Source organism: Leiobunum rupestre, chromosome 1, assembly GCF_980474605.1.
Source record: "Leiobunum rupestre chromosome 1, qqLeiRupe1.1.hap1, whole genome shotgun sequence".
In the NCBI taxonomy this organism is placed as follows: Eukaryota; Metazoa; Arthropoda; class Arachnida; order Opiliones; family Sclerosomatidae; genus Leiobunum; species Leiobunum rupestre.
Genome location: NC_143384.1, coordinates 91,354,970 through 91,426,571, shown reverse-complemented (window position 1 = coordinate 91,426,571; position 71,602 = coordinate 91,354,970). Strand labels below are relative to the sequence as shown.

Below are 71,602 nucleotides of genomic sequence, written 5' to 3'. Positions count from 1 at the left end.
TTGTCGAGAAACGCGCTCACGTCTCTGTGGTAATGAGGTGGGGCTCCGTCCTGTTGAAATCACAACCTGTGTCGTTGGGCTTATGGTAATTTGTCGAGCTGTTCTGCTAGTTCGTTTTTTAGGAAATGTAAATAATTCGGCCCATTTAGATTTTGTGGCAGAAATACAGGACCAGTAAGACGGTTTCCTACTAAACCAACCCAAGCGTTCAAGCGTCCAATCTGAAATTGATGACGATGTTCAAACCCCCAGCGTGAATTTTCGTCTTGCCAAAAGTGATGATTCTGGTGATCAGAGAATAAAACGTTGCGGATAAATTGAGGGTCGTCCTCCACCGAATTCAGCAGCCAGTTGCAGAAGTCCAGCCGTCTTTGAGCGTCTCCATCTACTGAACCTTGTAGGAGCGTAGCTCTGTAAGGATGGTACATATGTGCACGTAATATTATCCATACACGTGTCTTACAACACCCCAAATCAGCACTTGTCGCGGAACAACATTTACGTTCGTACGCGACAAAGTACGCCAACGCCATGTTCTCCAAGTCGTAATTACGCTGACCAATACCTCAAAATCTATGTTCTACATTATCATACTGCAGTAAGTCATTGCATTAAAGTGACAAAGGTCTGAATAAAAAGTGCGTTTTGAAGAAATATCTGTCAAGTGAACAGTACATACTTAGCGCTCATGGGTTAATTGCCAATTTTAATATATGTTGTAGAAATGGAAAATTATTGAGGAAAAATTACCATAGTACAATTACAACAAAATTAATAAAAATTAAAGGAATACATATTTAGCTAGCCCAACTTGTCACTTTTTCAAGTCGTGTTTTTCAGTGAAAAATTCATTTAATTAAATATTTTTATGTTTTCGATGTTGCTCTACAAGTTTCCCATTGACAAATTAATTCCAGCACCTAGCGGTGAAAAATTGGGTTTTGGAAAAACGTGAAAATAATTTCCAGCGAGTGTCCCCCTGCATGTATAAGGTACCATAAAAATTTCAACTTTCTAGAAAACATAGTTTTAAAAAAATTACTTTTTCGTGCAAAAAAACACCCTGTATATTTTTTCAAGCTCTACTAAAAGATAAGATATAAAAAGGCCAAATTCAAGCTAAACTAAAAGATAAGATATCAAAATAGCCAAATTCAAGTTGAACTAAAAGATAAGATATCAAAATGGGCAAATTCAAGATGTACTAAAAGATAAGGTATCAAAATGGGCAAATTCAAGTTGTACTAAAAGATAAGGTATCAAAATGGGCAAATTCAAGTTGTACTAAAAGATAAGGTATCAAAATGGGCAAATTCAAGTTGTACTAAAAGATAAGGTATCAAAATGGGCAAATTCAAGTTGTACTAAAAGATAAGGTATCAAAATGGGCAAACTCAAGTTGTACTAAAAGATAAGGTATCAAAATGGGCAAACTCAAGTTGTACTAAAAGATAAGGTATCAAAATGGGCAAATTCAAGTTGTACTAAAAGATAAGGTATCAAAATGGGCAAATTCAAGTTGTACTAAAAGATAAGGTATCAAAATGGGCAAACTCAAGTTGTACTAAAAGATAAGGTATCAAAATGGGCAAATTCAAGTTGTACTAAAAGATAAGGTATCAAAATGGGCAAACTCAAGTTGTACTAAAAGATAAGGTATCAAAATGGGCAAATTCAAGTTGTACTAAAAGATAAGGTATCAAAATGGGCAAACTCAAGTTGTACTAAAAGATAAGGTATCAAAATGGGCAAATTCAAGTTGTTCTAAAAGATAAGGTATCAAAATGGGCAAACTCAAGTTGTACTAAAAGATAAGGTATCAAAATGGGCAAATTCAAGTTGTACTAAAAGATAAGGTATCAAAATGGGCAAATTCAAGTTGTACTAAAAGATAAGGTATCAAAATGGGCAAATTCAAGTTGTACTAAAAGATAAGGTATCAAAATGGGCAAACTCAAGTTGTACTAAAAGATAAGGTATCAAAATGGGCAAATTCAAGTTGTACTAAAAGATAAGGTATCAAAATGGGCAAACTCAAGTTGTACTAAAAGATAAGGTATCAAAATGGGCAAATTCAAGTTGTACTAAAAGATAAGGTATCAAAATGGGCAAACTCAAGTTGTACTAAAAGATAAGGTATCAAAATGGGCAAATTCAAGTTGTACTAAAAGATAAGATATCAAAATGGGCAAACTCAAGTTGTACTAAAAGATAAGGTATCAAAATGGGCAAATTCAAGTTGTACTAAAAGATAAGGTATCAAAATGGGCAAACTCAAGTTGTACTAAAAGATAAGGTATCAAAATGGGCAAATTCAAGTTGTACTAAAAGATAAGGTATCAAAATGGGCAAACTCAAGTTGTACTAAAAGATAAGGTATCAAAATGGGAAAATTCAAGTTGTACTAAAAGATAAGGTATCAAAATGGGCAAATTCAAGTTGTACTAAAAGATAAGGTATCAAAATGGGCAAACTCAAGTTGTACTAAAAGATAAGGTATCAAAATGGGCAAATTCAAGTTGTACTAAAAGATAAGGTATCAAAATGGGCAAATTCAAGTTGTACTAAAAGATAAGGTATCAAAATGGGCAAATTCAAGTTGTACTAAAAGATAAGGTATCAAAATGGGCAAATTCAAGTTGTACTAAAAGATAAGGTATCAAAATGGGCAAATTCAAGTTGTACTAAAAGATAAGATATCAAAATGGGCAAACTCAAGTTGTACTAAAAGATAAGGTATCAAAATGGGCAAATTCAAGTTGTACTAAAAGATAAGGTATCAAAATGGGCAAACTCAAGTTGTACTAAAAGATAAGGTATCAAAATGGGCAAATTCAAGTTGTACTAAAAGATAAGGTATCAAAATGGGCAAACTCAAGTTGTACTAAAAGATAAGGTATCAAAATGGGCAAATTCAAGTTGTACTAAAAGATAAGGTATCAAAATGGGCAAACTCAAGTTGTACTAAAAGATAAGGTATCAAAATGGGCAAATTCAAGTTGTACTAAAAGATAAGGTATCAAAATGGGCAAACTCAAGTTGTACTAAAAGATAAGGTATCAAAATGGGCAAATTCAAGTTGTTCTAAAAGATAAGGTATCAAAATGGGCAAACTCAAGTTGTACTAAAAGATAAGGTATCAAAATGGGCAAATTCAAGTTGTACTAAAAGATAAGGTATCAAAATGGGCAAATTCAAGTTGTACTAAAAGATAAGGTATCAAAATGGGCAAATTCAAGTTGTACTAAAAGATAAGGTATCAAAATGGGCAAACTCAAGTTGTACTAAAAGATAAGGTATCAAAATGGGCAAATTCAAGTTGTACTAAAAGATAAGGTATCAAAATGGGCAAACTCAAGTTGTACTAAAAGATAAGGTATCAAAATGGGCAAATTCAAGTTGTACTAAAAGATAAGGTATCAAAATGGGCAAACTCAAGTTGTACTAAAAGATAAGGTATCAAAATGGGCAAATTCAAGTTGTACTAAAAGATAAGATATCAAAATGGGCAAACTCAAGTTGTACTAAAAGATAAGGTATCAAAATGGGCAAATTCAAGTTGTACTAAAAGATAAGGTATCAAAATGGGCAAACTCAAGTTGTACTAAAAGATAAGGTATCAAAATGGGCAAATTCAAGTTGTACTAAAAGATAAGGTATCAAAATCGGCAAACTCAAGTTGTACTAAAAGATAAGGTATCAAAATGGGAAAATTCAAGTTGTACTAAAAGATAAGGTATCAAAATGGGCAAATTCAAGTTGTACTAAAAGATAAGGTATCAAAATGGGCAAACTCAAGTTGTACTAAAAGATAAGGTATCAAAATGGGCAAATTCAAGTTGTACTAAAAGATAAGGTATCAAAATGGGCAAATTCAAGTTGTACTAAAAGATAAGGTATCAAAATGGGCAAATTCAAGTTGTACTAAAAGATAAGGTATCAAAATGGGCAAATTCAAGTTGTACTAAAAGATAAGGTATCAAAATGGGCAAACTCAAGTTGTACTAAAAGATAAGGTATCAAAATGGGCAAATTCAAGTTGTACTAAAAGATAAGGTATCAAAATGGGCAAACTCAAGTTGTACTAAAAGATAAGGTATCAAAATGGGCAAATTCAAGTTGTACTAAAAGATAAGGTATCAAAATGGGCAAATTCAAGTTGTACTAAAAGATAAGGTATCAAAATGGGCAAACTCAAGTTGTACTAAAAGATAAGGTATCAAAATGGGCAAATTCAAGTTGTACTAAAAGATAAGATATCAAAATGGGCAAACTCAAGTTGTACTAAAAGATAAGGTATCAAAATGGGCAAATTCAAGTTGTACTAAAAGATAAGGTATCAAAATGGGCAAATTCAAGTTGTACTAAAAGATAAGGTATCAAAATGGGCAAACTCAAGTTGTACTAAAAGATAAGGTATCAAAATGGGCAAATTCAAGTTGTACTAAAAGATAAGGTATCAAAATGGGCAAACTCAAGTTGTACTAAAAGATAAGGTATCAAAATGGGCAAATTCAAGTTGTACTAAAAGATAAGGTATCAAAATGGGCAAATTCAAGTTGTACTAAAAGATAAGGTATCAAAATGGGCAAACTCAAGTTGTACTAAAAGATAAGGTATCAAAATGGGCAAATTCAAGTTGTACTAAAAGATAAGGTATCAAAATGGGCAAATTCAAGTTGTACTAAAAGATAAGGTATCAAAATGGGCAAATTCAAGTTGTACTAAAAAATAAGGTATCAAAATGGGCAAATTCAAGTTGTACTAAAAGATAAGGTATCAAAATGGGCAAACTCAAGTTGTACTAAAAGATAAGGTATCAAAATGGGCAAATTCAAGTTGTACTAAAAGATAAGGTATCAAAATGGGCAAACTCAAGTTGTACTAAAAGATAAGGTATCAAAATGGGCAAATTCAAGTTGTACTAAAAGATAAGGTATCAAAATGGGCAAATTCAAGTTGTACTAAAAGATAAGGTATCAAAATGGGCAAACTCAAGTTGTACTAAAAGATAAGGTATCAAAATGGGCAAATTCAAGTTGTACTAAAAGATAAGGTATCAAAATGGGCAAATTCAAGTTGTACTAAAAGATAAGGTATCAAAATGGGCAAACTCAAGTTGTACTAAAAGATAAGGTATCAAAATGGGCAAATTCAAGTTGTACTAAAAGATAAGGTATCAAAATGGGCAAATTCAAGTTGTACTAAAAGATAAGGTATCAAAATGGGCAAACTCAAGTTGTACTAAAAGATAAGGTATCAAAATGGGCAAATTCAAGTTGTACTAAAAGATAAGGTATCAAAATGGGCAAATTCAAGTTGTACTAAAAGATAAGGTATCAAAATGGGCAAACTCAAGTTGTACTAAAAGATAAGGTATCAAAATGGGCAAATTCAAGTTGTACTAAAAGATAAGATATCAAAATGGGCAAATTGAAGTTGTACTAAAAGATAAGGTATCAAAATGGGCAAACTCAAATTGTACTAAAAGATAAGGTATCAAAATGGGCAAATTCAAGTTGTACTAAAAGATAAGGTATCAAAATGGGCAAATTCAAGTTGTACTAAAAGATAAGGTATCAAAATGGGCAAACTCAAGTTGTACTAAAAGATAAGGTATCAAAATGGGCAAATTCAAGTTGTACTAAAAGATAAGGTATCAAAATGGGCAAATTCAAGCTGTGTTAGAGCTCGGCATTATCCTTACGTTATCCGTTATATACATATACGCTGTTATCTGTGGTAAACCGAAAATATATCTTAGTTTAAACCGCATTTTTACCGTCATACTTAAGGAACGGCTATTTTTTTATAAATAATATCATTGCAATTTGATTGAAAAAAATTATCGTTAAAGATATTATGCGGGTGTTTTAACCGAATATTTACTATTTACCGTTACAGATAGTTGTTTTTCTAAATAATTTCATTATAATTGGATTTGAAAATCATTATCGTTAAACATTTTTGTGATAATATTTACCGTTAGGTTTATTGAACAAATAATTGGCTATATAAATAGTTTCGTTACAATTTGACTAGGAAATAATAATCCTAAAATACAATTCTGTTTTTATATCTATTATAATCTATTTATAACTAATATTGCATAACAAATATTATTTAGAAATGTCATAAGGAATTAGTGAGTTTAAATAATATACGAGACACAGTTAAGTAAAAAAGCAGACCAGGATGGCAGGATGGTACTTTGACTTCACACCAGAACTTAACCTCTATGATCCATGACGTAAACTTACGTTCCCTTATGTTGTGAAAAGTAGCATCCTAATATTAAATTTCGCTTTTTCTATTTCAATAACACCACGAATAAGTTAACTAATTTTTGACTCCATTGAGCAGTGCAAATATGTGCACGTTTCGGGCAAACTTGTTTTTCACTTAGCCAACGCGGGCCGTCGTAAGCTACTAATGTTTCTCTAAATTTTATTAACAACAAATATGAACTGTCAGTGCGGGACCGAGAGAAATTACCACCGGTCACCAGCCAAACAGGGGCCAATATAAGCCCCCTTTAAATTTCTAGATCCTCCTATTTACCGAGCGGGGGCGATGGAGGGCTTATGTATATATGGCCCATGGATGGACTTACAGATGCTTCATCTGGTCCATTAACGGTTCAAAGTTAAAGGAAACCACCGGTGTTTGGATTTACTTGTTTCCCGCACTAGTCTCAGAGAGGCTATTCTGTAAACATCAAAAATGACAAAAAAGTCATGAGGCGTCAAAAACGACTATGTGCGTGTGCAAAGGAGGCTGCTATCGAAATATCAATTTATCGATTGGCCAAATTCAAAATCGTGGCAGTCTGTATTACGGTCCATGGTGCCAATTGAAGTTTTGGGCACCAACAATAAACAGGTATTTTACGTTCGCTTAAGCATTTAGTTTATGATTTGACTGAAACGTTGTGATGAATTATTTGGCCAAGATTTAAGTGTTAATTGTTCGAAAAATAATATTTTTTAAATTTTTACGGTGGAGATTTCTCTGACATGTTTTTAAGTTAAAAAATCGTTCACACACGGCTTTTGCGCATTCATAATCAGTGGGGGATACATGTGGTCAGAAATTTATATACCGGCGCTCCAAGCGATCAAACAGCCTACTACACCGGTGGTCTCATCAGAATGCTCTACGCCAGCGTCCACAAGCCCGGACAGGTGACAAAGCCAGCATGGGTAGTAGAACCCTACTACTGATGGTCTCACCCTTGACGCAAGCCACTCATCCCGACAAAAGGCGCAGCAATGGTTCGAACAGCCCCCACTTCGCGCACAGCTGTGGGATAGAGAGTGGATGCTATAGCAACTCCAGCCGACACCCTACCTACGGAGGTAGAGAGCCAAGCCCTTTGGAGAGAGCTCCTAAAGGGGAACGACGAGCACACAGCGGTCCACATCAGGCTTGGAAATAAGCGGTGGTCACTGGGTCAAAGACCAGTTTATTAATTGCTCGGACCAGTTTTTTTATTCAAAAGCTAGGGGTTTACTGGTCCAGTGTCCAGTTTACTAATTCGCAATTATCTACCGTATTATTAACCAACTGGTCTACGTGACCACTTAAATAATTCAAGAGTTGGGAGTCACTGGCCAAGTAGACCAGTTTAAAAATAAACCTTATTTCCAAGCCTGGTCCACATAACCCGGCATAGCTGGCACCGGGTATCCCGGTGGGCTCCAAAAGGCTGGGAAACACGACCACTGTACCCTCATACGGAGGCCCGCCACCCGACAGCAAGCTACCCAATCCGCCGAGGCGACCATTTTGCAAGGACCCTCTCCGTTAGCCTGAGCCGAAACGCAGTTTCCAGCCCCTACCTTACCGAAGTCGGAGGTGGAGATAGGACCATTTGATCAGAGCTAACATCTCCCAGTGTGCCACCGCTCTTATGGGTTACAAGAGCCGGACCCCGACTCCCCGGTAAAACCAACGGTTATTGCACACTCCGACCTCAAAAGACATCTGGAGTTATGGGTGTAATAATAAATCATCAAGTCCCATGCTTGGTGCTGGGCCACCCGCGACCCACATATGTATCTGCCACTGTTCATTATGCATTCCGCGAAATCATTTATCAGAAATGCATTGTTGAGGACGACGCCACTAGGGTGTGCCAGTTAAAAAGGAATACTACTTGGGTATTAGCCTAGCTGATTAGCCTAGCTGATTAACGGCTGCGTGCTCTTAGGTCAACAGGCCTAGACCTTAAATTAGGGTTACTTTATGATAGATCTATGATTTTACTTATAAAATAAAATATTTTTGGCATGATTTATCGATTATCTAATATATATATATATATATATTTCTACTTGGCGGAATAATTTGATAAAAATTCCTAATTGGTAGAATAATTTGATAAAAATTTCTATTTGGTTAATTTTTTTAATCCTTGCGGTATTTGGTCGGTTTAAAAATTCGATTTGACTGTTGGTTTTCCAAATCCGAAGTATTTGGTAATTGACAAATACCCACAAAAGTGCTATTTGCCCAGCCCTAACTTAAAACCTGTACATACGTTGCTTACGGGCTAGTACACCGATTACGCGGAGTGATTAGCCCATCGGTGACCTTGGCGGCCAACGGATAGTGCGTCGAGCCACCGAAGGTACATTACTTATCTCGTAAGAGATTTATTATAACTTTTGGGCCTATGTATTCATGAACGAAAGCTATCACTACGCCCTCTTTTGTTTGCCGTTGGAAACTAGTTAAGTAACATATTACCAGACGGTAGGCCTATAAACGGTTGACAGCCAGAAGCGTAAGGACTTATTTGAGGTTCGCAATGGCGCGTATTATAGGGTTATGATGGATGAAATCTCAGCAACTGCTGCTGGTACTGACGAAAACATATCGCGCATTGCAGTAACGATAAATTTTCGTTGAGAACGATGCTCAACGTGTCGTAGGATCTTGTTGAACGCTTTGGCACTTGTTGTTAATTTTGTAAAATATCGTCTGTCATGGTGTCTACAGCTAGAATGCCTCCGTGCCTCGACGTCACGTGACCGTTGAGAAACGTAAAATCCTGCTCTTTTAGCCGATGACTTCGTTGCTCAATCGACGGACAACCGAAACGTGAAAAAAGCATAGAGTGCAAATTCGGCCTCAACGTCTACTGAACGATGAGTCCGTTGAGCGTAGCTGAACGCGGTCATTTTGAACCGCCGAAACTCGAAATAATTTTTCAACGGCCAGTAAGTGAAATTTCAAAGCTGAGTCTCTTTTATTCTTCAAGTTGAAGGAACGTAAAGAATTCAGTCAATTTAAGCAAATACAATGGAGTTAAGAATAATCGTCACCGAAACGAGTCTAGGTGGCGTAACGGTGCTAGATTATCTAAGGGTGTGCCTATGACATAACGACCAATTAAATTAGATACACTTATCTAAATATAAGAAAACGATGCTAAATGATATTAAAATGCAAGTATAAATATTTGTGAAGTCAAATTTACGAATAACGATGAGGAAAAACTAAGAGCGTCTGCTTTAGCCGCTTCTTATCTAGCTTTCAAATGGCGAACCAAATAGGATGTAGCGATAATTTTCAGTTGTTAATAAACTAACTCCCATACCAAAGAAAAGTGGTCCAACACTGCCGCAAAACTAAAGACCAAATACTTTGACCAGTCATGTGGTCAAAATACTTAAAGGATATGATCCTGAAGCGTCTATAGGTGCTTCATTTTTCTCAACGAGCCACCTTGGTTTCCTGCCATCACGATACTGCACAACGAACCTCCAGGAAGCCATCAATATCAGTACCAAAGAGTTAGAAGCTTACCCTGCTGTGGATGTCATCTATTTAGACATCCGGAAGGTTTTTGATCAAGTTCCTCATCACAAGTTATGCGAACAAGCAGCTGGCATCACAAGAAAACCTCCTCAATGGATCAATGTATTAATCACTCAGAGCAAAAATTAAATAAGACCCAAAAATATGTCAGCTGTACCTATGCGACTTTTGAATTATTAACTGAGAGCTAGTCAATCAAATGGCTTGTATTGGAGGCGTTCTCTTTGGTCTTTGGAGTAATTTGTCTTGGCCTACAATTTCAATGGTCTCCATTCTCTCAGGCAACAGCCATTTATGCGAAACGGACTTTTTCCAACGTGCCCCTTCAACCATCATGATGCGTCACAACCAAAAAGTTTTTATCCCGCGGAAAACCTCTGCTTTTTCGCAAGCATCACTTTTCCCAGCGCATCAGATTCATTATTGACTGGAGTTCATTACCCCAGGAATTAGTCAACACAAAACCTACCCCTATTTCCTGTAAAAACTTCCGAAACCCTTTGAGCGACTCTAATTTGTCTGTGGTAATTTTGGTGCAAACTGTGCAATCATCTTCAAAGAATTAGAATAAAATCAAAAGTAACATAATTACCAGTTCCTATTCACAACTAGTCTAGGTAGCATCAATGAGCAAGAAACACACCAGTCCAACACGAGGAGAACGCAACTAGCCTTAAACATGCTAAAGCAGTGTTGTGTACAAATTTCATTAGACGAGTCTTTAATCTAAATGTTTAACGGGCGGGCGGGTGGAAGACAATTTCGGAATTTTCCACTTCGTATGGCTAAAGCGTCTAACCAATGAAAACTGTACACAAGAAAATAGACGATTTTTGACGGGTGGCGTTCTCCTTGCGTGGGCTAGCTTAACGGCGCTAGCTTCTCCGAGGTTGTGCCTATGATCAGTTTTTAACCCTATTTAAGGAAAGGTTAGCTATTGGCCACCAAAATTAAATTCCCTGATTTTAAAAATCTGGAACCAGCTATAACAGGTGTTGAGACAGCCCTAACCTAAAATCAACCCAGTATCTCATTGGTTCCCAATAACGGCCGTGTCAATGACGTTTTAACATTCCACCTCTTGCATACGGACATGATTACTCTAAACAACATTAAATAACGCCGAAAGGACTAATAATGAATATTAAGGATGGAACCCTTGGTTTTCCAATTTAGTTTGCTACAAACATCCAGCGGTATGGACGCTAATTGAGAAAAAACGACTTCAAGTCGCTGCAGACGAAACCACTTGGCTCAACGTGCGCTTGGTAATTAGCCACCCACGACAAAACGAAAATCTAACTCCGAATTACAAGGAAGGCTTAAATTTCCGGTGAAGAATACGCCACTGGAACTAGAGTAATTCCTATTCTTTTCAAGTTATATCACATAAAATAAGGTTTAGTTAGCAATATTTATTCTTATATGGTATCAGGATTTTTTTACCATGGATTTTGCTTTTTGTATTCTTTTCTTAGGATTTTTTAGGTCTATATCATCTTTCCGTGGATCGTTTTAATGAACTTAGGTTAAATCTATATGCATATCCTTGTAAGCTATTCACTTTGGAGTAAAGGATTAAAGTTTCATTAAAGTGGTTTTTTTTAGAGCAACTGAGGCAGTTATTTAATGATGTTCCATAATGTTGTTTGTTAGCAGTATATGAAATGGTTTACGAAAAAACAGTGCATTACAAACTTTTAAAGTCTTATCAATTAGTCATTGGAATTTTATTTTGGTTTACGTGCTAGAAAATATGCCTTACAAATACTTTTATACGAAGTGTGCTGAGCAAAAACGCTAAGATTGTTTTTTTTAAAAAGCCAATAGACAAAATTATGTTGGTATTAATTTAATAAAAAGCAAATAAGAGTGAACCCTAAGGAACTTGGTAATTTCTTTTTTTGTAAAAAGGAAAGTAAACAGAATGTTTAGAAGCATTTGCGATGGACGATGCTAGGTCCGGATTCATCGTACTCTTGCTTGGAAATCCACATCTGTTGGAAAGTGGACAACGATGCTAGGATTGATCCTCCGATCCAGACTGAGTATTTCCTCTCGGGTGGTGCTATGATCTTAATTTTCATGGTGCTCGGAGCTAATGCTGTGATTTCCTTTTGTATCCTATCGGCGATTCCAGGGAACATGGTGGTTCCTCCGGAGAGGACGGTGTTAGCGTACAAGTCCTTACGAATATCGACGTCGCATTTCATGATGGAGTTGTAAGTGGTTTCGTGGATGCCGCAAGACTCCATACCCAAAAAAGATGGTTGGAATAGAGCTTCCGGGCAGCGGAACCTTTCGTTTCCGATGGTGATGACTTGCCCGTCGGGTAACTCGTAAGATTTCTCCAACGATGAGGATGAGGCTGCGGTGGCCATTTCCTGTTCAAATTCCAAGGCTACGAAACATAGCTTCTCTTTGATGTCTCGGACGATTTCCCGCTCAGCTGCGATTATAAAGCAAATTATTTAAGATCTACTAAAATGTTCAAAGACTGTTGAACCGATAGTATGAATAGTCATTTTTTTCCGATAGAACCTGGCGTAGCAACGCACGTTTCTAATCATAACTTCTCGAATTTTTAAAGCACCATCTATCCCCTCAACTAAAAATGGGTTTCACAATGCAAATACTTACCGGTTGTGGTGAAAGAGTACCCACGCTCGGTAAGGATCTTCATGAGATAATCAGTCAAGTCTCGTCCAGCAAGATCCAAACGCAGGATGGCGTGAGGGAGGGCGTATCCTTCGTAGATTGGTACGGTGTGGGACACGCCGTCACCGGAATCCAGGACGATACCGGTGGTACGACCAGAAGCGTACAAGGATAGGACAGCTTGGATTGCAACGTACATGGCTGGGGTGTTGAATGTTTCGAACATGATCTGGGTCATCTTCTCCCTGTTGGCCTTGGGGTTCAAGGGTGCTTCGGTCAAAAGGACTGGGTGTTCTTCGGGAGCTACTCTCAATTCGTTGTAGAAAGTGTGATGCCAGATTTTCTCCATGTCATCCCAGTTAGTGACGATGCCGTGTTCGATCGGGTATTTCAAGGTGAGGATACCCCTTTTGCTTTGGGCTTCGTCTCCGACGTAAGAGTCTTTTTGGCCCATCCCAACCATGACACCCTACAGATTGGAATTTGGTAACGACAATTATATAGAATGTTAGAAATATAACCTTTAAGCCATAGACAATTTAATTTTTGTCCAAGACAGCTATCCTCTCCAAACTGGTTGTCAATATAGCGCTAGTAGTGGAGGGTTATCTTTAGGGAAACGTGACACCTGGGAGGCAAGCGGAATGTCGGAACCATCCATTTAACACCCCCAAGTAAAGCATTACGTTGAAGATATCACTTTTTTAGGACGGGGAGAGCTAGAGTCCCTAACCTGCATTAATTCATATATTGCAGCGCAGCAACGGCAAACGTTGACGCAATATAATTTTAATGGGCCTAATATAGATTTTCGAAAGTTAAAGCTCACTGACTCGACGGTTTAGTTGTACTAAAAACAAATTAAAAGGATTAATTAATTACGTTAACGTACCTGATGTCTGGGTCGCCCAACGATGGATGGAAATACAGCTCTGGGAGCGTCATCTCCGGCGAAACCGGCTTTGCACATACCGGAACCATTGTCCACAACGAGAGCGGCAACTTCGTCATCACACATGTTTATCTTTTCTGTTAGAAATGACGATTCGCCGTATTTTGAGTTTTCCCTTGGTTATAATTTAAGAAACGATATTAAAAACTTTAATGAACGCGAGCTGTTTTAAATCATAACCGTAACCATGGCCTAAGTTCTTCAATGTCAGTTTGTAAGACTAGTTTTCCTTAATGTTGACGTAAACGGATTTAGCTTCGGCAATTTGACGTTGTGAAAACCAACGTTGTATTATTTTAAACCGTAAATACAGACTAATATAATAACACAAAAACCAGAATTATGGTTAAGATACAGGCTAAAATAACTAGCCTTATCCACACACTGAGACAGGGGAACTATGACAAAATTACTACACTCTTCAGCGGTAAAACCTTTAACACACTTCCGATAAAATAAAATAACTTGGCGTAAATAACGGCAATAATAAAACACGGTCTTACTCAAAAGTGTAGTGCAGCAACGGAGGAAAAAAGAAACTTCGAGGAGAGTAACACCAAGAACTGACTGATTGCCGAAGGAGTTTCGTCCATTGGTTTTATACCAAACGATCGGTGACGTAGACGACCGTTAAACCTGCCATAAAATTTCCTCACAACTCAACAATTCCTGCCCTTCCCTCCCCTTGTCAGATTTTTTTTGTCTGAAACGGAAATATCTTCGCTGGAGTAAAATTTCGACGCAAAAAATATGCTAATAAGGACAACGTATCAAAGAACCCTCGCGACGCCTTAAAAAAGCAAAATAGCGCCGCCAAAACAAGTTGGCCAAGGCTGTATTATTACCTCTTCTCGGAAGAGTCTTTTTATGAAGTATTAACAGGAGGGCCGACTTATTTTGAAAGAGGATGCGGCAAACTTATCATGTTATTCCTCCGTTGTTTTTTTTTTTAATTTTCAATTTGAAGAAGTGGAAGTCAATGGCTACGCCGTAAAAGATACACCTACTAAGAATATAACCCGGGTTAGATTCCTGGCCACGAAGGTATTTTAAATTAAAAAAATTAATTTAATTTATTAATATATAAAACATTGTTAAATGATTTGGCGTTAATACTTTTTAAAAAGAGTACGGACTTTTTCCAAGGCTGTTTGTCTAAATATCGTTGAAGCGTATTTTCAACCATATAACGTGAAGGTCAAAGGCTTAGCGGGAATATATCCGCTTGCTAAAATTAAGACTTGGGTTCAATTCCTGGCCTCAATCGTATTTTAATTTAAATCAATTAATTTTAATTTAATCTTTGAATAATAAAACTCTTACAGAATAAATTGACTTTTATAAACTTATTAACGTTAATTTATTCTACAATAAATTAACGTTAATAAGTTCATAAAAACGTAAAGGAAGACGGACTTTCCCCAAAGTTGATTCTCTAAATATTATATTCCGGTGGTTCGGGGGTAGAGCATTCGCTTGACAAACAGGAGAGTGCGATTTGAACTCTCGGTTGCCGTATTTGTTTTTGTTTAATAGACAAGTGGCAACATTTGAAATCCTCTAGGAAATAATTTAAATCGAACACGAAATCCCGTTATATTTAAATAAGATACCAAATGTTCAACTCTTTTGACTATTAATATACACGTTCGCTTAAGCTGTTGGTCATATGGTAGAACACTAGCCTGCCAAGCAGGGGGGCCCGGGTTCGAAACCTGACTGACGCTTTCGGAAATTGATAATAAGACGTATATCGTGAAAATTTGGTGGGAACCATGCCATTTGTAACGTAACCCTTAGCGCTCGGTCCGTTTCATTAATCTATAAATAGAACCACTCTCAGCGAGTTCAAGCATTGAATGAGGGAGATGATGTACGTTGGGTGCCATTTAGCCACTGTTTTGTGGTCAGAGGCAATAAGGATCTATGTTTGCCTCAAAAAATTCTTTGGAGTGTCGAGGATCAAATCACTCCGGACGGAATGAACAATTTTCCAAACAGCATGTGCGATCCCACGCAAATCCTCACGCCCGTCGTCAGACAAACTTCCAACAACGATTTTCAAAAGGACAGGTATTTGACATAACAAATTGTTTATTAGACTTTTACCTAACAGACTAACCGGTGAACGCTACGCGGATCTCCTGGACAACGATCTACCAATCTTGCTGCAAGATGTACCTTTAGCTGAAAGGTTTCTACACCATGGAGCACCACCGCGTAGCTGCTCGAAATGTGCTAAATCTAATTATCGGAACCGTTGGATTGGGCGAGGTTGACCTGTGGCGATGGCAGCGAGATCTCCCGACATAACGCAGCGGGACTTTCATCTTTCGGGCCACTTGAAACCACGTGTCTACAAGGAAGAGATAACCTCAAGCAACCACCTAATACTTTTGATCTACGAAGGCGTAGAATCCATTCGATTACCACCTGACGAGTTACAGAATGCTTGTGAATCTGTATACCGTAGATGTCAAAAATGTATGCAGGCTATTGGTAGACATTTTGAACATTTGCTGTAATTCTATTGATATAAATAAACGAGATTAAACTGTGGAAATTTTAATTTCTTAATATCGAATTTAAAAGTTTATTTTTAAGTGAAGTAGAATTAAATTAATTAATTTGTCGTTCCTCCAAATGCAGTATGGTCAGCAGCGGCGTTAATCCTTGTCAACGACTGATCTCGTAGTCTGCTGGTGTCTCCTTCGGAAGATCTTTCATCCACAAGAAAACGTCTAGCGGATTTAAATCTGTGAATGCTCCTCTCCGGCCCCCTGTAGGGAGGTAGTAGGCGGTATAGGCTAGGAGGATTCAAGTGTACCTGGAGAAGAATTCAGAGGTTCACAGGCTGCTCAAAGCCTCAAACCCTTGGACATAAAACTAAAACGGAGCCATCTAGTGGGGGAAATGTGAACTATGACCACGTGTTTGTTTTTTTTTCTTTTTCTGGTTTGAATTAGAGCGGTTACTTTTTGCTACAAGACTAATGGAAGTCGGTATTCTTTAAATTTTAAATGGACATTATTTATCAATTTAAAATATTTAAAGAACATAGCTACAGTGTGATATCAAAGAGAATTAACAATGGTAAATAAGTTTGTTTTTACTAGAAATGTTTAAAATTATTTTGGAAATTCTAGAAATTAAAGAAGAACCTAAGAGAAAGAAAACTGGGAAGAGGAAAAAAGATGATAATAAACGCACTTATTTTATTATTATTAAATATAAATGCTTATAATTATTTGACATTGTAGGAGTGGAGACTATGGCAAAGGAAATTTAAGTTTTCACTCAATAAGGTGATGACCAGTACTAATACAAAGTTTCGCTGAAGACTTAAAAAATGTAGTAACATCAAACCTAAGCGAAGAATTTAAGGTATTTAATGTATTGTTATTATTGTAAGGCTAATTTATAATTAACACTATTTTTTCTAGGTTTGCCTTAAAAACTCCAAACAAGTCCTGATACTGATTTAAAATTTCTTCAAGTGTGTGAATATACAAAGATAAAAGACCGATCTGATAACACGATGCAGATACATAAGTTGATGAGCGATGATAATCTAGTCACCTCTATTGGAACATGTTTCAAAATAGATGTAATCAATCTTATTTATATGCCTAAATATTTAATTTCCTGGAATTAACATGTACATTTAATTATTCGGGAATTTCAGTTGCTGAACGATACTGAAAAATATCAGTTATCTCAGTGCTTTTTACGAAGATTTTTGAATTACTCATTAGTGAAAGTTGTGGAGTTGCAATCTTTGGAAGACAAAAATCCTAAAGAAAATGCAAAAAGCAATCATAAGATCCCGTTATTAACGAACCATCAAGCGTCACAACAGGAACGCAATGTTATTGGGGGCTACATTAGCCGGCAGTTAATATTGTCTTATGGTTCAATTTCCAAAAGCTTTATTACGCATTCAGTGAAAAGACAGAATGAGCCAATGATTATGCCAAGTGGACCGAAGATCTAAATAAAGGAGGCCTGTTAATTCTGAAGCCAAAAGCATTTTCATTGGTTTCAAAGTTGCATTACGAAGCCAAAACGTTTTTCAAGAAAGACGAAATATTTAGCAATTCTAAAGATCGACTTAAATGTTTTTTGACATCGAACTTGGGTAATGATAACTTGGTTAGAGCGTGGATAGAGCTGTGGGAATCAGATTCTCAAGAAGCCAGAGATGCACTTCGTAAAACATGCCAAATTACTATGAATTGTATGGGAAAAGGGGTTGTGGGCAAACTTAAAACACAAATTCAAAAACTCAAAAGAGAGTCTCTAAAAGCTGCGCAACAATGAGAAAAGAACTAAAAACCAAAAGGCATGCAAAAAATGCAAATAAACACCAAAAGAAGTGAAATGCAGTCTGAAAACTAAAGTTCCTAGAGTTCGAAAACTCCCGAAAGGGTTCCTAGCTTAAGTTTCTAAAAGTCTTGTGATATTATGAAAATACATAAGGGAAATGTGCAAAATATTTTAAATTTATTGTGATATTTCTAATGTTTTACTTTTAAAAACTTAAAAGCTCAGTTTCCAAATAAAAAATGGTTGTGAAAACTATTCTACATCATTTTTAATTATTAATATTCTCAATTTCTTAATTTTTTCAGATTTTACTGATCAATTTCCTTTTTTAGGGGATAATATTACTTTCTTTAGGCATTTAATCTTTGGTATGCTTTGCTGATAGTTTAAAACGTTGGGATTGTCATTACAACCAGTTGCGGCTCGCTGTTTTCCGAAATGTCTTTCAAGTGGATCCTGGTTGAAATGTTCCGTTAATATGAACTTTGCGCCAGACTTCAATAACACCTGGGTAGCTTCTGTGATGGAGCACACTGCAACATTTGAATAATAATTGAAATGTTTTTATTAATCAAAAGAACCATCATTCCTTTGGATTTAAGTCCAATTCAGCGGCAAAAGTGGAACCCCCAGATAGAATACCAATAACAGCTTACCAGAAATTCTCAAGCCATCCCTTGTGTCCCGGCTTGGTAACATCTTTGACTTGTCAAAATTTTTGTCAACGGGTAGCCTTTCAACTTCATCCTCCCAGTTATCCAGGTAACCCAGAAAGGTTTCTTTCAACCACTTAAGAAAAAAATTTAAATATTTATATAAGTAATGATATTATTTTTTCATCTTAAGCATTTTTTTACATACCTTAAAACGCCACCCATCAATATCACCCGTAAATATATCCCCATAAATTTTTCACTTACGTGCCGTGTCATCCTGTATTTTAAACGATTAATTGGTCTCTATAAACTTCACTGTAAGGCACTTTAGAGTGAGGGGCTAATAGCTACGGTTAATAGGTGTATAAGCCTGTAGCTTTATTATAATAATAATCTTAATAATCAGCTACGCTAATACCCATGGCACTACCTAAGGCAAATTTCATCAAGTCATTAATTCAGTTGGTCGGGTTATAATGCCTAGGAAATTGGTGGCAAGCCCTGCATGCCACGTGAGCCTACACCTTTAAAATCAACCAGTTTTGGTTTAAGGAATTAAATTTACTCCCCAGGCATGTCCACCAATTTTTCCACTAAAGCGTGGTTATAGGTCTATTTGAAAATGTGATTGACCTTTGGTGCCCCTGTTTAGTGTTAATTTTACACTGTGAAAAAAAAATATGACTATTTCATACCAAAAAAGGTATTTTACGTTGGGTCCCCAGACGACCCTTTTAAAGTGCAAAATAAAACCTTTCTATGAAAGTATTATAAAATAACTCTTCATAAAGGTATAGTTTTGAACCATGAGGTACACATAAGTACCATTTAAAGTATTTTAGAAACCTTATTTTGGGATTTTTAAATACCTTTAAAAGGTATAGTTTTGAAGCATGAGGTACACATAAGTACCATTTAAAGTATTTTAGAAACCTTATTTTGGAATTTTTAAATACCTTTATAGGATTATTAATTTTAAATGTTTGATAAACCATGGCGTTAGAATTTAAAAATAAAAACAACAGTATTTTAAAAGCCAAGATACTTCATGGTTAAATTTTTTTTGTTTATTTACATTGGCGAGCTTTCGGACCGCGGTCCCTTTTCAAGCCGAGTTACAATAAATGAAATTTACAAAATTAACAATTTCCGACATTATCTCTTAACGCATTTTTTTAGACCTAATCTATAAGTTGCTCCAATTTTTTATTTCTATCTGTCCTTTATCTTGATTTAATTTAAAATTCCTTTTAAACCAATTATTTTCTTTTGCCAATATTTCTGAATCATCCCAAACTATTTTATGACCAATATTATTATTTATGTGATTGGCCAAACCATTTTCAATACTTAGTTTTTTAACCTTATCCTTATGTTCCTCTATTCTTTTCTTAAATTTTCTTTTAGTTTGGCCTACATAATTATCATTACAATTACATGGTATATTATAGATTATACCTGTTTCTTTTAATTTTTCAATTTTCGGTTTTTTTTTTATCAGAATCTTCCCTAAGTTATTGAAATTATTATTAACCAGACCTATATTATGTTTTGCTAGTTGGCGGTTGGTTTTTTCACTAATACCTTTAATATATGGTAATACTAAATTTGATTTTTCTTTCATTTCTTTAATTTGTTGAATCTTTAGCGAGGGGTCGTTTTTTACTACATTATTATCAAAAATATTACTTATACAATTTTCCGGGTAACTGCATTCTTTTAGTTGTTTCAACATTAATTTTTTATCATTTATCGGATCGTCACTGATCGTTTCGATTTTAAATTTTAAACTTTTAATTAAACCTATTTTTAATTTATTGGGGTGTGATGAAACATAGTTTAAAAAAAATTTTGCATGTGTGGGTTTTTGGTATAATTTCGTCATAATTTTATTATTTTTTCTAAATAATTCTAAATCTAAAAACGGTAACGCACCATTTGATTCTGATTCATACGTAAATTTTACATCATCATCAAATTTGTTAATTTTATCTCAAATCACATCACTCATTAAGTTCTTATTTTTTACAATTAAAATGTCATCCATATATCTATTGTAAAGTTTTAATTTAGGCCAAATTTCATCATCTTCTAAGAATTTGTCTTCTAAAAATTTAAGAAAAGAATAGAGGAACATAAGGATAAGGTTAAAAAACTAAGCATTGAAAATGGTTTCGCCAATCACATAAATAATAATATTGGTCATAAAATAGTTTGGGATGATTCAGAAATATTGGCAAAAGAAAATAATTGGTTTAAAAGGAATTTTAAAGAGGCGGTCTATATAAAAAAAACAGGGAAAATTAAATCAAGATAAAGGACAGATAGAAATAAAAAATTGGGGCAACTTAAAGATTAGGTCTAAAAAATGCGTTAAGAGATAATGTCGGAAATTGTTAATTTTGTAAATTTAATTTATTGTAACTCTCGGCTTGAAAAGGGACCGCGGTCCGAAAGCTCGCCAATGTAAATAAACAAAAAAAAATTAACCATGAAGTATCTTGGCTTTTAAAATACTGTTGTTTTTATCTTTATAGGATTAGTTTATAACTTTTTTAAGAAAAACGTATCATTTCGAACCTTTCAAAGTCTTAACCAATACTTTAAAAGGTTTCATAAAAAGCCCCTTGGAAAAAATGGTATTAATTTGTACATTTCTAAGTCTCAAAAAAAGCCCTGTAAAGGTTTCATGAAAAACCCATTGGAAAAAAGGTATCATGCGAAGCCAATTAAGGTGTTCATTTTTGCCTTTTATGGAATTCAATCTAGCGTTGAAAATAGAACGAAGTACCTTAAAAGGTACTATAAAATACTCTATTAAAAAGGTATTATTTCATCAAACTAAAGTTCTGAAATTATCCTTTGTATTTGACAAAACTATACTAGATAATTAATGTTTACGAAAATAGTATTTCCCAATTTAGAAGATTAAGATTTAACACATTTTTTTAAAATCATTTCAAATTTATCTTTCAATAGTACCAATACAAAAAGTGTACATCTTATTTAAAAAAAAACCTAGTTACATTTCTCGTGGGTTATGCACGTAGCCTAATAGTTTGTGGCAATTTTTTCGAGTTTGGTTCTATTTCTAAAACAACTTTCTGTATAAATTCCAATGTTTTTGTCAATTTTGGAGAGTATAGTAGGTCATGAAAAGGGTGACAAACCCTTTAATAAAACTTCCTGATGAAATTTCTACAGTTTCTAAAATTACCTTCACTGATTTGTCCATAAAGGCAGTTTTGTCAACATATACCACTTGCTTGGAGCCTAAAAAAGCAATTATTGCAATAATATGTCAAATAATATTACGAAATAAATTGTACTACTAAATTCGGGTCTTCCTTGAAAATCAATGGTAGTAGCATTAAACTGACAATTACTTCCATTTCTAAAGGAGGAATAAGGTAGATATTATTATAGTTACTTCCAAATAGTTGAAAATTTTAACCTTACTTTTCTAATAGCTGTTCATTTAATTTTTTTTTGAAAAGGTTTGACTTTTTTGTTAAATGACTTTTAACAATAGGTACTTTTGTTTCCTTTTTTGGTTTTTTCTTTTTTTGTTTATTATTCGCCAGGTATTACAGTAATGCCAAAAGTTTTAACCGCAGTTTATTTTTTAGAAAGATATGATAAATGTACAATTTTTACTTGCCAGCAATTTTTCGCACGGAAAATACGACATATTTCGAGATTTTTCTACGTGTTGGATGAGGTAGGACTGATGACGAAATAGATGTAACGGCAAGATATTACTAAATATAAGAAATATTGAGTAAAAGAGAACCAAAAGAACGCACAACAACAAAACCCCAGTGAAATTTGGACAAGGTAGAGTAACAAAAATCAAAAGTAAAACCTAATTTATCTGTCTTAAAGCAAAACTACAACCGATAAGCAAGTTCCAAACTAATAGTAAAACTGAACTCGTAAACGAAGTATTGTACGTGTTGGATGAGGTAGGACTGATGACGAATTAGATTTGAACTTGCTTATCGGTTGTAGTTTTGCTTTAGACAGATAAATTAAGGGTTACTTTTATTTCGGTTACTTTACCTTGTCCAAATTTCATTGCGGTTTTGTTGTTGTGCGTTCTTCTGGTTCTCTTTTACCCAATATTTCTTATATTTAGTAATATCTTGCCATTAAATCTATTTCGTCATCAGTCCTACCTCATCCAACACGTAGAAAAATCTCGAAATATATCGTAATTTTCGAGGTAAAAGTTAGTGGCTAGTAACAATTTTATATTTATCACATCTTTCTAAATAATAAATTGCGGTTAAAACTTTTGGCATTACTGTAATCCTTGACCAATAATATTAATAAACCTAAAAAAATAAACAAAAACCAAAAGTACCTATTGTTAAAAATAACCGGTAAAGATTTACCTTCTAAAACTTAATATCCCACAATTCAAAATTTCAGCTAAATAAAGTTAAAAGAAAATTTCGAAATCCACTGATCGAGATGTGGTCATAGCGTGGTCATAGCTTGGCCACGGCCCACTGCCCAAAATAGTGAATTCCATTTGTGGCCGCTACGTAAGCTGTGGCGCTATAATCTGACCCCTCTTTAACATTGAATCCTACGGAGATATGTTGGTTTTTTATTCATTATGAAAAAGATTGGGAATTAATCGGCATTTTCAAGGAAATGAAAGGTAAATCAACTCTTTTTATACGTTTTAATTACTTTTTCAAAATTTTTACTTTTGTTTTTCCCGCCGAAAATAATATTTTAAAATCCAAGATGTCAGAAGCTCTCGCTACTGAGTCAGCTGTTACAGTTGACAAATGACAACACGTCGATGAAAAGAAACTGCTTGGATAATCACAATTTACGCTTTAGCTAAGCCAATAGCAAATATTTTAATAACCGAGAAATTGAAAGTAAGTTATCTTTTTCCAGGAATGACTGCCGTAAATGTTGTATTGGACGTTTCACATTTTGAGAAACTTTCTCGTTTGAGGCTTAAAACTAAGTTCTTAAAGTTTCTCGTAACAAGCTGAAATTTAACCATGTTATATTATCAACTAAAAGTGGAATTATTTTGTCACAGATAAATTTTGCAGAAGTTAAAGCATGAGTATCATTGAAATCACATTGTAAAAGAGGACATTTAGAAAGCTTCGGCAATAGGTAATATTCAATTTTGTTACAAGTTCCAGGAGTTTCTCGTAAATATGGAATTTATCCCTCTATGAAGGTCAAAACAATTGAGATAATCATGACAAACTTCTGCTTTGGATATTTTAAACCACCTCTGTCTGATAGTTAAATTAAATCAAGGATCGGAGAATAGTAAATCCCAATTCTAAATTTGATTCGTTTAATCAATAAATCTAATAGTTGTTTGAATTTGGTTACTTAATTTTTAAGAGGCAAGAAAATGACTAAACATTATTTACATTTTTGAGGGGCTACTATGAGATTCTTAGGTTGGCCTAATTTTTAATTTCAGGTCAGTATATCCCACCCCCAAGGGTCTAGAGACGCCAGTGCATTTATAACCAAATTGTTTACAGGTTCTTTGAAAATGTCAAGCCCCACAATTGTCTTTTAAAGATGAATTCTGTACCTTTATGATAATCTGTGTCACTAAAGTGTAAACTTCATACTACACTTGATGCTGATGTGTCATTTATTTTGTAATTATCACGTGATGTGATATGATTTTCAGCCATCTTTCTCGCAGAGTTTCGTCACTTTTTTAGATTTGCAATAAGGAACGCAACACAAAAGCATTTTAATCTAGTTAAGTAAGGGTAACTAAATTGTTGAATAAACATTATTTAATTTCTAAACTGTATTATTACGCTTCAATAGTTTGTATAATCTAGTGAATTCATTGACTTATTGATAAATGAAATTCAAAACCATAGAAATATGTTGGAACTTATTCTTAAAAGGGTTTATAATCATGTTTATAATCAAAATTAACAAATTCCACCATGTATTTCTGGTTATATGTATGGAAAAAATGGCTACAAGACAAGGTAAAAGTTGTAAATAAAACTATTTAGGGTTAACTTTCTTGCTAAACAATTTGAAAAAAATAAAATAAATTGAAACCAAATTTTTTAAGTTATAAATGGAAAAGTAACTTTCAATTAAAATTAAAAAATTAAAAAAATTCGCTTTAAGATTATTTGGGTACTTTTTAGCAGCACGTACTCATCAGTTGTTGAGTTTCCCACCATAGAGTATGATGTTAAATCGGTTGTAAAAAGACGCGTTTCAGGGCTGGGACGAAGCGCTCTCGGCGGACGACGATGACACTAATCGCTAAACTTTAGTTTCGCGCCAATACATTGATTTGAAATTCTTTGAGCGGGCCGCTATGGGGCGAGAGAACGCGAGCGCATGCGCAGTGGGCCGTGGCTTGGCGTTCGCAAGAAAACGTTTGTTGTCCGGCGCCCGCCTCGCCGACCTTGCCCGATTTTACCAAAATATTTTATCTGGGCACGGCCAACTTCGATCTATCGCGCTACAGCGGTCCTCTCTTTCGTTGACGTTTCTGTGTTAACTTATGAGCAAAAGATGTCTATGACGTTAGCGCCTTTAGCGGATTATTATTTTTAGAATAGTTTTTACATTGAAGCCAATATAAAAACCGAGCGTGGCGCTGAACTCCTACACGTTATCGTACAGTTTATAGGGGAAAAATCGTTGCTCGCGGAATTTCGACGAATGTGTTGGCCGCTGTAGCGCTAACCGCGCGTGATCAAAGTTGGCCGTGATCTGGGTCAAGCAGCGTTGGCAGGTCCGGAAAATCAAATTACTAGGCCGAGGAAATTATCGTTTAACCCTAAAAATTATCGCGCTTTAGTACTTTTTTAGACATACCTCGATTTTTAATATCGTAAAAGCTTAAAATAAATTCGATGTATTGAAATAAACAAACTTGCACGAAACAAGAAATAAATCAAGAAATAATTATTTGTTGCTTTTGAAATATCTTGGCCGTGGAAATATCCACTTTGTGAACCAAAAATCTCACTTGGTTTAAATATCACTTTTAAAAGTATTACCGCCAATTTTCGGCGAGAGAGCGAGCTGATCGTGTATTAAAAGTCATCGGACCAAAGGACGAGATATTTCTGCCTTTCTCTTGAGATTAGGTGAAAAACCCCTAAGAGAGATTTTCATACCACAACAATCGAGGTATACCAAGAACGGCATAGAAAAATAGTGATTATGGACAAAAACCTATAATGGAATTTTTTCGAACCACGGAATAGAAGAAATATGTATAATACCTTCAATGGAACTTCGAAAAACCTTCTGGTATCTTAATATACCAACGAAATACCTTTATTTTTCACAGTGTGGAGTGCACAAGTCTTTGTAATATACGAATTTCTACGATTGCCATTTTAAAGGAAAATTAAAAAATTATGGCTGGTTGTCAAGACTCGAAGTTAGTCAGCCTTTTTTCAAATTTTGCCCATTGCCCATACCGTTTTGTTTGCGTACGGAGTGATGTCAATCTATCTCAAAGGAATGGTCACGGTCTATCTTGCTTAGACAATCCCAATTGCATAAGTATTTTGTGATCCAAGATGGTAGAGTTATACTACGGTGATGGTCATCAAAACGCTAGTCTGTTAAGTCAGATATTTTACATGTTCTATACTGACAGTCGACCAGATCACCACACTATTATCCGTGCTGTTCGTGACTTTGAAGATGATCGCAATGTGAATCCAAGTTCCGCGGATGGGGACATCATAACATTAATATGGAAGACACAGCTATTGCCTACCCCTCGAGCAAGTAAAAGAATTGCATTATCCGATGTGGACTTGTCAACATATTATGTCTGGAGTGTCTTTGACCAACATAACTTTCATCCAAGCACTTCACGATGGTGATAGGCGCCTTAGATTGGACTTTAGCAACTGGTTAAGTACCGTGGCCGATGCAAATGAAAACTTCCTCCGTTTGCTCTTCGTATCCGATGAGTGCTCATAGAGAGACGGCCAGCTTAACAGACAGAACAACCACATGTGGTGCGATGAAAATCCACACTGGGAATTTCCTCACCACAATCAGGTCTAATTTCTAGGCTGTTCTACTAGCAGATCGCGTTTTAATTTTTTTTCTATCGAATCGGATTACTGAGGATAACTACTTATCCTTCCTAAAAAATGAAGTTTTGAGAAGCGTCGGAACATATACCTTTGATCGACATCCCACACATCTGGTTCCAGCATGGCGGTGGGCCTCCTGACCAGCAAAGAGGTGTGGTCCAATTCCTTAACACCGAGTTCCCTAGGCGTTGGATTGGAAGGAACGATCCAGTGCGATGGTCTCCTAGGTCCCCAGATTTAATACCGCTAGACTTTTTCATGCGGGGATTCGTGATGGAGGAAGTAAATAAGACGCCATCCACAAGCGAAGAAGACTTGGGCCATATAATTATTGAAACGTTTCATTACCTAATATCTCAGTGACAAATTGATATATTCCGACAGTGTTCAATGATCTTGTGTAAATCCTGAAAATTTCACAAATCTAAGTAATATAGTTTTTGAGCAAAATGCCTAGGACAATTAAATCAAAACCCCCTGAATATTAATTATAGTTGTCTTCTAAATTTACAAAGATGTATACATAAAATTTTTCATATAAATGACCATTATTGACATTTTTCCTTACTACATTAATTATAATTAATTAATCAAACGAAAATAAGGTGAATTTGTGTTACGTAAACGTATTTTTAAAAAAGATTAAGAAATGTAATTTGGCTACTATGATAGGCGTTGATTAACCGGTAAACCTGGAATATCTTTTCATCTTAATCACCGTTAGTTTCATCATAATGCCTTCTCAAGCGTCTACAGCCGAGTTGTAGCAGAAAAGCCAGAGGCAGCAATAGAACCCTTTGCTGACAGTCGCACCCTTAACGGAAGTCATCTTTCCTCCTAAAAGGTGCAGCATGGGGCAACCATTCTCCAAGGTGCGCACAGATTATTTACTCTATTTTCTTAGTAAATAAATCTGATTGACGTAATAATTTGTTAAAATAGTTTTTTTTTATAAATTATTATTTTTCTTTACAGTCAAACTGCTTTTATTAAACTCCCCAAATGATTCCATTACATATTTTACAAGATTAACGAGTACCAAATTAAAGAATATAAAATTACAATAAAATATTTTTAATTTAAATCTTTATAAGTAAATTCAATTAGCAAATTTGATCTACTTTCTAATTGGCCTTTCTATAAAGTCATAACGCTTGCCGAATTTGTTTTAATGTATCGCTTTCGTCACGAGAAACGTGGTAGTTCAGTTCAGTTTTGAAAGATAGATCTATAAAAAGGGTGACTCGTCGAATTTTCATAGTGAAACCTCACTTCTACGTCACGAGTGACGCGCCCGCTACATATAAACAATAAGGATAATGCAATTTTATAGATAGGCCTATTAGCTTTCCAATATAAGTCAATTTTAAATTGCCTTTGCTGAGATATGGTAAAATTTTGGCTTGAAACCGTGTGAGATTGTACGAAACAATTTTGAATTCTAACCCTATTGCTTCAGTTAGTTTTTATAAGAACACTTCCGTTGGAAAATTAATGAATAATGTTTTATTTATTATATTAGAAAACTGTGTAAGCTGTTTTTACTATATTTGTAATATTGTTAGGTAAAACATTCTTTTTCATCCCTTATCATGCATGTTATTAATTACAGCAACCGTCAACTCTCCTTTCATGTAACTGTTAAGCAACCTGTCAAGGGCGATTCTGGTGTCACGTAAAAAAGGCTGAAAGATATAAATTGTTTTAGTCGTTTGGGGTCGCGGTTAACTCTCAACGTTTAAACTACGGTGAAGGAAAACACAATCATATCAAAAAACAATTCCAATTTTAAATGCTAATCCTTAAAAATACCTTAATATTTATAGTTAATTAAGAGCATTAGCTTACATTCGTAAGACTCTGAAAAACGAAAGCAAATAGAGAATCGCAAAGATATTCTCTGATGGATATATCACGAAGCTGAATCGCATCCTTTTAATAAAAAACATTAAAAATATAAAACTTTACTATAAGTCTACATTGTTGTACTATTTATTACACGAAATTTTTATACATTATATTAACAAATATTCGTTGTATTTAAATCGACCTACCTTTATCATGTCAATTCCTTCATTATTGCGTTTAATTTCAATTTTTCCGAAAGCATTCATAATTCAAATTCCCAAAGTATAAACAGCAAAGACCGCCGAGAGCAGCTTCTCTTCGTATTAAGCAAGTACAACGAAACCGTTACTTTTATATTCTCAACGTCGTTTGGTTCTTAGAAATAAGGATTGCTATTAAGCGTTTCTACAAGTACATTAAATGATTGTAATACATTATTTTAATATGTTTTTCCCTTGAGTATAATGGTTTATTACAAAAAACGTTTCTCATTACTTTAATACTGTTAGTACATAAAAATATAGCTTCGCTTCGAGTACGTTCTTACGGTGAAAAACTAAATTTGAATGTGTTTTTTACTTTATATCCGTATAGTTAAGAGAGTACGTACCACGCAGCGTGTCACGTGTTTTCAACCTCTGCTCTCCTTTCAATAATTTGTTTCTAAAACTAAATTTATATAAAGTAAAAAACCGAACCTGAAGCCGTTTCTAAAGTGACCAGTAATTACAATGTTAAAATTAAATTTTTTTATTAATTAACGTAACTAATTTTTTTCATGCTCCTGAGTGCTTCGATTGTGGGTGGTATTAATCTTAAAAAAGTAAAAATATAAGTTGTTAAGTTATAAATGTATTTTTTTAAATCACATTTTGTTTTTACCCAAAATTATCATTAAAATGCAAACAGTTATTAGAATTTTACTCAAATTAAAATCTGAACATATCAAGTTGATTGTGTGGTCGTCCACTTTTGTGTTTAAATCGTTAAATAAAGGTCTTCGTGATTAAGGAAAAATGAAAGCGTTTTAATTTAAAAGTAATTTTAAAGTAGTTGACCCGGGTTCGATTCCCGGCCATCGCACGCGTTTTCCTTTTTTCCCTAAATTTAGTTCAAGTGAATCGCTATATTTTGTTATATTTCTCAGGAACCTCCACATCGCGATGGTGATGTAGTGGTGAGCATAGCTGCCTTCCAAGCAGTTGACCCGGGTTCGATTCCCGGCCATCGCACGCGTTTCCTTTTTTCGTTAAATTTAATTCAATTGAATCGCTATAAATCATTATATTTCTCACGAAGGTCCCCATCGCGATGGTGGTATAGTGGTGAGCATAGCTGCCTTCTAAGCAGTTGACCCGGGTTCGATTACCGGCCGTGGCACGCGTTTCCTTTTTTCCTTAAATTTAATTGAAGTGAATCGCTATTAATTGTTATATTTCTCACGAAGCTCCCCATCGCGGTGGGGGTATGATGGTAAGCATAGCTGCCTTCCAAGCAATTGACCCGGGTTCGATTCCCGGCCATCGCACGCGTTTCCTTTTTTCGTTAAATTTAATTCAAGTGAATCGCTATAAACCATTATATTTCTCACGAAGGGCCCCATCGCGATGGTGGTATAGTGGTGAGCATAGCTGCTTTCTAAGCAGTTGACCCGGGTTCGATTACCGGCCGTCGCACGCGTTTCCTTTTTTCCTTAAATTTAATTGAAGTGAATCGCTATTAATTGTTATATTTCTCACGAAGCTCCCCATCGCGGTGGGGGTATGATGGTAAGCATAGCTGCCTTCCAAGCAATTGACCCGGGTTCGTTTCCCGGCCATCGCACGCGTTTCCTTTTTTCGTTAAATTTAATTCAAGTGAATCGCTATAAACCATTATATTTCTCACGAAGCTCCCCATCGCGATGGGGGTATAGTGGTGAGCATAGCTGCATTCTAAGCAGTTGACCCGGGTTCGATTCCCGGCCATCGCACGCGTTTCTTTTTTTCCTTAAATTTAATTGAAGTGAATCGCTATAAATTGTTATATTTCTCATGCATCTCCACATCGCGATGGTGTTATACTGGTGAGTATAGCTGCCTTCCAAGCAGTTTTCCACCGGTTCGATTCCCGGCCATCGCACGCGTTTCCTTTTTTCGTTAAATTTAATTCAAGTGAATCGCTATAAATCATTATATTTATCTCAAATCTCCACTTCGCGATGGTGGTATAGTGGAGAGCATAGCTGCCGTCCAAGTAGTTTACCCGGGTTCGATTCCCGGCCATCGCACGCGTTTCCTTTTTTCGTTAAATTTAATTCAAGTGAATCGCTATAAACCATTATATTTTTCACGAAGCTCCACATCGCGAGGTGGTATAGTGGTGAGCGTAGCTGCCTTCCAAGCAGTTGACCCGGGTTCGATTCCCGGCCATCGCACGCGTTTCCTTTTTCGTTAAATTTAATTCAGTTGAATCGCTATAAATCATTATATTTCTCTCGAAGCTCCACTTAGCGATGGTGGTATAGTGGAGTCTGTGGAGAGCACAGCTCCCTTCCAAGTAGTTTACCCGGGCTCGATTCCCGGCCATCGCACGCGTTTCCTTTTTTCGTTAAATTTAATAGAAGTGAATCGCTATAAATGGTTATATTTCTCAGGCATCTGCACATCGTGACGGTGTTATACTGGGGAGCATAGCTGCCTTCCAAGCAGTTAACCCGGGTTCGATTCCCGGCCATCGCACGCGTTTCCTTTTTTCGTTAAATTTAATTCAGTTGAATCGCTATAAATCATTATATTTCTCTCGAAGCTCCACTTCGCGATGGTGGTATAGTGGTGAGCATAGCTGCCTTCTAAGCAGTTGACCCGGGTTCGATTCCCGGCCATCGCACGCGTTTCCTTTTTTCGTTAAATTTAATTCAAGTAAATCGCTATGAATCATTTTATTTCTCACGAATCTCCATATCGGGATGGTAGTATAATAGTGAGCATAGCTGCCTTCCAAGCAATTGACCCGGGTTCGATTCCCGGCCATCGCACGCGTTTCCTTTTTTCGTTAAATTTAATTCAAGTAAATCGCTATAAATCATTATATTTCTCACTAATCACCATATCGGGATGGTAGTATAATAGTGAGCATAGCGGGGACTTACAGGACATTAAGAATTGGCGGCCGATCACCCTTTTGAACGCCGATTATAAGATTTTGGCCAAAATATTTTCTTCCCGACTATCTGTTGTTCTCCCTGACATTATTTGTGACGCTCAAACTGGAGCTATCAGGGGTCGTGACGCTTCGTCTACGCCGACGCTTTTAGCTATGGCTATTGAGTTTCTCAATTCTACCAACCAGCCGGGCATTTTGCTGAAGGTGGATGTCTTGAAGGCTTTTGACTGCGTGTCATGGGACTATTTGTTCGACACTCTTGAAGCTTTTGGCTTTGGCCCTCGGTTCCGTACTTGGATCCAGATGTTTCTCGTGGGCAGTCGTTCGTGTCTCAAAATTAATGGTAACGTGACCAACTTCTTTCAATTGGGGCGTTCGGTTCGACAAGGGTGCCCACTTAGTGCTCTTCTGTATGTTCTTACTACGGAACCACTTTGCGCTAGTCTTTTACACCACAAGGAACTGTCGCGGATACCTTGGCCTGGTACGGCACAGGCAACGCTTTTACGGATTCACGTTGATGATAACACACTGTTGGTCCACGACGACGCCTTTTTTCCCTAAATTTAGTTCAAGTGAATCGCTATATTTTGTTATATTTCTCAGGAACCTCCACATCGCGATGGTGATGTAGTGGTGAGCATAGCTGCCTTCCAAGCAGTTGACCCGGGTTCGATTCCCGGCCATCGCACGCGTTTCCTTTTTTCGTTAAATTTAATTCAATTGAATCGCTATAAATCATTATATTTCTCACGAAGGTCCCCATCGCGATGGTGGTATAGTGGTGAGCATAGCTGCCTTCTAAGCAGTTGACCCGGGTTCGATTACCGGCCGTGGCACGCGTTTCCTTTTTTCCTTAAATTTAATTGAAGTGAATCGCTATTAATTGTTATATTTCTCACGAAGCTCCCCATCGCGGTGGGGGTATGATGGTAAGCATAGCTGCCTTCCAAGCAATTGACCCGGGTTCGATTCCCGGCCATCGCACGCGTTTCCTTTTTTCGTTAAATTTAATTCAAGTGAATCGCTATAAACCATTATATTTCTCACGAAGGGCCCCATCGCGATGGTGGTATAGTGGTGAGCATAGCTGCTTTCTAAGCAGTTGACCCGGGTTCGATTACCGGCCGTCGCACGCGTTTCCTTTTTTCCTTAAATTTAATTGAAGTGAATCGCTATTAATTGTTATATTTCTCACGAAGCTCCCCATCGCGGTGGGGGTATGATGGTAAGCATAGCTGCCTTCCAAGCAATTGACCCGGGTTCGTTTCCCGGCCATCGCACGCGTTTCCTTTTTTCGTTAAATTTAATTCAAGTGAATCGCTATAAACCATTATATTTCTCACGAAGCTCCCCATCGCGATGGGGGTATAGTGGTGAGCATAGCTGCATTCTAAGCAGTTGACCCGGGTTCGATTCCCGGCCATCGCACGCGTTTCTTTTTTTCCTTAAATTTAATTGAAGTGAATCGCTATAAATTGTTATATTTCTCATGCATCTCCACATCGCGATGGTGTTATACTGGTGAGTATAGCTGCCTTCCAAGCAGTTTTCCACCGGTTCGATTCCCGGCCATCGCACGCGTTTCCTTTTTCGTTAAATTTAATTCAGTTGAATCGCTATAAATCATTATATTTCTCTCGAAGCTCCACTTAGCGATGGTGGTATAGTGGAGTCTGTGGAGAGCACAGCTCCCTTCCAAGTAGTTTACCCGGGCTCGATTCCCGGCCATCGCACGCGTTTCCTTTTTTCGTTAAATTTAATAGAAGTGAATCGCTATAAATGGTTATATTTCTCAGGCATCTGCACATCGTGACGGTGTTATACTGGGGAGCATAGCTGCCTTCCAAGCAGTTAACCCGGGTTCGATTCCCGGCCATCGCACGCGTTTCCTTTTTTCGTTAAATTTAATTCAGTTGAATCGCTATAAATCATTATATTTCTCTCGAAGCTCCACTTCGCGATGGTGGTATAGTGGTGAGCATAGCTGCCTTCTAAGCAGTTGACCCGGGTTCGATTCCCGGCCATCGCACGCGTTTCCTTTTTTCGTTAAATTTAATTCAAGTAAATCGCTATGAATCATTTTATTTCTCACGAATCTCCATATCGGGATGGTAGTATAATAGTGAGCATAGCTGCCTTCCAAGCAATTGACCCGGGTTCGATTCCCGGCCATCGCACGCGTTTCCTTTTTTCGTTAAATTTAATTCAAGTAAATCGCTATAAATCATTATATTTCTCACTAATCACCATATCGGGATGGTAGTATAATAGTGAGCATAGCGGGGACTTACAGGACATTAAGAATTGGCGGCCGATCACCCTTTTGAACGCCGATTATAAGATTTTGGCCAAAATATTTTCTTCCCGACTATCTGTTGTTCTCCCTGACATTATTTGTGACGCTCAAACTGGAGCTATCAGGGGTCGTGACGCTTCGTCTACGCCGACGCTTTTAGCTATGGCTATTGAGTTTCTCAATTCTACCAACCAGCCGGGCATTTTGCTGAAGGTGGATGTCTTGAAGGCTTTTGACTGCGTGTCATGGGACTATTTGTTCGACACTCTTGAAGCTTTTGGCTTTGGCCCTCGGTTCCGTACTTGGATCCAGATGTTTCTCGTGGGCAGTCGTTCGTGTCTCAAAATTAATGGTAACGTGACCAACTTCTTTCAATTGGGGCGTTCGGTTCGACAAGGGTGCCCACTTAGTGCTCTTCTGTATGTTCTTACTACGGAACCACTTTGCGCTAGTCTTTTACACCACAAGGAACTGTCGCGGATACCTTGGCCTGGTACGGCACAGGCAACGCTTTTACGGATTCACGTTGATGATAACACACTGTTGGTCCACGACGACGCCTCCATACTACGTATTATTGAAGAGTATCACAAATTTTCGAAGACATCGGGCGCTGTTATTAACGTTCTCAAGAGTCGTGGGCTTTGGTTGGGTAGCCAGAAGTACAGAGGCGATGCTTATTATCTGGGATTCCTATTTCTTCGGGCCCTTTGGAGGTTTTGAGCGTATTTGTTGGACACACAGCGGTCGAACTAAACGAACTCAATTGGTCCGCGCGGGCAGCGAAGTTTCAGACCACTTTACGTATTTGGAAGATTCGGACCTTAACTTTGATCGGCAAAGTCGTTATCGTTAATAATCTCGCCTTATCGTTGTTATGGCACAAAGTTCGGTCGCTCACGATACCTAACGAGTACGAAGCTCGTTTTCGGCGAATGATCATGGACTTTATTTGGGGTGAGCGAGCTCATTCCGTTTCCTACGACACGCTTATTCGACCTCGGCGGTCCGGTGGTTACGGGCTCATAGATATTCGTTTGCAGACATTCGCATTTCGTCTTAAAGATATATGCCGGGTGTTAGGGTGCTCTAGTCCGCTTTATCTTCGCGATATCGTCTATTACTTTTTAAACGGGTTTTCGGTAAATGCGGTCAATATGAGGGCGGACGTTCTTCGTTGTCGCTTTGACGGTCGTTTATTGGCTCGGCTTTCTCCGCTTTTTCGCGAGATGCACATCGCGTGGAACAAGTATCTCAAGAGCGCAGACTATGCGATTGCGCCGTGTCGCGATCCCTTTCACGAGCCTCTTTTTTTTATGTTTCCTTTCCTTTATCGGAGGTTACGGCGACGGACAAGTTATATTTTCAGTCAAAAGGGTTTAGTCGACTCTGTGACATTTGCTACGAGGTTATTCCAGGATTTTTAAGAATGGACGCGATAATAGAATCGTGTGATTCCGGAGATAAATTGGGTGAAGCTACATTGCGCCGCGTATTTCCTATATTAAAAGACCAACTTCCGGAGCGGTGGCTATCGCGAGTTTTTCACGAGCATGTGGACGAACCCGTTGCCTTTTCGGAGGCGGATTCGCTTGTTATAGCGCAACGTAATGATGTAAAAGAACTTGACAGATTAGCAGTCAAGGACTTTTACTTAACACTTTTGCTGTCGCAGTGTACCGAATCGTCGGGTGAAGAGCAATGGCGCCGTTTTTTTGGAGGTCCTCAGCAGGCAGTCAATTGGACGAAATTAACGAACTCGTGGTGGCAAGTTTCTTTAATTAGTTCCAATTTACAAGTGGTACATCGGGCAGTATTTCTAAATCACCGTCTAATGCTAATTGGTTTAATAACCAGTTCTTTATGTACTTTTTGTAAAAAAGAAAGTGACACTCTTGAACATGTCATATTAGAGTGTAAAATTGTTAATAATTGGTGGAATTGGATTTTTCTCGATAAATTTCAATAACCTAGCAATGTCATGGGAACATCTAACCCCGACAGGGACGCGCTTATTGTTTTTGGACGTTTTCCGGCTGTGTTAAAAAAATATAAAACCTGTACTCAAGCTATTTTATTTTTTAGTGCGTTGTTTAAATTTCTTATTTTAGAGGCCCGCTCCTTTTATTTAAAAAATGACAATTTTGAAATAATCGTTGTAACAAATCGGTTTTACGCTAAGGTTAAAAAAGAAACACGGCTATTCCAATCTCATCTAATTGACCAAAAATATAAAAATCCTTTGCTGTTAAAAATGTTAGACAAAATCTTTTAATTATTGATAACTTTGTTTTACCGATTTTATATTGAAACTGATCATGATATGATGTTGGGATATATTACAAACAACGTATTGTAATTGTTGTAATCACAATTTTTAATTAAAAAAAAAAGCATAGCTGCCTTCCAAGCAGTTTACCCGGGTTCGATTCCTGGCCATCGCACGCGTTTCCTTATTTCGTTAATTTAATTCAAGTGAATCGCTATAAATCATTATATTTCTCACAACGCTCCACATCGCGATGGTAGTATAATAGTGAGCATAGCTGCCTTCCAAGCAGTTGACCCGGGTTCGATTTCTGGCCATCGAACGCGTTTCCTTTTTTCGTTAAATTTAATTCAAACGAATCGCTATAAATCATTATATTTCTCACGAAGCTCCCCATCGCGATGGGGGTATAGTGGTGAGCATAGCTGCCTTCCAAGCAGTTTGCCCGGGTTCGATTCCCGGCCATCACACGCGTTTCCTTTATTCGTTAAATTTAATTCAAGTGAATCACTATAAATCATTATATTTCTCATGAAGCTCCACATCGCTATTGTGGTATAGTGGTGAGCATAGCTGCCTTCTAAGCAGTTGACCCGGGTTCGATTCCCGGCCATCGCACGCGTTTCCTTTTTTCCTTAAATTTAATTGAAGTGAACCGCTATTAATTGTTATATTTCTCATGAAGCTCCCCATCGCGATGGGGGTATAATGGTGAGCTTAGCTGCCTTCCGAACAGATTACCCGGGTTCGATTCCCGGCCATCGCACGCGTTTCCTTTTTTCCTTAAATTTAATTGAAGTGAATCGCTATTAATTGTTATATTTCTCATGAAGCTCCCCATCGCGAAGGTGGTATAGTGGTGAGCATAGCTGCCTTCCAAGCAGTTGACCCGGGTTCGATGCCCGGCCATCGCACGCGTTTCCTTTTTTCGTTAAATTTAATTCAAGTAAATCGCTATAAATCATTATATTACTAACGAAGCTCTACATCGCGATGGTAGTATAATAGTGAGCATAGCTGCCTTCCAAGCAATTGACCCGGTTTCGATTCCCGGCCATCGCACGCGTTTCCTTTTTTCGTTAAATTTAATTCAAGTGAATCGCTATAAACCATTATATTTCTCACGAAGCTCCCCATCGTGATGGGGGTATAGTGGTGAGCATAGCTGCCTTCCAAGCAGTTTACCCGGGTTCGAATCCCGGCCATCACACGCGTTTCCTTTTTTCGTTAAATTAAATTCAAGTGAATCGCTATAAATCATTATATTTCTCACGAAGCTCCATATTGCATCGCGATGGTGGTATAGTGGTGAGCATAGCTGCCTTCCAAGCAGTTGACCCGGGTTCGATTCTCGGCCAACGCACGCGTTTCCTTTTTTCGTTAAATTTAATTCAAGTGAATCGCTATAAATCATTATATTTCTCACGAAGCTCCACATCGCGATGGTGGTATAGTGGTGAGTAGGGGGATTCGTGTTTGGGTTTTTGACGAATGCGGTTCGTTTTTCTTTGCTCTCCTCGTCTTCTCGCTAAGCCTTAGTTTCGGTTCTTTTTCTAAAATTTTGTTTGCTTAATTTAAAATTTACTAATTCGCGCAGTTTATTTTTCGTTTTTCGTGCCCTCCTGGGTTTTCTTCTGAAATCCAGGATGGATATTTTAAAGCGCTCCGTTTTTGTGGAGTGTGAAGTTAAAGAAGTTTCGAAGCAGGAAATATTGACGGCATGTATTTTGGATTACGGACCTAATTCGGTTTCGTCGGTTGTTGCTACGGACGGTGGCTATTACGTCACCTTCTTTCGCCAGGATGACGCTGATCTTTGTCTGGATGCTGATCTTCAGGTGGGAGACAAGCGTTTTGATGTGTCTGGGATTGCGAGGAAGACAGTCATTGTTAATATCTTTGGCTTACCAGAATTTGTGAGTGATGAGGCTGTTAAAGAAAAATTTGAGAGCTTATTATGCGAGATTAAAGGGGAAATACTTTGGCGTAAAAATGACGAAGGTGGTTATTTTGGTCTCCGGTCGGTCAAGGTTCGTCTTGCCGAATGCGTTAGTTCCTTACCGTACGGCTTAAAAATAAAGGACGTTCTTGGTCGGGAAACTTTTTACCGAGTTCGTCATAACTCCCAGAGTAAAGTTTGTAATGGGTGTCTTTCATCCAGCCACCTCTTCAAGGAATGCCCATCTTTTATTTGTTTTCGATGTAAGAAGCAGGGCCATATGGCTCGGGTCTGCCCCACTCGGTCTACGATCATTGAGTCGAGGGAGACTGACGATGAAGCCAGTTCCGGAATTCTCGGTAATTATCGCTCTAACGATCATAATGTTCAGGATGTACATATGCCTAATGATACTGGTGCCGCCAAGGGTGGTGACGACGTGGAGAAAAATGAAGTAGCTCCTAGCGTGAAGGACTCGGGTAAACGAGTCCTGCCTTTTACTAGTGGGTCGGACGCTGAAAAACGACAACCTCCACCTAAGAAGACGAATGTAGTTTCCAAGGATCCGAAGACTAATTCTTCGGACACTCCCGCATCGAAGTCGCTTCCAAGTGTTGTTACCCCCGTCCCCAACTCGCATCATGCCGCTAAGAATCGTAACAGTTAACGTCAACGGTCTTCGGAACCTTGACAAGATGAGGGAACTTCTTGTTTTTATAGGCGTGTACGACGTGGTTTTCCTTCAGGAGACCCATTGGACGAATGAGCACGTGGGAGGTTTTCGGGACATTTTTCGTAGGCGTGTTTTTTGGGATAATGATCCACTTACCACTTTTTGCGGCGTAGCCACATGTTTCCGTGCCGGCCTTGACATTATTCCTTCGCGGGTTTTTCGTAGTGGTTGCGGGCGTTTTTTATCTGTCTCCGCGCTCGTTGACGATTTACCTTTGGATTTTGCGAATATCTACGCGCCGAATGACGCATCGGCGCGAACAGCTTTTTTGTCTACTGCGAAATTATGGTGCTCTATTTTACCTCGTCCGATTATTGCGGGCGATTTTAACGATGTTTTAAGCTATAATCTCGATCGCTGCCCTGCTTCGAAGGCCCGCCCTGTTTGTCAGCCTTCGTCACTTAAATTGTGGTCTGTGGGACTGGATCTTCATGATCACTGGCGGGCGTCTCACCAAGATCACTTTGATTATACGCGTTCGGGTTTCGTGTACGGGAACTTTGTAATGTCACGTATTGATTATATATTTACCCACCCTAAGGATGCCCATAATTGTTCACGACGTCTCATTTCGCCCATCTCTTTTTCCGATCATAAAGCCGTGTCTCTTGTTTTTGATCCTAGTGGGGTTCAACGCGGTCCTGGGGTTTGGGCATTTAATTCTACTTTACTGGAAGTGGATCGCTTTCGGAACGGCATCCAGCGTATTGTTAATCGGAGTCGCGACACTATAGAGTACCGCGAGAACATATTTGGCTGGTACGAGAACCTTAAAGTCACTATCAAGGACTACGCTATCTTCTATGGTAAAGTTCGCGCTCAGAAGTTACGGAATTCGCGGTCTGCTCTGATAGAGCGGATTTCGGGTCTCGTGGCGCGTTTCGCCAATGATCCGAGCTGCCTGTCGGAATTGTTAGTAGCGAAGCAGTCGCTTGCGGATTTCGATGCTGGGGTAATTCGGGGCCAGGTTCTTCGCGCGAAGGCAGATTTTCAAGAATTGGAAGAAAGACCTACGCGTTATTTTTTGCGTTTGGAGACCCACCGCCAGGGCATTAAGTCAATTGGTCGTTTGGTTTCCAGCTCTGGTGAGGTGTTACGTGACGGGGTTCTTATCCGTAACGACATATTCGAGTTTTACAATGCCCTTTATACCAACGAGCCTATCTGCGAGGAACAGTGTCACCGTTTTACTGACCTAGTCCGTAACCGTGTTGATGCCGTTGATAGCTCTGCCCTTGAGCAACCGGTTGCTTGGGGGGAAATCGAACACGCCTTGGGTTCTATGAAGAACAATAAGAGTCCGGGTCTTGACGGTTTAACGGTGGAGTTTTGGCGCTTTTTTCTCCCTCTAATCAAAAACGAATATCTCGGTATTGTTCAAACTATCCGCGACCATGGGCACATTCCTCCCAGTATGATAGTTGGTCTAATAGTTCTTGTGCCGCAAGCTAGTGACTTGTCGCTTTTAAAAAATTGGCGTCCTATTACATTGTTAAACACGGACTATAAAATTTTATCCAAGGTTTTCGCGCTTCGGCTCGCTCGACCGTTACCAAATATTACGTCACTGACTCAGACGGGAGCGGTTCGCGGTCGGGACATTTCTTTCACTACAAGGACTTTGTTGGATGTAACGGAGCTTCTGCGGATTCGTGGGGAAGGTGGTATTCTCGTACAGTTGGACCTCTTGAAAGCATTCGATCGGGTGTCTTGGCCGTTTTAATTCACGTTATTATCCTCGATGGGGTTTGGCCCTTTCTTCTGCCGGTGGATTCAAGCTTTTATCGCGGGTTCCAAGGCCTGTGTCAAAATCAACGGTCATTTAACTCCTCTGTTCTCGTTGGGTCACTCGGTTCGTCAAGGTTGCCCACTCAGCCCATTGCTGTATATATTAGCTTCGGAACCATTGTTTAGCGCGGTGAATCGCCACGACACAATACCGGCACTCCGTCTCTCTGCTCATTCGCTTTTGCCGAAACTCTTTCAACATATGGATGACACTACTATCGTATCTACATCTGAGACTGCTATCCCTCCGATATGCGAAATTCTTTCGGATTTTGGTCGGGCTTCGGGTGCTAAATTAAACCCAGCGAAGTGTCAAGCGAAATGGCTTGGTCTTTATCACGGTCGGGATCTTCTCGTCTCACGTGGTATAACTATCTCAAGTGCGCCTTGGAAGATTCTCGGCATTTGGATTGACTATGACTATGCCAATTTACCTCAACTTCAGTGGGAAGAGCGGTACAGAAGGTTTTGTCGCGTCTTACGTTCTTGGAAGGGTCGTCCTCTATCTATCATTGGGAAAGTCTTAGTGGTTAACGTTTTGGCTGCGTCTACGCTTTGGCATATCTTAAAAGTGGTCGACATTTCTCGGTTTTGGCTCAGCCAATTTCAAGCAGCCATTTTATCATTTATTTGGGGAACCGGTCCTCACCTTGTCGCGTATGACACTCTCGTTCGGCCAACGTTTTTTGGGGGTTTCGGCCTCGTGGATATCCCAACAAAAGTCAAAGCTTTTCGCGTTCGCGAAATCCTTACTCTGTTTGAAGACGCTACTTCGGATTACTATCGGGACCTTTATTCAGCGATCCTTGACCACTATGGGGGCGATTTGCAACTTGGCATTCAAGTCTTCCGATTAACTATTGACTCGCGTCGTGCTGCCGGTATTCCCGATCGGTACGTTTCAATGCTTCGCGCTTGGGATGATTATTCTCATCTCAACGGATGGATTTTTCCCCCACTCTCGGACTTTTTGGATGAACCACTCTTCTTGAATCCGCGATTGAGCTTGTCGCGATTCGGTCGTCTCGAATGTCAATACTTTTCTCGTGCTGGTTTCCGGACCATTCGTGATTTGTGTTACGAGTACGTTCCAGGTTTTTTACCACAGCAAGCGATCATCGATGCTACCGAGGATTCGATAATCAGAATGTCGCAGTCCAAAACGATGGACCTCTATAAAAAACTTATCGCTGCTATTCCTCCTGCCTGGGCAACCAAGATTGCGCGGGGTGTGATGAAACCGCGTCGTTGTAAATGCCAATGGTGAAATGATCAAATTCGCTCTTTCGGTCAAGTTTATTTACGATACTTTCGCGACCGGTTTATCTACTGAGTCCAGCGGCGAGGAGCGTTGGCGTCGCTTTTTCGGTGGCCCTATCTGCCGTGTTTGTTGGAAATTCGTCCGTTCCAACTTTTTGGGCCCTTCCCTTTCTGCCACGAATCTTCGACTGATCCATCAGGGATTTCCAGTAAAATCACGTTTAGTGCACGGTCTCGTGGTCCCGGACTCTCGATGTCCCTTTTGTCAAACCGGCTCCGAAACTGTAGAACATCTTTTCGTGGAGTGTCCCGTGGTGTCGCAATGGTGGACTTGGTTGTTCTGTGCCGTCTTGGACCTAGCATAGCTGCCTTCCAAGCAGTTCTTCACCGGTTCGATTCCCGGCCATCGCACGCGTTTCCTTTTTTCGTTAAATTTAATTCAAGTGAATCGCTATAAATCATTATATTTCTCACGTAGCTCCACATCGCGATGGTAGTATAGTAGTGAGCATAGCTGCCTTCCAAGCAGTTGAACCGGGTTCGATTCCCGGCCATCGCACGCGTTTCCTTTTTCGTTAAATTTAATTAAGTTGAATCGCTATAAATCATTATATTTATCTCGAAGGTCCACATCACGATGGTGGTATAGTGGTGAGCATAGCTGCTTTCCAAGGTCGCTGCTAGGTTTGGTAGTGAACGGTTCGTCTTTTTTCGCTCCGTTTTCGCTAAGCCTGTTTGCCGCCTTTAAGTTGTTATTTTAGTTCAAGTTTTTTTTTCTTCTCTGTTAAAACCTTTTTTATCTAGTTTCGGTTTCTTGCGGGTGATTTCCCTCCTGGGTCTTCTGATCCAGGATGGATATTATTAAACGGTCGGTTTTTGTGGATTTTGAAGGAAACTTACCGAAGTTTGACGATGTTGCGGAGGCGGTGAAAATTCAATATTGTTTGGATGCGGTGAAATCTGTTGTTCCGTCCACGGGCGGCTACATTTTGGTATTTTCGTCTGAAACTTTGATTAATGATGCGATTGACACTGGGTTGGAGGTAGACAGCATTACTTATGCCATTTCGAGCGTCACCAAAAAAACTGTTACGGCAAATTTTTTCGGCCTTCTGGATTATGTTACTGATGAGGCGTTGCTGGCGAAGTTGACGATGATGGGCTGCGAAGTCAGAGGTACGATTTCGTGGCGGGAAAAAGCCGGGTTCTATTGTGGTATCCGATCAGTCCGTTTGACGCTCCCGGAAGGTAAATCAGCGTTACCTTACAGTCTTCGAGTTCCGGATGTCTTAAATAGAGAAAATTCTTACCGTGTCACTCATGAATCGCAAGTTAAAGTCTGTAATATGTGTCTGGCATCCGATCATTTATATAAGGATTGCCCTCAATTTATTTGCCGTAAATGTAAAACACAAGGTCATGCTGTGCGTAATTGCCCTACTTGCAAACGCCCTGCAGTGGAGATGAAGGGACAGGAGCGTGGACAACCCCCTGTCATTGTCGCGGGGGGATCGATTGATCAATTCGCTGAGGGTCGTAAGGATGCCGTCGATGGTCCTGGTTCATTGGGTGCCGGAGACGAAGAAGTTCATATTGCCACTCCTAACGCAACGCCGATGTCTCAGGGAATGGGCGCCGACCAAGTGGGCCGCGTCAAACCGACTGGTGAAGCTCAAAGGGGTTCCAAGCACCGGATCTCATCTGGTGACACCGATTCAGCTACTAATCCGTCTACAGGTCCTCCGCACAAGATATTTCAGAAGTTGCCATCGGGTAAATGGACCCAAATTAATTTGAATCCAAATGCCGGTGAAAATTCTGACGATTAATGTAGGCGGTTTGCGCGATGTAGAGAAGATGCGAAAGTTGGTTTTGTGGGCGAAGCATTATGATGTGTTGTTGTTGCAAGAGACTCATTGGGAGGCGTGTCATGTAAGTACTTTTCGGACTTTTTTTTCGGGTGCGGTCTACGTGGACTTGAACTTGGACACCAAGTTTTGCGGTGTGGCAATTTGTATTTCGCGGTTACTTGATTTTAAAGAATGTAATTTGATAAGTTCTAACGAGGGCCGGTATATTTTTATTTCCGCTGAAATTGAAGGCGAGAAAGTTGATTTAGGTTCTGTTTATGCCCCAACCGATGCGGTCAATAGATCTATTTTTATGCAAAATTTAATTCCCATTGTTCGTGTGTTAAATCGTCCGCTATTGGGCGGTGATTTTAATGATATTGTTTCTCGAGTTTTTGATCGGCGGTCGCCTGACAAGATTACGGTGAGTGGAATGACGAATCTTCATCGCTGGGTCTCTTATCTCTCGTTGGTAGACATTTGGCGGTTGCAACATAAAAAAACATTCGATTATACGCGATCGGGGGTGGTTTTTGGTAACTTTGTGAGTTCTCGAATTGATTATTTTTACCTCTCCGAGGGGACAAAGTCCCCTAGGAGGGGTTATACAACGACCGTGTCTGTCTGTGGGTGGGTCTGTCTGTCTGTCAGGCCTGCGAACGCGTTCGCATTTTCGGTGCAAAGTGTAATCACTGCGTACGCAGTTTCTCGAGATCTCTGCGTTCGCAGTTGCTAGTAATTAGGGAACAAAGTCGAAAAACCGTGTTTGCAAAACACCGTGGGACGGTGAGCGTTAACGGATTAATTTGCAGTCGGGGTTGGTTTGGTGGTTTTTTTTTCGTCAACGCTCGCCGTCACGACAGGTTTAATTCAGTAGTTTGGATATTTCGCTATTGTAATGTTTATGTGTAGGGTGGTAATGTTGTGTTATTGTTATGACGTTTGTGGGTGTTGAGTTTGTGGTGTGTATGTACGGGTGGTAACTCTCCAACTCTTTCTTATTGACTTTTGGGACGGACCGAGTGCTGAGTGTAATGCTACCTCTCAACATCCAATGGCAGGGTTTCCACCAATTGTTCACGGTATTCGTCTTAGTATAAATTTGCGATCGCATCGGGCGGGTTTCGAACCCGAGACCGCCTGTTTGACAGGCGGACGTTCTACCACAGAACCACCGACACTTATTACGTTTCATTGAAAATTAGACCTTCAGCTTTATTAAAAGCGTATTTAATAGAGCATGAAATTTTGGTTTAATTGAAATAGAGCAAAATTTCGTGAAAGATTTAAATTATTGCATCGAAGAAATTCTAATTTAGCGATTTCTCATTTGATTAAAAACAAATGCGTCACCCAGGTTTCGAACCCGGGCCGTTCAGTTAGGCAGTCGAGCGCTCCACCACAGAACCAACGATAACTTCAAGCTATACTGCAAATAAGACACTCATTGTAAGCATAATAGTTAACAAAGTCTTGAATTTTTTTACGAATGAAATTGTGAAGGCCTAATGTGGTTTTTTTACGAAAAAATTATAAAGACTTAATCTTGTTTAATATAATAAGTTGCTTTATTTCAATTTGATACTTTTGTTTAGTGTTTTTTTAATGAATGGAGTTAAAGATTTTTTTCTTCTATTATTTGACGTTTTATTTTTGCGGTTGTATATTTGTTTTATCTTTTATTCTTTTAAAATTATTTACTTCTTCCGCAAAATGGTTCATTTTTTGGAGGAACCTTTTTACTTATTTTTTGTGTATTAATGTTTTGAGAACCTTTACGTTTGGGAAAGGATAATTTTTGACGGAACCTTCAAAGTGTATACGTCGCATTTTCAAAAAATTTAATGGTCAAATCTTGTTTTAGCGCAGTCAGCAGATAAGATAAAGGGTAGAACCCGTTAGTTTTTTGTAATTTATTTAGTTTTTTCAGTCGTATATTCTTATCTATTAGGTTTAGCGTATTGGTTTTCAAGCTTAATAATTCATTTATTAACAAATCGAGTTGGTCTGGTTTTCAACTCGGTCGTAATTTATTTTAAACGTTTTCTCGGCTGATTAAGATGTTTAATGCAGTTCATCAATTGGGTTCGTTTGTGTTTATTTATAAAGAACCCTAACTATTCCCTCTACGGTCATTTATTGATATACGTTTAGTCAAGTGGCTTTCTGTGCTTTGTGAATGGTAAGTTTTTCGCTTTTTGTTAATAAGTTTTTTGGTGGTGTGGATATTTGGATATCTACGATTCCTAATGCAGTCATTGATATCCTGGGTGTGCGAGTCATTATATGATATTGGAAATTGGACGGTTTTGGTCTTTTTCATGCGGTATGTGTCACAACGTCAACAGGATGGTTCCGACAGTCTACGAGTCGTCCACTACCAGATATCTACGGTATCTTGATCGGGCGAACGTTGAAATAAAATGAGCGTTAACTATGCGGCAAGTATTTCGTAAGCGACAAAAATACAAATACCCTCTGTAGATATTTCTTTCATTAAAATTGGCTTCGTATTATATTTAACTGCTAAACATGTACCGTAAATAGGGTTAAAGTCAATTGTGCGTTGTTTTAGTACGTCTAACTCACTGTTGTAACTACTTAATTTATAATATTCTGAATAAATTAATCTCGGTTGTTTCGTCTCAATTATTTTAATTCAAATTAAAATTTTATACCGGGCGGGATTGAACCGGGATTACGTTATTAGTAAATAACTCTGAATTGGGGAGATATAACTTTGAGGGTCATCTCGAGAAATTAATACCGCTAGTTGTATTTTAATTTTGATTGTGTTGAGCTTTTGGGCGGTATTGTTGGCTTTAATTATCATTTTTTCGTGTGAAGTGGTTTAAAGAAGGTTTTTTGTGTTGTTATATCATAATCGATAAAAATACAAAAACCCTCTGTAGATATTTATTTTATTAAAGTTTGCTTCTTATTACATTTAACTTATAAAATTATTCTGAAAAAATTAATCTCGGTTGTTTCGTCTCAATTATTTTAATTCAAATTAAAATTTTATACCGGGTGGAATTGAACCGGGATTACGTTATTAGTAAATAACTCTGAATTGGGGAGATATAACTTTGAGGGTTATCTCGAGAAATTAATACCACTAGGGACAATGCTTCCGAGGAAAGGTATATTTTGGCTTGCCAACTTGTTTTGCTTTACATTCAGAAGTATATAATATTTCAAAGTGTATGCATGTTTTTTGTAGTTTCTCTGACCATAAGGGTGTCTCTCTGATTTTTGAACCTAGTGGTATTCTTAGGGGGCCCGGAACTTGGAGTTTTAATTCTACTTTTTTAGAAGACGCACTTTTTTGCACGGCCATCGAGCGGACAGTTAAAAATAGTTATTCTTGGCCTTGTTATTTAACCGATATCTTTGAGTGGTATGATGCTTTAAAAGTTAAAATACGGGAGTACTGCATTTTTTACGGGCGTCACAAAGCGTTGATGAAGCGGGCTGTATGGGCGGACCTAGAAAATAGGCTTCGAGACCTACAAGATTCGCCATTAAAAACAGATACGAATTTAGACGAAATAGCTGCGGTAACGAGTAAATTACGAGATATGGAAGAGAACGATTTGCAGGGTGCATTAGTTCGTTCGAGGTTGGAGTGGAGAGATTTGGGGGAACGCCCCACTCAGTATTTTTTGCGGCTGGAGAAATTTCGTCAGCGTCAACGTCAAATGACTTCTCTGACTCTCCCTTCGGGGGCGATTATCAAAGATCCTGCGTTAATAAGGGAGGAAGTGTTCCGTTTATATTCGGAGTTGTATACACGAGGCGTTACGTCTCAAGCCGCTACTGACAATTTGAAGAATTTAATCTCAGGGAGGCTTACTGAAGGTGACCGCGATTCCTGCGAAGCCGTCGTGACCTGGAGCGACATTTACACGGAGTTAACTAATTTGGCCGGAGGGAAGGCCCCCGGTAGAGATGGCTTTACCAATGAGTTCCTGCGTTTCTTTATCCCTCTAATTAAAGATGACTTTATGCGCTTGGTTGCCGAATGCGAAGCCCGTGGCCTTTTGCCGAATAGCATGCGAGAAGGGATGGTGGTTTTGTTGCCTAAATCGAGGGATTTGACTCTTCTGAAAAATTGGAGGCCAATTACCCTATTGAATGGCGATAGGAAACTCCTTGCTAAGGTTTTTACTCGCCGTTTTTCGCCGCTTTTACCTTTAATTACGTCACCGTGTCAAACTGGTGGCATTCGTGGGCATACCATTTCCGATACTCCCCGTTTTCTGTCTGATGTCATGGAGTTTTTAAAAATGGAAAATAGGCCAGGGATTTTTCTTCAACTCGATTTGTTAAAAGCGTTCGATCGGGTGGAATGGCCGTATCTATTTGCAATCTTAGAAGCCTTTGGTTTCGGCGCACGCTTCCGCGGATTCAGATGTTTTTAATTGGCGCCAAGACAGCTATTAAGCTTCATGGTTATGTTACCGATTCTTTTGTCATTAGCCGCTCGGTTCGTCAAGGGTGTCCGCTCAGTCCTTTGCTGTACGTTTTATCATCTGAACCTTTTTGCGCCTTACTCGAAACGGACAAACGTATATGTTGGATAATGCTCCCGGACTTAACACCGTCCCCTGTGGTGTTTCAACATATTGATGACACTTCCATTCTCGTCACTGGGCCTAGGGATGTTACTTACCTTTTGGAGGATATTGAACTTTATTGCCAGTCTTCGGGAGCTGCCATCAATCTTGCAAAAAGTTCTGGTTGTTGGCTCGGCTCCTTGCGATTTCACGCGGACCAGACTGTGGCTGGCCTTGTTATTAGCGCCCGTTCAATAGAAGTATTGGGCGTGACCTTGGGCTATGACCATGACGTCGTTGCCACGATGAACTGGGAGGGCCGGTATGAAAAATTTAAAAATGTCCTACACGTTTGGAAGGGTCGTAGTCTGACCATTTTTGGGAAAGTCATTATCATTAACGTGTTAGGAGCGTCGATATTGTGGCATATTCTGGATGTTTTTGATTTACCGGACCGCTGGTTCTCTGTTTTTAAGCGGCTCATGTTGGATTTTATTTGGAAGGATCGCCCACATTCTATATCGTACGAAACCTTAACTCGCCATAAGAGTCAAGGCGGGTTTGGATTAATCAATCTTCGGATCAAACAGAAGGTACTTCGTCTGAAGGAATGTTTGCAGCTCGCTACCGGGTCCAAGCCTTCGCATGTCGCATGCGTTGCGTCTCGGTTCTTTGACGAATATGGCGGCGGACTTCGCCAGGGTCTCTCAATGCTACGGATTAGAATTGAACGTCGTCTGCTTTGCGCTATCCCGAAACGCCATGGATCAATGTTATTGGCTTGGAAAGAGTTCTTGGCTCTCACGCGATGGACCTTGGTTCCTTTGACCAACCCTATTATGGAGCCCCTATTTTATAACTCAAATCTTTTAATCACGAACATTTCTTTGGCTGAGCGGCGTCTTCTTGCTTCTTGTGGCGTGGTCTACCTGAAAGATATTTGCTACGAGGTCATCCTGGGGTTTCTTCCGGATGAAGCCTTTTTGGAATTGACCGCAGATTCCGGAATCGGTCGCCGTCGGTTGTTGCAAATTTTTCAAAGGATCAAAGATTCTCTCCCTCCCGCGGTGCATCGAATGATACATAGTAAAGAGGTCTACGAGCTTGAGACACGGCCAACGTTCGCTCTGGTCGAGGACACAGGGATCTCTGTGGAATTGGACAAAATTACATCTACGTCAATTTCCAAAACTTTCAATGCCGTAACCCCGATTCCGGAATCGAATGGTGAAGAACGTTGGCGGGCTTACTTCGGGGGCCCTTTACAGAAGTTCCGGGTTCCATCACTTGTCAATTCTACGTTGGGTCCCCGATTGTCAAGTATGAATCTCCGAGTGTATCATATGGGGTTCATGGTCAAGCAGCGGCTATTTCGCGCCGGCATAACAGACGATGATCAGTGCCCGCTATGTGGCCTTGAAAAGGAGTCAGTTTCGCATTTATTTTTGGAATGTCAAGATACGCACGAATGGCTCGATTGGTTATTTTCTTCAGTGTTGTCGCTGTACACGCTGTTTGGTGAAAAGGACATGTGGACGCGTTATATCGTCTTTGGACTCAAGCCTAAAACTGCGGACTCTACAGAGCATTGAGAGGTCGCTTCCATATTAACTGCTATTGCCAAAGAAGCCATTTGGAGTAATCGTTGTTTGTACAATTTGGGGCAGATAACCAATAAGCGTACGCTTTTTTCCCGTTTTCGTGCTCTCATAAAAACTGAGGCTCGGTACCGCGTGCAATGGCTACTCCTTCATAAGCCGGGTTGTACGGCCGCAATAGATATTTTTCGTAACATATGAGGGGTCAATAATCTTGGAGATATCCTTATGGTCATTAATATTTAAAGTACTTTATTGAAATGTGTATTTTGTTGTATTTGCAGTAGTTATTATTTTCTATAACTGAGGATTTTTTATCAATGATATTTTGCTTATTTATTTTTCATGTTGTTTCTAACTTCAATTGTGTAATGCTTTTAATAACACTGCTTCACATATATATAACATTGCTGTATGTACGTAGGTTTAAATTGTTAAATTTGTTTTAAATATTAACACTGTGCAATAATGCATGTAACAAAATAAAAATTTTAAATAAAAAAAAAAATAGCTGCTTTCCAAGCAGTTGACCCGGGTTCGATTCCCGGCTATCACACGCGTTTCCTTTTTCGTTAATGTTAATTCAGTTGAATCGCTATAAATCATTATATTTCTCACGAAGCTCCACATCGCGATGGTGGTATAGTGGTGAGCATAGCTGCCTTCCAAGCAGTTTTTCACAGGTTCGATTCCCGGCCATCGCACGCGTTTCCTTTTTTCGTTAAATTTAATTCAAGTGAATCGATATAAATCATTATATTTCTCACGTAGCTCCACATCGTGATGGTGGTATAGTGGTGAGCATAGCTGCCTTCCAAGTAGTTGACCCGGGTTCGAATCCCGGCCATCGCACGCGTTTCCTTTTTTCCTTAAATTTAATTGAAGTGAATCGCTATAAATTGTTATATTTCTCAGGCGGTTCCACATCGCGATAGTAGTATAGTAGTGAGCATAGCTGCCTTACAAGCAGTTTTTCACGGGTTCGATTCCCGGCCATCGCACGCGTTTCCTTTTTTCGTTAAATTTAATTCAAGTGAATCGCTATAAATCATTATATTTCTCACGAATATCCTCACCGCGATGGTGGTATAGTGGTGAGCATAGCTGCCTTCCAAGCAGGTGACCCGGGTTCGATTCCCGGCCATCGCACGCGTTTCCTTTTTTCCTTAAATTTAATTCAAGTGAATCGTTAAAAATCATTATATTTCTCACGAAGCTAAACATCGCGATGGTGGTATAGTGGTGAGCATAGCTGCCTTCCAAGCAGTTGATCCGGGTTCGATTCCCGGCCATCGCACGCGTATCCTTTTTTCGTTAAATTTAATTCAAGTGAATCGCTATAAATCATTATATTTCTCACGAAGCTCCACATCGCGATGGTGGTATAGTGGTGAGCATAGCTGCCTTCCAAGCAGTTTCCACGGGTTCGATTCCCGGCCATCGCACGCGTATCCTTTTTTCGTTAAATTTAATTCAAGTGAATCGCTATAAAACATTATATTTCTCACGTAGCTCCACATCGCGATGGTGGTATAGTGGTGAGCATAGCTGCCTTCCAAGCAGTTGACCCGGGTTCGATTCCCGGCCATCGCACGCGTTTCATTTTTCGTTAAATTTAATTCAAGTGAATCGCTATGAATCATTATATTTCTCACGAAGCTCTACATCGCGATGGTGGTATGGTGGTGAGCATAGCTGCCTTCCAAGCAGTTGACCCGGGTTCGATTCCCGCCCATCGCACGCGTTTCCTTTTTTCGTTAAATTTAATTCAAGTGAATCGCTATAAATCATTATATTTCTCACGAATCTCCTCATCGCGATGGTGGTATAGTGGTGAGCATAGCTGCCTTCCAAGCAATTGACCCGGGTTCGATTCCCGGCCATCGCACGCGTTTCCTTTTTCGTTAATGTTAATTCAGTTGAATCGCTATAAATCATTATATTTCTCACGAAGCTCCACATCGCGATGGTAGTATAGTGGTGAGCATAGCTGCCTTCCAAGCAGTTGATCCGGGTTCGATTCCCGGCCATCACCCGCGTATCCTTTTTTCGTTAAATTTAATTCAAGTGAATCGTTATAAATCATTATATTTCTCAGGTATATCCACATCGCGATAGTAGTATAGTAGTGAGCATAGCTGCCTTCCAAGCAGTTGACCCGGGTTCGATTCCCGGCCATCGCACGCGTATCCTTTTTTCGTTAAATTTAATTCAAGTGAATCGCTATAAAACATTATATTTCTCACGTAGCTCCACATCGCGATGGTGGTATAGTGGTGAGCATAGCTGCCTTCCAAGCAATTGACCCGGGTTCGATTCCCGGCCATCGCACGCGTTTCCTTTTTCGTTAATGTTAATTCAGTTGAATCGCTATAAATCATTATATTTCTCACGAAGCTCCACATCGCGATGGTAGTATAGTGGTGAGCATAGCTGCCTTCCAAGCAGTTGACCCGGGTTCGATTCCCGCCCATCGCACGCGTTTCCTTTTTTCGTTAAATTTAATTCAAGTGAATCGCTATAAATCATTATATTTCTCACGAATCTCCTCATCGCGATGGTGGTATAGTGGTGAGCATAGCTGCCTTCCAAGCAATTGACCCGGGTTCGATTCCCGGCCATCGCACGCGTTTCCTTTTTCGTTAATGTTAATTCAGTTGAATCGCTATAAATCATTATATTTCTCACGAAGCTCCACATCGCGATGGTAGTATAGTGGTGAGCATAGCTGCCTTCCAAGCAGTTGACCCGGGTTCGATTCCCGGCCATCGCACGCGTTTCCTTTTTTCGTTAAATTTAATTCAAGTGAATCGCTATAAATCATTATATTTCTCACGAAGCTCCACATCGCGATGGTGGTATAGTGGTGAGCATAGCTGCCTTCCAAGCAGTTGGCCCGGGTTCGATTCCCGGCCATCGCACGCGTTTCCTTTTTTCCTTAAATTTAATTGAAGTGAATCGCTATAAATTGTTATATTTCTCAGGCATCTCCACATCGTGATGGTGGTATAGTGGTGAGCATAGCTGCCTTCCAAGCAATTGACCCGGGTTCGATTCCCGTCCATCGCACGCGTTTCCTTTTTCGTTAATGTTAATTCAGTTGAATCGCTATAAATCATTATATTTCTCACGAAGCTCCACATCGCGATGGTAGTATAGTGGTGAGCATAGCTGCCTTCCAAGCAGTTGATCCGGGTTCGATTCCCGGCCATCACCCGCGTATCCTTTTTTCGTTAAATTTAATTCAAGTGAATCGTTATAAATCATTATATTTCTCAGGTATCTCCACATCGCGATAGTAGTATAGTAGTGAGCATAGCTGAAGATTCGCGTTTGGTTTTTTGGAGAGTGCGGTTCGTTTTTCTTTGCTCTCCTCGTCTTCTCGCTAAGCCTTAGTTTCGGTTCTTTTTCTAACATTTTGTTTGCTTAATTTAAAATTTACTAATTCGCGCAGTTTATTTTTCGTTTTTCGTGCCCTCCTGGGTTTTCTTCTGAATTCCAGGATGGATGTTTTAAAACGTTCCATTTTTGTGGAATGCGTCGTGAAATTAGTTTCGAAGCAAGAAATATTGACGGCATGTATTTTGGATTACGGGCCTAATACGGTCTCGTCGGTTGTTGCTACGGAGGGTGGCTATTACGTCACCTTCTTACGCGAGGAAGAAGCGGAATTGTGTCTTGATGCTGGGATCGAAGTAGGAGAGACGCGTTTTGCTGTGTCTGGGATAGCGAGGAAAACAGTTATTGTCCATATCTATGGTTTACCTGAGTTTGTGAGTGACGAAGCGGTGAAGGCGAAATTGGAAAGCTTACAATGTGAGTTGCGTGGCGAAATTATCTGGACTAAAAATGACGCCGGAATTTATTTTGGAATTCGTTCGGTCAAGGTTCGCCTTGCCGAATGTGTCAGTTCGTTACCGTTCGGTCTAAAGATCAAAGACGTTTTAGGTCGGGAGACTTTTTATCAGGTTCGTCACTCCTCTCAGAGTAAAGTTTGTAATGGGTGTCTCTCTTCGAGCCACCTGTATAAAGACTGTCCCTCTTTTATCTGTTTTCGTTGTAAGAAGCAAGGTCATGTGGCTCGGTCCTGTCCAACTCGCGCTGAAGTTGTTGAATCCAAGGATCCGGTCGCTGATAGGATGGTCGAAGAACAGGATGCGGGCCTGATTCCTGATCAGGTTCTTTTAGCCAAAGAGTCCTCTCAAGGCATGGTTGCCCAGGGGGGCGACAATGTTGATCGGCCGAAATTTCCCAAGCACGTTACGAAGGACGTTGGTAAGAGAATTTTGACTTCGACGAGTGGCTCGGATGTTGATAAACGCCAGCCTCCTCCTAAGAAGACGAACGTCTACTCTACGGATTCTCATGCCATCGCACCTGCCAAGTTGCCTTCTTCGTCCCTGCCAACCGTTGTTACGCCTGTCCCCGGTTCCTTTAATGCCATTAAAAATCGTCTCTCTTAACGTTAATGGTCTTCGGAATGTTAATAAGATGTCGGAAGTGCTTATTTTTATGGACGCGTATGATGTGGTTTTTTTACAAGAGACACACTGGACGAATGAACATGTGAGTACTTTTCGGAAAATTTTTCGCGGCCGCGTTTTTTGGGATAATGACCCTACTACTACTTTTTGCGGCGTAGCGACCTGCTTTCGGGCTGGGCTGGATATTGTTCCTTCGCGAGTTTTTCGAAGCGACTGCGGCCGATTTCTTTCCGTCTCCGCGGTTGTTGACGATGTTCCTATGGATTTCGCGAATATTTACGCTCCGAATGACGCGCCGTCGCGTTCTCTTTTTATGTCTTCGGCGAAGTTGTGGTGTTCGCTTTTACCTCGTCCGATTATAGCGGGGGATTTTAATGATATTTTAAACTCATCTCTTGATCGTCGCCCCGTTTCTAATCTTCGTTCCGTTGTTCCGCCTACGCGTTTTAAGCTTTGGCTTACCAGTCTTGATCTTTATGATCCCTGGAGGGCTTCTCACGCCGATCATTTTGATTATACTCGTTCCGGTTTCGTATTCGGGAACTTTGTCATGTCGCGGATTGACTATTTATTTATTCGCCCAACGGATGCGCATAATTGTTCGCGGAATCTAATCTTGAATGTTCCTTTTTCTGACCACAAGGCCGTGTCTTTCGTCTTTGATCCCAGTGGCGTCCAGCGCGGCCCTGGGGTCTGGGCGTTTAACTCTACGTTACTTCAAGAGGAGCGCTTCCGTACGGGCATCCAGCGTATTGTTGATCGGAGTCGCGACACCGTCGAGTACCGTGTAGATATTTTTCAATGGTACGAAAATCTTAAAGTTTGTATTAAGGATTACGCCATGTTTTACGGCAAAGCTCGCGCTCAGAAGTTGAGAAGTTCTCGCGCTGCTTTATTGGTTCGGATTTCTCACCTCGAGTCTCGCTACGTGTCCGATCTTACTTGTTTGCCGGAGTTGCTGGACGCTAAGCAGGCATTGGCGGATTTCGATTCTGAGGTGCTTCGTGGCCAGGTCGTACGCGCTAAGACGGATTTTAAAGAATTGGGTGAGCGGCCCACGCGCTATTTTCTGCGCCTGGAGACTCATCGTCAGAGTATCAAATCGATTGGTCGTTTAGTGTCTCCATCAGGAGAGGTCTTTCGCGACGGGCGTCTCATCCGTCAGCAAATTTTTGATTTCTATAATGCCCTTTATACTCAGGAGCCTATTTGCGAGGCCCAGAGTCGAAGTTTTAGCAATCGGGTCCGGGACCGGGTATCGAAAGCTGATCGTGACGCGGTTGAGTTGCCTGTCACCTGGGAGGAACTCGAGCGGTCCTTGGGGTCTATGAAGCCCAATAAGAGTCCGGGACTTGATGGTTTGACGGTGGAGTTTTGGCGGTTTTTTCTTCCGCTTATTAAGGATGACTTTCTTCGCTTAGCCCATATCGCCCGTGACCAGGGTCAAATTCCGCGCAGTATGAAAATAGGTCTTATTATCCTTTTGCCCAAGACTGGTGATTTAACTCTTTTAAAGAACTGGAGGCCTATAACGTTACTCAATACTGATTATAAAATTTTATCCAAAGTTTTTGCTCTCCGAGTAGCGTCGCTTTTGCCGAACATTACGTCAGCTACTCAAACGGGTGCGGTTCGTGGTCGGGACATTTCTACCTCCACGAGACTGTTGTCAGATGTCGCCGAGAACCTCCGCCTTCGTGAAGAGGGTGGCATTATGGTCCAGCTGGACCTTATGAAGGCTTTCGACCGGGTGGCATGGCCATATTTATTTGAGCTCTTAGCGGCCATGGGGTTTGGCCCGTTTTTCTGCAAGTGGATTCAAGCTTTTGTCGCGGGTTCCAGGGCCTGTGTCAAAGTCAATGGTCATTTGACTGATGTCTTTTCGTTAGGGCGGTCGGTTCGCCAAGGGTGCCCGCTTAGCCCTCTGCTATATGTTTTAGCCTCGGAACCTCTGTTTTCCGCGGTCACGTCGCACGAATCCATCCCGCCGGTACGGTTATCCGCGCATTCGGTTTTGCCGACTCTCTTTCAACATATGGATGACACCACGGTTGTAACCTCAACAGCGGCCGCGATTCCCGCGATCTGCGACGTTTTTGCGGATTTCGGTCAAGCCTCCGGAGCGAAATTGAACCCGTCAAAGTGCCACGCGAAATGGCTTGGTCTATATCATGGTCGGGACCCTATCGAGATCAGCGGCGTAACGCTTTCTAGTTCACCTTTGAAAATTCTCGGTATTTGGATAGACTACGATTCTGTGCATTCGGCTCGCCTTCAATGGGAGGAGCGCTATGGCAAGTTCTCTCGGGTCTTACGGTCTTGGAAAGGTCGTACTCTCTCGGTCGTTGGCAAAGTTTTGGTTGTCAATGTGCTCGCTGCATCTATGCTCTGGCATATTTTAAAAACAGTCGATATTTCGCCTTTTTGGCTTCGTCAATTTCGGGAAGCCATTTTGAACTTTATTTGGGGCAATGGCCCTCATCTGGTCGCCTATGAGAGTCTTGTTCGGCCAACGCTGATCGGAGGGTTCGGGCTAGTAGACATTTGTACCAAAGTTAAGGCGTTTCGCGTTCGCGAAGCTCTTACGTTGTTTGCAGAGACTACTCCGATTTTCGCTCGGGATCTTTCGTCGCAGATTCTTAATCTTTATGGCGGCGCCTTGCAATTGGGCCTACACGTTTTCCGGTTATCTATCACTTCTCGTTGCGCCGCCGGTCTTCCGTCTCGGTATGTTTCCATGCTGCTTGCTTGGAAGGATTTTCAGCACATTCATGGCTGGACCTTTCCCGCTCTCTCGAATTTTTTGGATGAACCGCTTTTTTTAAATCCGCGTCTGTCGTTGCCACATTTCGGTCGTCTCGAGCGTGGGCTTTTTTCGCAAGCGGGTTTTCGGACAGTACGCGATCTGTGTTACGAGTACGTCCCCGGGTTCTTGCCGCCACAGGCGTGTTTCGACGCTACAGCCGATTCATCGCTCGTTTTGCCTCGGTCTCGGGTCTTGCGACTCTACCAAGAACTTATTGATGCAGTTCCTCCGATTTGGTCCATGAGCATTCAACAAGGGGGGCGTCAATTGCGTCGCCCTCCGGTCGCGCACGAGGTCGGTTTATCGGTTATTGACGTGTCGGGCGAAAAGGTGTCTCTCGCTATCGCAGTGAGGCCCATTTACGCTGCGTTCGCGGAATCATCGTCTATCGAGTCGAGTGGAGAAGAACGCTGGCGTCGCTTTTTCGGTGGCCCTCTTCAACGGATTCGCTGGAAATTCGTGCGATCCAATTTTTTGGGTCCTTCGCTCTCTGCCATAAATTTACGCCTCATTCATCATGGTTTCTCGGTGAAGTCGCGTTTGGTGCACGCTCTAGTGGTACCGGATGATACGTGCATATATTGTCGGATAGACTCAGAGACGGTAGAACATCTCTTCGTAACGTGCCCCGTGGTTTCTCAATTATGGACTTGGCTATTCTGTGATATTTTGGAACTTAATCGTGATTTATATGGCGTTTCTTCGTATACGCGAAATTCTTTCCTTATTTTTGGTTTAATTCATAAAGACTTGCATAACTCTAAAATGTTTTGGACAGTGGTCCAGTTCCTTTGTGCTGTAATGAAAAGAGAAATTTGGTTATACCGGTGTTATTGTTCTTTTAATGATATTCAATTTAATCACTTTTTGTGTCAAAAGAAATTCCATGCAGTTTTAAAACTAGAATGTCGTTATAAGCAACAGAAATTACATTTAGATTTACCGTCAGATTTAATTTTATACAACATGTTAAACAAAATATTTGAATAGAATGCTTGTTGATTGCTTGTCCTCAATTCTATTTTGTGTTTTATAACCTCCAATCTTTATGATTGTATTGTAATTTTAATACTGTGAATAAAGGGTTTTAAAAAAAAAAAAAAAAAAAGCATAGCTGCCTTCCAAGCAGTTTTTCACCGGTTCGATTCCCGGCCATCGCACGCGTTTCCTTTTTTCGTTAAATTTAATTCAAGTGAATCGCTATAAATCATTATATTTCTCACGAAGCTCCACATCGCGATGGTGGTATAGTGGTGAGCATAGCTGCCTTCCAAGCAGTTTCCACGGGTTCGATTCCCGGCCATCGCACGCGTATCCTTTTTTCGTTAAATTTAATTCAAGTGAATCGCTATAAAACATTATATTTCTCACGTAGCTCCACATCGCGATGGTGGTATAGTGGTGAGCATAGCTGCCTTCCAAGCAATTGACCCGGGTTCGATTCCCGGCCATCGCACGCGTTTCCTTTTTCGTTAATGTTAATTCAGTTGAATCGCTATAAATCATTATATTTCTCACGAAGCTCCACATCGCGATGGTAGTATAGTGGTGAGCATAGCTGCCTTCCAAGCAGTTGACCCGGGTTCGATTCCCGGCCATCGCACGCGTATCCTTTTTTCGTTAATGTTAATTCAGTTGAATCGCTATAAATCATTATATTTCTCACGAAGCTCCACATCGCGATGGTAGTATAGTGGTGAGCATAGCTGCCTTACAAGCAGATTTTCACGGGTTCGATTCCCGGCCATCACACGCGTTTCCTTTTTCGTTAATGTTAATTCAGTTGAATCGTTATAAATCATTATATTTCTCAAGCATCTCCACATAGCGATAGTAGTATAGTTTTGAGCATAGCTGCCTTCCAAGCAGTTTTTCACCGGTTCGATTCCCGGCCATCGCACGCGTTTCCTTTTTTCGTTAAATTTAATTCAAGTGAATCGCTATAAATCATTATATTTCTCACGAAGCTCCACATCGCGATGGTGGTATAGTGGTGAGCATAGCTGCCTTCCAAGCAGTTGACCCGGGTTCGATTCCCGGCCATCGCACGCGTATCCTTTTTTCGTTAAATTTAATTCAAGTGAATCGCTATGAATCATTATATTTCTCACGAAGCTCCACATCGCGATGGTGGTGTGGTGGTGAGCATAGCTGCCTTCCAAGCAGTTGACCCGGGTTCGATTACCGGCCATCGCACGCGTTTCCTTTTTCGTTAATGTTAATTCAGTTGATTCGCTATAAATCATTATATTTCTCACGAAGCTCCACATCGCGATGGTGGTATAGTGGTGAGCATAGCTGCCTTCCAAGCAGTTGACCCGGGTTCGATTCCCGGCCATCGCACGCGTATCCTTTTTTCGTTAAATTTAATTCAAGTGAATCGCTATGAATCATTATATTTCTCACGAAGCTCCACATCGCGATGGTGGTGTGGTGGTGAGCATAGCTGCCTTCCAAGCAGTTTTTAACGGGTTCGATTCCCGGCCATCGCACGCGTTTCCTTTTTTCGTTAAATTTAATTCAAGTGAATCGCTATAAATCATTATATTTATCACGAAGCTCCACATCGCGATGGTGGTATAGTGGTGAGCATAGCTGCCTTCCAAGCAGTTGACCCGGGTTCGATTCCCGGCCATCGCACGCGTATCCTTTTTTCGTTAAATTAAATTCAAGTGAATCGCTATAAATCATTATATTTCTCACGAAGCTCCACATCGCGATGGTGGTATAGTGGTGAGCATAGCTGCCCAGGTAGCTAAATTTCGTTGATAAACGGTTTTGCGAACGTTGAGAAATGGTTGATAAAGAAACGTTTTGATTGGTTGATAAATGTCCGGTAATAAACTGTTTTTCCACTAGTTGAGGAAACGTTGTTTTCATATATTTTTTAACCAATTATAAACGTTGAAATAAAATACGTTTTTATAACGCTATATATTGATTGTTTTCCAACTAAAAATTAACGTTAAAAACGTCTATGAAACGTTGTATATCTAACGTTCTTAAGACGATTAAATAACTGATCTAAACGAGAAAAAACCTTTAATAGTCGCTTCAATTAAAATGTTTATTTTCAGTGATCACAAGCGCGTGCTTTATACAATCTTTAAGAATAAAAATAGCTTGTGCGTTTTAGCGCGAGCTCTGAGAAATTAAAAAAAACGGGCTCCTAACTTTAAACCTAAGATTTAATAGCACGTCATCACTGAAGAGGAGATTATATAAAACCGTATATCAAGTAATTTCAAATTTTTAACACGTTTACTTAATAGCTTTAATACACGTTCAAAAAGAGTTTAACGTGCTCCAATAAATAGCGGCAGACCAAACAGCAGGAAAAAAAGAATGATTAAATGTTTATTACCTAGTAATTGTAAATAAAATTACTCAAAAAACCTTATGAAAATATTTATTTGAAGAAAATAGTTAATGCTTAAGACATATCACAATTACCTCTTGTAAAATTCAATAATAATAATAATAATAATCAGCTAGGCTAATACCCAAGGCACCACCCTAGGCCTAAGTCATCAAGCGACTTTTGAAGCCATTAATTAAGGTGGCCGGGTTACAATGCGTAGGAGGGTGGTGGCAAGCCCTGCATGCCACACGATCGAGCCAAATTATCAATTTTAAAGCAAGGGACAATACTAAAAATCTTCATAAAACATTTTAAGAAACTAAAATAATTAACACGGTTCCACTAAATATAATGTTCAGAAATCCGTCTCAATATTTAGAGAAAAGACTGGAAATTTAAAAAAAAATGATATGATGTCATTATAACTATCTCAACTTTGATAAGAAATTGCAACATCAATGCTAGCCTTAATTCGACATATTAATTAGTATATCCCCAGCTTCCGTATCATCAGCTGACGCGTTATCACTTCTTGGTTTACCACCTGATGCGCTATCCCTGAATTTCCTTAATTTTTTTAAAAAAATTGAATTTTCCTGATTTTTACGCAACATTTAAATTACCTGATATTTCCAGGTTTATATGAACCCTGTATGACTAAAGTTGTAAGACTAATTCCCCAGAGTTTTAACAGCAGATTACGACTCAATTCAGAATGTTAATTTCAATCGAGAAAATCTAAAAATTCCAAAGTACTTTTCCCCATATTAAGTCGAGAAATATTTTTACATCTAAAATGTTAGTCAGAAACTGCCCACAGAAGAGTTAATCTAATTAAAAACCTGCCAGTTGGTTGTTTTAACTTTGACCGCAGTAACCAGAAATCAAGGATGTGATAATTTTCTACTACTTTAAAATAATCTTGACTTATGTTGTAAGAATAATTCCCCACTTTGAGTTTTAACAGCAGGTCAGAATTGGTCAGAATTACAAATTCACGTTACGACTCAATTCAGAATGTTCATTTCAATCGAGAAAATCTAAAAATTCCAAAGTATGTTTCCCCATATAAAGTCGAGAAATATTTTTACATCTAAAATGTTAGTCAGAAACTGCCCACAGAAGAGTTAATCTAATTTAAAACCTGCCAGTTGGTTATTTTCTGGATATTTTAACTTTGACCGCAGTAACCAGAAATCAAGGATGTGATAATTTTCTACTACTTTAAAATAATCTTGACTTATGTTGTAAGAATAATTCCCCACTTTGAGTTTTAACAGCAGGTCAGAATTGGTCAGAATTACAAATTCAGGTTAGGACTCAATTCAGAATGTTAATTTCAAGTACTTTTCCCCATATTAAGTCGAGAAATATTTTTACATCTAAAATGTTAGTCAGAAACTGCCCACAGAACAGTTAATCTAATTAAAAACCTGCCAGTTGTTTTTTTAACTTTGACCGCAGTAACCAGAAATCAAGAATGTGATAATTTTCTACTACTTTAAAATAATCTTGACTTGTGTTGTAAGAATAATTCCCCACTTTGAGTTTTAACAGCAGGTTAGAATTGGTCAGAATTACAAATTCAGGTTACGACTCAATTCAGAATGTTCATTTCAATCGAGAAAATCTAAAAATTCCAAAGTATGTTTTCCCATATTAAGTCGATAAATATTTTTACATCTAAAATGTTAGTCAGAAACTGCCCACAGAAGAGTTAATCTAATTAAAAATCTGCCAGTTGGTTGTTTTAACTTTGACCGCAGTAACCAGAAATCAAGGATGTGATAATTTGCAACTACTTTTAAATAATCTTGACTAAAGTTGTAAGAATAATTCCACTTTGAGTTTTAAAAGCAGGAGCAAATTAGCCCTGTTACCATATCATAATGAAAATAAATTCATTCCTTTACTGGAAAAGACAATGATTATAATGATTTTGGAATGGATATAATAAGCCCCAAGTTTCAAAATACAGTTTAATCTTAGATTAAGCATAGAGGTTGCACAGCTAGCACGTGCACACACAACAACAGAAAACCAAGTCTTAACAGCACTGTTAAAAAAATGGCCCAAACAAAATTAACGAAAGCAGTAGGCTTATATCACTTAAGTATAGTATCAATATAAACTTTAAAATTTTTACTTACCATGTTTCAATCGATGACCGCTTCAGTTTCGAGAATAAAAAATTAAAGAATTCTAATACAGCGAATTCATACAATGGGCGCGATTTCAAAACTGTAACTGTCGTTCATGGGGAACTTGGGAAGTTCCGTGCTGTCGTTATTTCCGAAATTAGCGCCGCAATGCGCGCTACGAGAGCCTTGTCCGATGACTCCGATCGCTTAATAACAAAGACTATATGTTTCGCAAAGCGTATATATAGTCTTTGCTTAATAAAATAGCAGGATTAGAGGATATTTTTTTTTTTTTTAGAAGCTCGTTATGAGCGATTGTAACGGGTGGGACAATTCTGTCCGCTCGTCCATTTGATTAATCAGGTGCGAGATACGTGTAACGGCCACGCCAACGGGGGGATACTTAGGGATAGGAGTGGGACACCAGTGGCGGAAGTATGACAACCACCCGCTGGGGGATTAGTGGTCGTCCTCACACTGCCATCCACAAACTCTGCCTCCCGGACGCCTGGGATTACAGGAGTGAGCCACTACTCCCGGCGATTAAAGGATATCAGTATCATTTAGAAGATAAAATTAATAGCCGATGAGTTAATAGGTGATAAATTTGATTCTAGCGAAGGGCTAGTAATAAGAGTATCAAAACTTAAGCCTCCTTTTATAAACTTACTAAGTTTATCTTTCTCGCAATGTAAATGAAAGTAATAAAAGTGGATATAACATTACAGCAACGTTAAAATAAGGTTATTTCAAACAAATCACAGTGTGATAATTTTTTTTAATCAAAACGTTAAAAAAATTGTTTTTTTATTAAAAATTATTAATTTAAAAAAGTAGAATATAACGTAATTTTCACGTAATTATATCCCAAAAACTTGCTGTTGATAACTTTCAACGGAGCTTATATTTTAAATAAATTGCATTGAAATAATTTCACTGAATATAAAACGTTTAATAAAAGTTTTTCTGACTAAAAATATTTAGTTGGTAAAAGAAAGACTGTAACGTTATTTTTACGTTTCTTCCACCAAAATAAAATTTTGCCGTTATATAAAAAATTGCATTGAGGTTTTTTCCCGAAAAAGTAACGTATAATAAACGTAATTTGTTTTCGCTTAAAATATTACGTTGATAAAAAATAGAATATGACGTTATGTTCACGTTATTATTTCATAGTTGAAAAGTGGTTGACTTTAAACGAAACTTTAAACGTTAATTTCTTGTTGATAAAAAACCATAAAACGTTATTTCAACTTGAAAACGGAATATCAACCAACGAGAAACGTTTCATTGTTACCCGGGTGCCTTCCAAGCAGTAGACCCGGGTTCGATTCCCGGCCATCGTACGCGTTTCATTTTTTCGTTAAATTTAATTCAAGTGAATCGCTATAAATCATTATATTTCTCACTGAGCTCCACATCGCGATGTTGGTATAGTGGTGAGCATAGCTGCCTTCCAATTAGTTTACCCGGGTTCGATTCCCGGCCATCGCACGCGTTTCCTTTTTTCCTTAAATTTAATTGAAGTGAATCGCTATAAATTGTTATATTTCTCAGGCATCTCCACATCGTGATGGTGTTATACTGGTGAGCATAGCTGCCTTCCAAGCAGTTTTGCACGGGTTCGATTACCAGCTATCGCACGCGTTTCCTTTTTTCATTAAATTTAATTCCAGTGAATCGCTATAAATCATTATATTTCTCACGAAGCTCCACATCGCGATGGTGGTATAGTGTTGAGCATAGCTGCTTTCCAAAGATTATTTCAAACTTCCCGTTCGATGAAATATTCTAACAAAAAACGTGCTGAAACTTTAATCCAAACCACAAGCTTTAACGCAGAATATCATTCGTACATATGAGCGATTTTAGTAGTTTTAGACGTTCCCTTTTGAGGGCCCATATCTCTGAATCGAAACCATGTGGGACTCATATTCATAAGATATTTTCGACTCTGGAACCAAAGAACACGTCCTAGAGTTCATGACATCCTTATACGAAACAACCTGTATGCGACTATTAGGCGTGTCATTTAGCTTTCTTTGTTTATGTCTTTTATCTTAAGCAAAAACTGTTTGGCACCTCGCCAAAGTTTTATTATTATTAAATGCTATCGGTTTTGGCTGATTGATGCAACAATAGTATATATATAATATATATATTTTTAAAATGACCTTTATTTTCTGTAAAAATTGACAACGCCCGGTTCTTTCTTACTTGGCCATTGTGACACAAAGAAGTGAAAGACCATTGTATATCATAGTTGATTTGGTCAGTTCAAAAGCACAAGTTTTCCGTTATAACAGTAATTTGGAATAGTAGTTTTAGTGCATTGAATATTTTAATTCAATGATTTTCTACAATAAATATTTCTTTAATAAGAGGATTTTTCATCTTTTAAGTTTTCCTAGACATTCTCTGGACGTGAAAATTTTTAAACTCAACACAAGCTTTTATCTTTTCAAATTTGATATCATTCAATGTAAGGATTAAATATTTGGAATTTTGAGTTTTGTTTTAATTAGCCTTTTTATTTTTTATGCCTGCTCTTTTTTTATTACCATTATAAAAACGAAATGTCTGTGTAGAAGATGAAAACTCAAGCACCTAAGTGAGCTTGTCTCGTTTATCGCTAAGTGACTCCCTTAATTGTATTTCCTTTCCTTAAAAACTTGTAGAGGTTAACGGTAATAGTTAGTGTAGGGAACTGTTGACTCGCGTGGCATGAAGGGCTTGCCACCTTCTTCCTACGCCATTTAACCTAGGCCTAGGGTGGTGCCTTGAGTATTAGACTAGCTGATTATTATTTCTACGACATCTTGACAAGTTGGGTGTTTCACATAAGGGGTGAAAATTATGTAAGCCTTAAGTAGAACGTGTCGTGTTTCTCACATATCTTTATGCAAAGCTAAACACGAATTTAACTAATCTTTCGATGGTGTAAAGCTTCTTTTTCCTTTCCAGTGGTGAAATGTTGTCCGCTATTATGTAAAGGGAAGTGAATAAAGTCACTCGCGTCTACTTAGCAGCTTATAGAATTGAACCTGAAGTAAAATACCCTTGACTCATCTTTATTTGATTATCAAATCAACGCACGTTTTTCAGCTTCCAGGTGTAAATATATCAGTACGATTGCAATCCTACAAAAAATTAACATGGAAGGTCAGTCACGCTTTATTTTACGTTTATGAAAAATAAAATGAAGTTCAGGACGTGTAAATTGAAAACACAGCAGATTTAAGCAAGTTTAAAAAACTAAGAAAAATATGGAAATAATCAAAAAATTTAACATGTTTTTTTTATACCGATAGAGTGCCTAGAAATTTAAAGCAGCTCTGAACATAGAAGTTAAACGTTTGGGGAAAACTCTCTTATCACAGCTTTTCAGTATGAACACATCGGGTTCATTTGAAATCAAACACTGTTACGCGTGGCTAGATTATTCTTATAAGGTAAGCGGCCAGAACTTGTGAATTAATAAATAAAATAAACATTTAAAATTATCATGATATCGATCGGAAATACGATGTTGCTTTTCACGCATATATTTCCGCAGGAAAAAGCCTGGTTTCGTGAAGTGTATTATGTTCCAAGTCCTTCTATCGCAATATTACCTTTTGTGTTCCTGGAATTAGCCAATGTGACGTAAGATTTTTAATATTATATTAATGCATACTTAGATATAAATATTGTTCTACAAAAATATATTCATTAATTCGTACGAATAAACCAATTTTTTTTAGCATGAGAGGGATTCAGCGTCACGTAAAATATCGTGTCAACATAGCCATTATCTCTAAAAATTAATAATAGCTGTTTCGTTTAAATTTCAAGTTCAATACGTTTAGCCATTTTTAGTTTGATTAATCACGCATTTAAAATGGCTGACTCTAAATTGTATCTAAATATTTCACTTCAGTCTACTTTTTGAACAAAATCAAAACTGTCTAAGCATGATACATCCAAGTGAAGCCATTGCTGGTGTAAGTACTGCTTCTTTTAACAGGGCGGATATGACTCGTAATTTAGGTGTTGTAATATGTTTCAGGTAATAGACTTTCAAGTCGTGTCAATGGTAAGCAGCATGTTGGAGGAAGCATTTAGAGAAAATTTTACCTCCTTCACTCAATCTTTTGATTGGGAAACGTATAATCTGTACACCTGTTTGGATGGACAATTAGAAAGAAGCGAGCACGTTCATTTGCCGCATCAAGCTCTTGATCAGAGCATTTGGATTTTGTTTCTTATTTGTCACATTTCGATTTCGATGATCACGGTTCTCGTCTTTGAGGCACGAAGTTTGAAAACTAGTTGGGCCATTTCCGTCGCGAAAAGCCTCTTCTTCTTCTACTCCCATCTGCTCTTGAATAAATGCAAATGTAAGCCATGTTAAAAGCAATAGGCTTTTCCTCAAATAAATATGTTTTGCATCAAACCTCTTTTGGCACGTGGTCAAAAATGCCTTAATTTTCAGAGTGAGACCATGAACGGTGAATGAATTTTTGTTCTTAGGGTGGTTCTTATCAATGAGTTCCAATTATAGAGTACAAATAATTTAACTAAACCCTTTACTAAATAACAACAAACGTAAAGGAGTACCCTTTCTTCATTCTTTATACGAAAGCGCTGTAATAAAACTGATGCAGCAATGAGTTAAAGATTTTAACTGAATAAAATAAGTGTATTTACTCGTTTTATTTGATGTAGATGTCGTTGACGAGTTGCTCTCTCGCCGCACCTCCTGGAGACTTCTATTGTCAGGGTGGCTCTTGGGTGCCACTTTGATTTTGCACAAATGCTATCTCTGTAACATGAAAGGAGAAATGACGAGAGGCCAAACAATAAAATTCATCAACACTATTGAGGATCTCTTCAATAGTCCCGATATTGAAGAGTACTATTTTAGCGATAAATCGGATCACCTCAGATTAAAAGTAATTGAAAGCCGTTTTAAGTCACCTTCGTCAAAAATTGGGAAATATGGTCAACAGGTTAAATTTTGGAAAATAGACAGTTTTACGGCTCATCAGCTTTTCATCGTATTGGAAAATGATTTTGATTATAAGCAATAGATTAATCCTATTGAAAAATAACATCGTTTCCTCTTTCCTTATCTCTCTTCCAAAGATCCAACATCATCCATCTCTATTATTTTAGGAAAGGGTTGATTGTTTAACTTTCTCTAAGGTTCAAAGTTGCCACCGACGTTTTCCTGCGCGACACTGGTGAAGATTTTAGTATATCCCATTTGTTTTTTTGTTAACTTTTGTCTTAAAAATAAGTTTCATGGCAGGGTATTCCAAATCTATTTGGAAATTCAAACGGTGCTCAACGCTTTCAATCAGTATAACATTTCCTTTAAACTGGTTTTTAACTGTTTGAATCTCCTCTCAGAGCGAAGAGAGGGCAGAGGCTGGGTTCTTTGGTCCTGAAACTGACGTTCCTATCCCCTCAGGCTAAGTTAGTGTTCATACGGGGTCAAAATTTAGTCGGGGTTCAATAATAATAGTTTCTCCCAAATATGCAATCCACAGGATTTTTCGTTGTTTTTTGTTATAAATCATTATTGGCTATAATTTAACAATGCGAATCACAAACACGCTTTCATTAAGTTTAACTTTAAAGAGGTCAGTAGAAAACTTCAACATCCCGATCTACACAAGTTCAGAGTAGTAGTAGAGGTTTGAAGACTAAAATAGAAATATTAATTGCCAAGCTTAAAATTTCCAGCTAAGGGTGATTCTATACAGGGTGGTTTTTTTGCCCAAAAACCTTTTCCAAAACTATATTCGCTATAGTCAGTTGCAGGCTAAGAAAGACAAAATATATAGTACAGTCGGCGCAAGGATACCTCAGACCATTTCCGGCCAGTCAAACGCGGGAAATTTGTATTTGACCACTTTACGGTCATTTTCAAATTTCGTGATTTTCATCGTATTTTCGCGCCAACTACGAACCGAAATCGGAATCTATTTTTTAATTTCATGTTGAATTACTGAATACAGCCGAATTATTTTGCTAAAGAAGGTTCGATAATAGAGGCTCCAAATATTTTAAATAGCCCAAGAGGTTTCTATAAAAAGCATGATGAAGGTTTATTGTTAACAAGTAAAGAGAAAAACATAATTTTAAACGTCTATAGCTCATTAAGACAACGATACCCCGAAAGAAAGCGTGCGTGGTAACTATTTTAAAAGAAACTGCCGATTTAACGGGTAAGACGTAGAAATAAATTTACAAAATTAAATAATTATACATACTATTTTAAATTTAAGAATGATAGGAATGCCTTATCTTTTAAATTTGCTCGCCACCACAATTATGAAATTAAAAAATAAAGATTCCAATTTTGGTCTCTAGATGGCGCTAAAAGACGACGAAAAGAGCAAAATTCAAATTTGACCGTAAAATGGCCAAATTCAAATTTCGCGCGGTGGAATGACCGGGAACGATCTGAGGCATCCTTGCGCCGATTGTACTATATATTTAGTCTTTCTTAGCCTGCAACTGACTATAGAATATGGAGATTTTTATGGCTCGTGGGAAACTGTTTTCAGAAAACTCATCGATAACTGAAAATATTTTCACAATCTTCAAAATATAATTTTTGGCCACTAGGTTCGAATATCGTTAGTTTTGATGAAAAAATAACAATTTTTCTCCGAAAAACTTGACTTGAAAAAATGACAAGCTGGGCAACCGAAATGAAACTTAATTCTTTTAGATTAACTCCTTTTCACTTAGCAATATATTTAACAAAAAAAATGTTTTGGACAACCGTCGATTTACAATTTTTACAGCATGTGACAACATCGGTTCAATTATCCCCAACTCCATTTGCTGCAACACAGGGTTGAGATTGAACGATCATGTTATCAAACTCACGTTCAATCATTTCTGGGGATACTTCACGGCAAGCAGTTATTATTCGTAGACGAAGTTCCTCTGGACTTGAAACCAGAGTGGCGTAAGGCCTTTCTTTGACAAATCCCCATTGAAGGAAAACATCCCACGGCGAAAGATCCAACGTTGGGGGTACTCGTGGTTTAGGACCCGTGATAATGAGGCGGCGCACCGTCTTGTTGAAACCAAAGTCTTCGCTGTTAAACTAAAGGAAGGTCGTCGGTTTCTTCGGAAGTTCGTTCGGTTAGAAAAGAAGGGAAGTCGGGGTCCGGCTCTTGTAACCCATAAGGGCGGTGGCGCACTGGGAGATGTTAGCTCTGATCAAATGGTTATATCTCCACCTCCGACTTCGGTCAGGTTTGGGCTGGATACTGAACTTCAGTTCAGGCTAATGGAGAGGGTCCGTGCAAACTGGACGCCTCGGCGGATTGGGTAGCCTGCTGTGGGGCGGCGAGCCTCCATATGCGGGCACGGCGGTCCTGTTTCCCGGCCTTTCGAATCCCACCGGCATCTCCGGTGCCAGCTGTGCCGGGTTACTTAGGCTACTGTGTGCTCGTCGCTCCCCTTTAGGAGCACTCGAAAAATGGTTTGACTCTTTACCTCCGTAGGTAGGGTGTCGGCTGGAGTTGCTACAGCATCCACTCTTAATCCCACGGCTGTGAGCGAAGTGGGGATTGTTCCACCCATTGCTGCTCCTTCTGCTGGGTTGAGTGGCTTGTGTCAAAGGTGCGACCATCAGTAGTAGGGTTCTGCTACCCATGCGGGATTTGGCACCTGTCCGGGCTTGGGGACGTTGGCGTAGGGCACTATGATGATAGGCCTCCGGTGGTATGGTTTCTGTTACTAGGTACACCGGGCTATAAATTCTGACGCACTGTTAAACTAAAGGAAGGTCGTCGGTTTCTTCGGAAGTTCGTTCGGTAAGAAAATAAGGTAGTTCTTTCTGACCGTTGGTTTTTCGAGGTAAAGAGAAACCGTAAGGACACTTGACCAATGAGGCGATTACCTACAAGTCCAACCTAAACATTAAAGCGTTCAAACTGCACTTAGGTATGGTGTGGAAATCACCAGTGAGTTTTCGTCCTGCCATAGGTGATTATTTTGATGATTCAAAGGTTGAAAATGAACATTCATCTAGGAACAAAACATTGACGATAAATTGGGATTGTTGTCAACAGCATTGAGTAACCAGTTGCGGAAGTCGAATCGTCTTTCTCGATCTTCTAAGCCCTGGTGCACCGTAGCTCTGTACAGGTGGTAGAGATATTTGCGTAAAATTTTTCAAATACGAGATTTATAACAACCCAAATTAACACTTGCCGTGGAATAGCTTCTGCGATGGTATGCAGCCAAATATGCAAGTACAGTTTTCTCAAAGTCGAAATCGTGTGGTCCCAAACCACGAAATCTAGGTTGCACATAACCAAAACGCTCAAAGTCATGGACCACTTGCCTTACTGTGCTAACCGATAGTCTCCTATTTCGATGCCGTTCTGCAAATATCACGCACAGTCGCACACCATGGATAGATGTTTTCGGCCCTCTCCAAAATACAATCAGGGTTGAAGAAAACACGCTTTAAACGGGCTCCAAAGTTCGGTGGCAAAAAAAAATTGAGCATGCTTTTCCTCCCCCCCAACCCCTCGGCCTTGGAAGAGGCGGGCAGAGTTAACCGTAAATTTCGCACTTTACTGACTTTGCACACATTTTGCCACTGAACTTTGGAGCCCCTTTAAATAAAACTTAACTACCTACAAACTTTTGAAATAAACCAATGTTTCAACTATGGGCTAAGCCATCCTACCCAGCTAAATTCTCAGTAAAAGTATGCAACCGCATGGAATTGAAAGTGTATTTTGCTTGCCTACCTTTTCAATTTTTCAAGTCGTGAAAAATTGATCTTATTTCATTGATCTAACGATATTCGTACGTTTTCGATGACGCTCTACAATTTTCTCTTTGGAAAATTTTATCTAGCTCCTTGTGGTAAATATATATTTTGAAAATTGTAAAAATATTTTCATAAATCGATGAGTTTTCAGAAAACAGAGTCCCCCAGCATGAATAAGAAAACCATAAAATTTTCTATATTCTAGGGATT

General features: G+C 39.0%; 1 protein-coding gene and 13 non-coding genes across 14 annotated transcripts; 13 read left to right on the top strand and 1 right to left on the bottom strand.

The window, feature by feature from the left end:
• Positions 1-11,707: 11,707 nt before the first annotated feature.
• LOC149968916 (actin 403-like) lies at positions 11,708-13,501 on the bottom strand. The gene is made up of 3 exons (XM_090155025.1): positions 13,376-13,501; positions 12,466-12,952; positions 11,708-12,274 (listed from the first exon to the last, which is right to left on the bottom strand). The coding sequence occupies exons 1-3, from the start codon at positions 13,499-13,501 to the stop codon at positions 11,757-11,759; spliced, it is 1,131 nt and encodes a 376-aa protein (XP_090011151.1). The 3' UTR covers positions 11,708-11,756.
• Positions 13,502-29,527: 16,026 nt separating this feature from the next.
• TRNAG-UCC (transfer RNA glycine (anticodon UCC)) lies at positions 29,528-29,599 on the top strand. The gene has a single exon. It is a non-coding gene; the product is annotated as a tRNA-Gly (tRNA).
• Positions 29,600-31,163: 1,564 nt separating this feature from the next.
• On the top strand, positions 31,164-31,235 carry TRNAR-UCU (transfer RNA arginine (anticodon UCU)). Its single transcript has one exon. It is a non-coding gene; the product is annotated as a tRNA-Arg (tRNA).
• Positions 31,236-32,130: 895 nt separating this feature from the next.
• Positions 32,131-32,202, top strand: TRNAG-UCC (transfer RNA glycine (anticodon UCC)). The gene has a single exon. It is a non-coding gene; the product is annotated as a tRNA-Gly (tRNA).
• A 1,269-nt stretch (positions 32,203-33,471) lies between these two features.
• Positions 33,472-33,543, top strand: TRNAR-UCU (transfer RNA arginine (anticodon UCU)). The gene has a single exon. It is a non-coding gene; the product is annotated as a tRNA-Arg (tRNA).
• Positions 33,544-51,031: 17,488 nt separating this feature from the next.
• Positions 51,032-51,103, top strand: TRNAG-UCC (transfer RNA glycine (anticodon UCC)). The gene has a single exon. It is a non-coding gene; the product is annotated as a tRNA-Gly (tRNA).
• Positions 51,104-51,327: 224 nt separating this feature from the next.
• Positions 51,328-51,399, top strand: TRNAG-UCC (transfer RNA glycine (anticodon UCC)). Its single transcript has one exon. It is a non-coding gene; the product is annotated as a tRNA-Gly (tRNA).
• An 813-nt stretch (positions 51,400-52,212) lies between these two features.
• On the top strand, positions 52,213-52,284 carry TRNAG-UCC (transfer RNA glycine (anticodon UCC)). Its single transcript has one exon. It is a non-coding gene; the product is annotated as a tRNA-Gly (tRNA).
• A 223-nt stretch (positions 52,285-52,507) lies between these two features.
• TRNAG-UCC (transfer RNA glycine (anticodon UCC)) lies at positions 52,508-52,579 on the top strand. Its single transcript has one exon. It is a non-coding gene; the product is annotated as a tRNA-Gly (tRNA).
• A 76-nt stretch (positions 52,580-52,655) lies between these two features.
• TRNAG-UCC (transfer RNA glycine (anticodon UCC)) lies at positions 52,656-52,727 on the top strand. Its single transcript has one exon. It is a non-coding gene; the product is annotated as a tRNA-Gly (tRNA).
• Positions 52,728-58,627: 5,900 nt separating this feature from the next.
• Positions 58,628-58,699, top strand: TRNAG-UCC (transfer RNA glycine (anticodon UCC)). The gene has a single exon. It is a non-coding gene; the product is annotated as a tRNA-Gly (tRNA).
• A 373-nt stretch (positions 58,700-59,072) lies between these two features.
• Positions 59,073-59,144, top strand: TRNAG-UCC (transfer RNA glycine (anticodon UCC)). Its single transcript has one exon. It is a non-coding gene; the product is annotated as a tRNA-Gly (tRNA).
• A 223-nt stretch (positions 59,145-59,367) lies between these two features.
• TRNAG-UCC (transfer RNA glycine (anticodon UCC)) lies at positions 59,368-59,439 on the top strand. The gene has a single exon. It is a non-coding gene; the product is annotated as a tRNA-Gly (tRNA).
• Positions 59,440-59,664: 225 nt separating this feature from the next.
• Positions 59,665-59,736, top strand: TRNAG-UCC (transfer RNA glycine (anticodon UCC)). Its single transcript has one exon. It is a non-coding gene; the product is annotated as a tRNA-Gly (tRNA).
• The last annotated feature ends 11,866 nt before the right edge of the window (positions 59,737-71,602 follow it).

Coding starts and splice junctions, on each gene's coding strand:
- LOC149968916 (XM_090155025.1), bottom strand. CDS start 13,501: ATGTGTGATGACGAAGTTGCCGCTCTCGTTGTGGACAATGGTTCCGGT. Junction 12,953..13,375: donor TTGGGCGACCCAGACATCAG/GTACGTTAACGT, acceptor TCCAATCTGTAG/GGTGTCATGGTTGGGATGGG. Junction 12,275..12,465: donor GTACTCTTTCACCACAACCG/GTAAGTATTTGC, acceptor TTATAATCGCAG/CTGAGCGGGAAATCGTCCGA.